The sequence below is a fragment of the Eschrichtius robustus genome, chromosome 2 (genome assembly GCF_028021215.1).
Source record: "Eschrichtius robustus isolate mEscRob2 chromosome 2, mEscRob2.pri, whole genome shotgun sequence".
NCBI classification, from domain to species: Eukaryota; Metazoa; Chordata; class Mammalia; order Artiodactyla; family Eschrichtiidae; genus Eschrichtius; species Eschrichtius robustus.
This window is the reverse complement of record NC_090825.1, coordinates 162958421-163019373: the sequence shown is the minus strand read 5'-3', so window position 1 is coordinate 163019373 and position 60953 is coordinate 162958421. Positions and strand designations below refer to the sequence as shown.

The 60953-nt window shown below is 40.6% G+C and overlaps 1 protein-coding gene and 1 pseudogene across 1 annotated transcript; one reads left to right on the top strand and one right to left on the bottom strand.

Annotated features, from left to right (window-relative positions):
• The first annotated feature begins 4958 nt into the window (after positions 1-4958).
• On the top strand, positions 4959-6229 carry LOC137759010 (TGF-beta-activated kinase 1 and MAP3K7-binding protein 2-like; annotated as a pseudogene).
• A 44888-nt stretch (positions 6230-51117) lies between these two features.
• Positions 51118-58461, bottom strand: LYPD8 (LY6/PLAUR domain containing 8). Its single transcript, XM_068534688.1, has 5 exons — positions 58407-58461; positions 57888-58007; positions 55893-56054; positions 54431-54568; positions 51118-51353 (listed from the first exon to the last, which is right to left on the bottom strand). Exons 1-5 carry the CDS (start codon positions 58459-58461, stop codon positions 51118-51120), a joined length of 711 nt encoding a protein of 236 aa, XP_068390789.1.
• Positions 58462-60953: the final 2492 nt, after the last annotated feature.

Sequence of the window (60953 nt, the reverse complement as noted above, 5' to 3'; positions counted from 1 at the left end):
TTCTTCTTTTTCTCCAATCTCGGGGGATCTCCAAGGTATCATCTGATCCTTTGATGAGGAAAATGCTGAAGTGAACATGTTAAGATCCCAGAGAGGAGGCCAGCTGTGTGAGGCAGCTGGAACCTGCCAAAAGATCAGAGTTTCAACATGGCGGAGAACCCAACCAAGCAGTAGGGGATAGATGGATGGAGTTCCAGGGCTGCCACCTGGGACCCGTTTGACTTTATACTTTCTAGAGTCATCCAGGGTGCTTTGTCACTTTTGTTGCTTTTGGTGCCAAGAGATTTGCCCTTAGAAGCCCTGTCTCTATCTGCTGGCCATGAGGCTGGTGCTGAGTGGGATGAGAGTGGGAGGCCCAAGTGTGAATCTTGCTTATCCCTCACCACTCCCAGAGTCCACAGTGTTAAGAAAGAGCAGAGACCATCCTGCTTCCTGGTCTAAGGACCTCAGAGTCAGACAATCTGGGTTTACATCCTGGTTCTGCTGTGTGACCCTAGTCCAGTGGCTCAACGTCTCTGTGCCTCAGTTTCCTCAATTATAAAATAAAGATAATATGGGAGTGATCTCATGGGGTGGTTTTGAAGCTTATCTGAATTAACATATAAACAGCACTTAGAGCAAACGGTGCCTGTTTCACTGAGCAGCTAATGTTATCATTTATCGAGCACCTATTTTGTGTCTGAAATGCTAAGCAACAATGAATGGGCACAGACCTTATCTTCAAAGAGAGAAGGTAAGAGAGAAGAAGAAGAGGGAAGCAGGTGAAGAGGTTCCCTGGAGATGAGGGACACCATAAGGAGGATGCTCACTCAGCCCGGGCACTGCCCAGGAATGGCAAGCCTGGTTGTAACAGGAAAGAACAAATCTCACTCCATATTAGATCTGTTTCTTTTACTTTAACCTTTGTATTCTATTGCTTTTGCTTTGAGTTAAGAATGTTGCCTAGGTCTTTCCTGGTGGTGCAGTGGCTAAGAATCCGCCTGCCAATGCAGGAGACATGGGTTCAAGCCCTGGTCCGGGAAGGTCCCACATGCTGCGGAGCAACTAAGCCCGTGTGCCACAACTACTGAGCCTGCGCTCTAGAGCCCACAAGCCACAACTGCTGAGCCCATGTGCCACAACTGCTGAAGCCTGCACACCTAGAGCCTATGCTCTGTAACAAAGAGAAGCCACCACAATGAGAGGCCCACACACTGCAACACAGAGTAGCCCCCCTCACCGCAACAACAAAGACCCAAGGCAGCCAAAAATAAATTAGTTAATTAAAAGAAAAAAAAAAAAAGAATGTTGCCTAGAGCCTAAAATATACAGGATAGTTTTTTCTTAAGGCTTTGACCTTTAAGAGTATAACACTTTTCCATTCATGTAGAGATAAAAAGTTGCAGAACAGAGAATAACATTTGTCTTGTTAAAGGTTTACAAGAACATTGTGACAAAACCTATGTGGACAGCTGCAAGAACAAAGGATTCCTGCACCAAGAAGTTTGCAACAGCCAACTCCCCCACCCTCTGCCTTCCCCTTTTTAGCATAAAAGAAGCCTGAATTCTAACTGGGGTGGTTCTCTAGGACATTAGTCTGCCATCTCCTCGGTCTGCTGGCTTTCTGAATAAAGTCATTATTCCTTGCCCCAACACAGCTCATCTCCTGATTTATTGACCTGTCATGCAGTGAGCAGAATGAGTTTGGACTCGGTAGCATGGTAGGGGGAGCAGTGGGTCTTTCGTGGGGCCCGTGAGGCCTGACAAAGCCCTCCCCAAGAAGGAAGCAGGAGGGCACCCAGAGAGAGCTGCTGTCTACTGCCCACAAGCCCAAGGATGTCCGGAGGCCAGGATGAGCCGCAGGTAGCACTGGGCTTAGGCCACCTCTGGGGAAGACCAGAGCTGACCCAGGAGGGGATAGTGGCATATTCACTATCCAGGTTTTAAACCTGTGGCTTCCTCATCTGGGAGAAGTGGTTGGGATGGGGACACTCATGAGTGCAGGTCCCTTAGAGCCAGATGCAGGAGCTGAGAGAGCACAGAAAGCAAAGCCAAACCCAGCTGAGACATCCTGGAAACAGTGGTCTGCAGAAGGCCCCGTCTCCACTACCTCCCTGTCTGCTGTTCTCACCTCTCTCCTTTTATGACCCAGGCATATAAGGCTTCACCTGCAGGTTCTGAACAATGGCCTATTCTCTTCAGAAACTAAAAGCCAGATATCAGCAAGTCATATGCAGGTCAAGGCAGTGAGCAAGTTCTGTGAGGTTTCACATTTCTTCAAGCTCTTTGATCATTTATATATTAACACCTTGACATTTTTGTTAAAGTTTATGACAGTCTACATAAAACATATGTATGTATAACATTCATAAAGATATTGATCTTTATCATATTACTGTTATGTGGTTCAAAGTCTATTGTTTAACAATACATTTAGGAGAATATTTTCCCATTACAATATCTTTTTTGGTTTGTTTTTTTGTTTAAAACAATACATATTTATTATCTTACAGTTCTGAAGGCTAGAAGTCCAAAAGAAGTTTCTTTTTTTAATTAATTTTTTTATTGGAATATAATTGATTTACAATGTTGTGCTAGTTTCTGCTGAACAGCAAAGTGAATCAGCCATACATGTACATATATCCATGCTCTTCTAGACTCCATTCCCATACAGGTCATTACAGAGCACCAAATAGACTTCTCTGTGCTATACAGTAGGTTCTAATTAGTTCTCTTTCATATTCAGTAGTGTGTATATGTCAATCCCAATCTCCCAATTTATCCCCCCCTTTCCCCCTTGGTAACCATAAGTTTGTTTTCTACATCTGTGACTCAATTTCTGTTTTGTAAATAGGTTCTTTTGTACCATATTTTAGATTTTACATATAAACAGTATCATATGATATTTGTCTTTCTCTGTCTGACTTACTTCACTCAGTATGACAATATCTAGGTCCAACCATGTTGATGCAAATGGCATTATTTCATTCTTTTTTATGGCTGAGTAATATTCCATGTTATATATGTACCACATCTTCTTTATCCATTCCTCCATTAATGGACATTTAGGTTGCTTCCATGTCCTGGCTATTGTAAATAGTGCTGCAATGAACATTGGGGTGCATGTGTCCTTTCGAATTATGGTTTTCTCTGGATATATGCCCAGGAGTGGGATTGCTGGATCATATGGAAGTTCTATTTTTAGTTTTTTAAGGAACCTCCATACTGTTCTCCATAGTGGCTGTACCAATTTACAGTCCCACCAAAAGTCTAGGAGGGTTCCCCTTTCTCCACACCCTCTCCAGCATTTATTGTTTGTAGATTTTTTTGATAATGGTCATTTTAACCAGTGTGAGATGATACCTCATCATAGTTTTGATTTACATTTCTCTAATAATTAGTGATGTTGAGCATCTTTTCATGTGACTCTTGGCCATCTGTATGTCTTCTTTGAAGAAATGTCTATTTAGATCTTCTGCTCATTTTTTGAGTGGGTTGTTTGTTTTTTTAATATTGAGCTGCGTGAGCTGTTTGTATATTTTGGAGATTAATCCCTTGTCAGCCACTTCATTTGCAAATATTTTCTCCCATTCTGTGGGTTTTCTTTCTGTTTTATTGACGGTTTCCTTTACTGTGCATACAATGCCTTTAATTGTTACATAGACAAGTCACATAGCTCCCTTTCTGCAAGCTCCATGGGATGGGATTTCCATCTGCTTTGTTCACTTTTGTATTCTCAGCATCTTTGATGCTAATGCCTGGTTAGTGCTCAGTAATATTGGTGAATGATTGTTCCTGTTATTCTTGATCTAAGAACACCAATTTTCTATCATTTGATGCTTCCTATTTAATTCTTGAAACATGTGATAAACATGTACTATGATGTGATGACAGATTTCAACTTTTCAAATGTAAATAGGGCCACATTTCTTGAATTTAGCCTTTTCTTCCTTTAATAAACACTGATATTTCTCTGAAAGAAATATAAAATACAATCAGTTTCCTGAATTCCTGAAAGGGATTGCAGTTACCTTTTTACAATAAGGTTTTCCCTAAAGTTCCTGACTTTGTAAGTAGAACCCAGGCTGCATCCACTATAGAAGTGGCCCAGGTCTTCTTCTACCCTGAGAAAGTCACAAACACAAAACTGTTCAGCTCCAGCTGTTCAGCTCTACCCGATGACCATCTCCAGCCTGAATTCCCTTAGTAAACACACTCCTACACCCCTGACAGATGGGCCTTTTGTCTGGCAAAGCAAACACACAAATCTAAAATCTCCCCTCTCCTTTGATCAGAGTCCAGAAAATCTAAAAGGGCAGGTGCCACCTTATTCCTGACAGAACTCAAAGGAACTCAGTACTGCATGGAAAGACTTCTCTCTATAGATATATAAGAAAGCAGAGGCAATGCACACTCTCACATGCACTCGTGCACACTCACATTCACACACTCATACACAGTCAGAAGATGAATTGGAAGGTAGGACTTGAGGAAGTCAGGGAAAACAGACCTTATGAAACAGGAAAACTTCATGAGATGAGAGAAAATCAATAGGAATAATGAAATGTAAAATGAGATGTTAACATAAATATATATGAAAGAGGGTGGGATGTGGTGTGGAAGCAGAGGGAGGGAAAGAGGCATCAGGAGGACCAGCCTTGCCCAACTATTATTCTTGACCACAGTACTAGCAAGGTGACTGGTAAAGAGGAAAATACCTGACTGAAAAGATGAGTGCTATTTCCATCGAGGCCTAGGATTACCCACTGTGCGAGTAGGTCCAATCGGACAATATCCAAATGGTTCAGAAAGCCACCAAGTTGATCTTTGGGTCTTATAGGTCCTACAGCAAAATGTTCTGAAGCATCTGTGGCTATAGTAGCCAAGAGCATGCTATGGATGACAATATCCAGGCTTCCCCTTGGGAAAGTAACTAGCCTGTTTGTAGAGGAAACCCATATGTCACAGTTGGCTTTGAAATGTATGGTCTCCACAATCACATGACTTTTCTCAACCTAGACATGTAGTCTCAGAATGCTGACCACCATGGACAAGAAGGAAATGAAAAAAGGAAGTAGGATTTGAATATGCAGCATCATTGATAGGCAACTTCAAGGTGGGTAGTCCCATAGTGAATGATTTTAGCAAGAACCACAGACAGCAGCAGCTCAAGTTCCCCAAGGCATTAAGGTTTTTAGAATGTCCAGTCTACCTGGTGCTTCAAATTTGGTACCATATCTTAGATTTTACTCAGGCAGCTAAAGAATCTAGCCTTCCTCAACAAACTCCCAGATTCAATCCCATTATAGTAACTTCAGCCCAAAATATCCCAGCTGACCATAATGCTCCAACATATTTGCACGTAGATGGTGTCCTTCCATCTGTGATAAGAGTATGGAGGGAAATTTGATTTTATTAACACAACTGTATAGAACCAGCTGCATTCTGCTGGTGTCTCAGTATAATTGCATGCACCCTCAACAAGTCTGTCTACCTTTCCAGCCTAGGTGTGGACCCTTTGTCCTGCATCTAACCCAACAATCCAACAGCCAGGTCAGCAAGGCCACCAGAATTCTCATCTGTGTCCATCAGCTCACCATTTAGTCTACAACCACGAAGTGTTCATTCATCTGGTAGGTCACAATCATCTATGCATTAGTCAATATAATATTCAGAATATTTCAACAGAACCTTCAAATAACAGATTGAAATTCAACTTGAACCTTTGTGAAGGTTCAAGTTGAAAATAATAATTGAAAATAAATAATTATTTGATCTGTTGTATTAAAAAATAAATTAATTAAAATTTTAAAAATTAAAAATTAAAAAAAAAGAAAGAATTCTTTGAAATGGCATTTGTCTGGGCTTTGAACCTGCAGCACTTCCTCTTTTGTTGACAGCCAGACTTTACTAGAAATCAGCCAACTATTTATGTAGCTGTCAGTCCCCCAAATACTAATGAGGCAATGTTCCATATTAAACATAAAGTCTATATTTCACCTAAAGACATGAAGAAGATGAACAGGTTATGCAGAATCAGCCCACCCTTCTGATATCTACAAAATGTGGACCATCTGCTGGCTCCAAAAATATGTCTGAGCAAGTGATCACAGACTCTACACTTATTTGTTGCAATACTTCCAAATATCAAATAATGGGCAACAGCTCTACAACTTCTCCTCAAGCAGTGGTCTCCCAACCCAACACAAAGTATCCTTTCAAAATTGCAGTTTCTGACCTGAAGTTTTAACAACTGGTGTCCTCAATCTTTGAACTTTCTGAACTTTCAAATCTTCTAAACCTTCCTGATTGTTGTATACAGACAGAGTGTATTCAGCAGCTCATAGGCCAAATTTTCACACATGAGGCTAGACAAATAGAAGCATGGAAATTGAATGTTATTAGTTGTTATAGACTGTGTTGTGTCCCATAAAAATTCATATGTTGAAGACCTAATACCCTTTACTTCAAAATGTGACTGTATTTGGAGATAGTGTCTTGAAAGAGATAATTAAGTTAAAATGAGGTCATTAGAGTGGGTCCTAATCCAACATGACTGATGTCCTTATAAGAAGAGGAGATTAGCACACAGACACACATAGAGGGACCACCATATGAAGACACAGGGAGAAGATGGCCATCTACAAGCCAAGGAGAGGGGCCTCAGGAGAAACCAACCCTGAAATCAAGAATTTGATCTCACACTTCTAGCCTCCAGAATTGTACAAAAATAAATTTCTATTGTTTATAATTTTATTTATTTATTTATTTATGGCTGTGTTGGGTCTTCGTTTCTGTGCGAGGGCTTTCTCCAGCTGCGGCAAGCGGGGGCCACTCTTCATCGCAGTGCGTGGGCCTCTCACTGTCGCGGCCTTTCTTGCTGCGGAGCACAGGCTCCAGACGCGCAGGCTCAGTAATTGTGGCTCACGGGCCCAGTTGCTCCGTGGCATGTGGGATCTTCCCAGACCAGGGCTCGAACCCGTGTCCGCTGCATTGGCAGGCAGACTCTCAACCACTGCGCCACCAGGGAAACCCCAATTTCTATTGTTTAAGACACAAGACACAAAATATGGCAAAGGAGATCATTGAAATTGTGCTGCCTCTACTTATTTGATCACCCGGCCTTAGTCGATTGTGAGCAGTGAGAACGGCTAAGGCATTTCTGAGCCAAAAGGCTCACTATGTTCTCTAAAGTCAAACCTAAATTTAGGAGTAGTGGCATGATTACCACGGCAGAATAAGAGTTTTCTACTGTCTTCTCTCGAAGAACACTAATTTTGACAAATACCCACAGACAAGAGTGCCTTTGTGGAAGTCTGGGAGTCCAGCAGAGAAATTCTAGCACAGAGTTGGAGCAAGAAAAATTCAAAAAGAAAGAAATGGAGATTCATGATTTGGTCTGTGATTTTCCCAATAAAGGACTCAAAATAGTTGTTTTAAGGAAGTTAAGTGATCTACAGGAAAACACAGAAAGGCAAGTCAATGAAATCAAGAAAATTATACACAAACAAAATAAGAACTTTAACAGAGAGATAGGAATTATTAAAAAGAACTAAATAGTAATTCAGGAACTGAAGAATACAAAGATGAAATAAAATCTGCAATAGAAAACATCAGCAAAAGATTGGACTAAGAAGAGAAAAGAATCTATGCGGAAGAATACAGGTCATTTAAAATTATCCATTCAGAGAAGACCAAAGAAAAAAAAGAATGAAAAAGAGTGAAGAAAGTCTAGTGAAAACTGAGATATCACTAAAAGAAGAAACCTATGCATATTGGAGTGCCAGAAGGAGAAGACAGGGAGAAAGGGACATAAAGTTTATTGAAAGAAATAATGGCTGAAAATTTCTCAAATCTGGGAACAGATTTGGACATCAAAGTTCACGAAACTCATAAACCCCCACCACTAAATTTCAACCCAAAATAATCTCCTACAAGACACATTATTTTAAAATTGTCTAAAATCGAAGACAAAAAGTGCATTTTCAAAGCATCAGGAAAAATAAAGTTCCTCACATACAAGAAAACCCCCATGAGGCTACCAGCAGATTCTTCACCAGAAACCTTGCAGATTAGGAGAGAATAAGATGATATATTTAAACTGTTAAAAGGAAAAACTGCCAATCAAGAATACTTTGCCCAGAAAAGTTGTCCTTCAGAAATGAAGATGAGATACTTGCAGAAACAAACAAAATATGAGGGAGTTCATAACAACTAGACCCGCCTTTTAAAAATGCTGAAAATCCTTCAAGTTGAAATAAAAGGAACCTAATAAGTAAGATGAAAACATAAAACACACTGGTAAAAGTAAGTATATGGTCAAATTCATAATATTTTAATACTGTAATATTGTGGTTTGTTAACCACTTAACTATAGGATAAAGGTTAAAGCAAAAAGTATTTTTTTTAGTTACAGCTATAATAATTTGTTAATCGATACACAATGTAAAATTGCATATATTGTGACATCAAACATAATTGTTGGGGTGGGGAATAAAAGGATGGAGTTTTGTATGCAATTGAAGTTAAGTTGTTATCAGCATAAAATAGACTGTATATCAATAAAATGTTTTATGAAAGCCTCATGGTAACTACAAAGCAGAAACCTGCATTAGATACACAAAAGATAAAGAAAAGAGAATAAAAGCACACCACTAAATAAATCATTAATTTAGGGCTTCCCTGGTGGTGCAGTGGTTGAGAATCTGCCTGCCAGTGCAGGGGACACGGGTTCGAGCCCTGGTCTGGGAAGATCCCACATGCCATGGAGCAACTGGGCCCGTGAGCCACAACTACTGGGCCTGCGCGTCTGGAGCCTGTGCTCTGCAACAAGAGAGGCCGCGACAGTGAGAGGCCCACGCACCACGATAAAGAGTGGCCCCCGCTTGCCACAACTAGAGAAAGCCCTCTCACAGAAACAAAGACCCAACACAGCCAAAAATAAATAAATAAATATATAAATTTAAAAAAAATCATTAATTTACAAAAGAAGAGAGAAAGAAAGGAAGAAGGGAATTACAAAATAGCTGGGAAACAAATTATATGGAATTAGTAGGTCCTTGCCTATCAATAATTACTTTAAATGTATATGGAATAAATTATTCAATCAAAAGGCATACAATGGGCCACTACTGCCGCTGCCACCCCTGCACAGGAGCCGTCGCCATGCTCATGAAACCACTTCTGCTGCCACCGACTGCATCCAGCCTTGTGGCTGACATGGGCTTGGTGCTCCAGCCTTGTGTGAGGTCTGAGCCTCTGAGGTGGGAGAGCCGAGTTCAGGACATTGGACCACCAGAGATCTCCCAGCCCCATGTAATATCAATCGGTGAGAGCTCTGCTATACATCTCCATCTCAATGCTAAGACCCAGCTCCAAGCAACGACTATCAAGCTCCAGTGCTGGACATACTATGCCAAACAACTAGCAAGACAGGAACGCAACCCCACCCATTAGCAGAGAGGCTGCCTAAAACCATAATAAGTTCACAGACACTGCAAAACACAACATCAGACACTGTCCAGCCCACTAGAAAGACAAGATCCAGCCTCATCTACCAGAACACAGGCACCAGTCACCTCAACCAGGAAGCCTACAGAACACACTGAAACAACCTTACCCACTAGGGGTCGACAACAAAAACAATAGGAATTATGAAACTTCAGCCTGTGAAAATGACACCCCAAACACAGTAAGTTAAGCAAAATGAGAACACAGAGAAATACACAGCAGATGAAGGAGCAAGGTAAAAACCCAACAGACCAAAAAAATGAAGAGGAAATAGGTGGTCTACCTGAAAAAGAATTCAGAGTAATGATAGTAAAGATGATCCAAAATCTTGGAACTAGAATGGAGAAAACACAAGAAATGTTTAACAAGGACCTAGAAGAACTAAAGAGCAAACAAACAGTGATGAAGAACAAAAGAAATGAAATTAAAAATTCTCTAGAAGGAATCAATAGCAGAATAATTGACGCAGAAGAATGGATAAATGACCTGGAAGATAAAATACTGGAAATAATTCCCACAACGCAGAATATAGAAAAAAGAAAGAAAAAAATCGAGAACAGTCTCAGAGACCTCTAGGACAACATTAAACACATCAACATTCGAATTATAGGGGTCCCAGAATAAGAAGAGAAAGAGAAAGGGACTGAGAATATATTTGAAGAGATTATAGTTGAACACTTCCCTAATATGAGAAAGGAAATAGTCAGTCAAGTCCAGGAAGGACAGAGAGTCCCATACAGGATAAATCCAAGGAGAAACACGCCAAGACACATATTAATCAAACTATCAAAAATTAAATACAAAGGAAAAATAATGAAAGCAACAAGGGAAAAGCAACAAATAACATACAAGGGAATCCCCATAAGGTTAACTGCTAATCTTTCAGCAGAAATTCTGCAAGCCAGAAGGGAGTGGCAGGACATATTTAAAGTGATGAAAGGGAAAAACTTACAACCAAGATTACTCTACCCAGTAAGGATCTCATTCAGAAAGGACAGAGAAATTAAAATGTTTACAGACAAGCAAAAGTTAAGAGAATTCCGCACCACCAAACCAGCTTTACAAAAAATGCTAAAGGAACTTTTCTAGGCAGGAAACACAAGGGAAGGAAAAGACCTATAATAACAAATCCAAAACAATTAAGAAAGTGGTAATAGGAACATACATATTTATAATTACCTTAAATGTAAATGGATTAAATGCTCCAACCAAAAGACATAGACTGGCTGAATGGATACAAAAACAATACCTGTATATATGCTGTCTACAAGAGACCCATATCACACCTAGGGACACATACAGACTGAAAGTGAGGGGATGGAAAAAGATATTCCATACAAATGGAAATTAAAAGAAAGCTGGAGTAGCAATTCTCATATCAGACAAAATAGACTTTAAAATAAAGACTATTACAAGAGACAAAGAAGGACACTACATAATAATCAAGAGATCAATCCAAGAAAAAGATATAACAATTGTAAATCTTTATGAACCCAAAATAGGAGCACCTCAATACATAAGACAAATGCTAACAGCCATAAAAGGGGAAGTCAACAGTAACACAATAACAGTAGGGGACTTTAACAGCCCGCTTTCACCAATGGACAGATCAACTAAAATGAAAATAAATAAGGAAACACAGGCTTTAAATGACACATTAAACAACACGGATTTAATTGATATTTATAGGACATTCCATCCAAAAACAACAGAATACACTTTCTTCTCAAGTGCTCATGGAACATTCACCAGGATAGATCATATTTTGGGTCACAAATCAAGCCTTGGTAAATTTAAGAAAATTGAAATCATATCAGGTATCTTTCCCAAACACAATGTTATGACTCTAGATATCAATTACAGTAAAAAAAAAAAAAACCGTAAAAAATACAAACACATGGAGGCTAAACAATACGCTACTAAATAACCAAGGATCACTGAAGAAATCAGAGAGGAAATCAACAAATACCTAGAAACATGCCACTCTCTCATTTCGTCCCAGCTTACCCTTCCCCCTCCCTATGTTCCTTGCTTTGTGACCACCTAGAGGGGTGGGATAGGGAGGGTGGGAGGGAGACGCCAGAGGGAGGAGACATGGGGATATATGTATATGTATAGCTGATTCACTTTGTTATAAAGCAGAAACTAACACACCATTTAAAGCAATTATACTCCAATAAAGATGTTAAAAAAAATACCGAGAAACAAATGACAACAAAAACACGATGACCCAAAACCTATGGGATGCAGCAAAAGCAGTTCTAAGAGGGAAGTTTCTAGCAATACAATCCTACCTCAAGAAACAAGAAAAATCTCAACCTTACACCTAAAGCAATTAGAGAAAGAAGAACAGAAAAACCCCAAAGTTAGCAGAAGGACAGAAATCATAAGGATCAGATCAGAAATAAATGAAAAAGAAATGAAGGAAATGATAGCAAAGGTCAATAAAACTAAAAGATAGTTCTTTGAGAAGATAAACAAAATTGATAACTCATTAGACAGACTCATCAAGAAAAAAAGGAAGAAGACTCAAATCAACAGAATTAGAAATGAAAAAGGAGAAGTAACAAACGACCCTGCAGAAATAACAAGGATCATGAGAGATTAATATAAGCAACTATATGCCAATAAAATGGAAAACCTGGAAGAAATGGACAAATCCTTAGAAAAGCACAACCTTCCGAGACTGAACCAGGAAGAAATAGAAAATATAAACAGACCAATCACAAGCACTGAAATTGAAACTGTGATTAAAAATCTTCCAACAAACAAAAGCCCAGGACCAGATGGCTTCAAAGGCAAACTCTATCAAACATTTCGAGAAGAGCTAACACCTATCCTTCTCAAACTCTTCCAAAATATAGCAGAGGGAGGAACACTCCCAAACTCATTCTACAAGGCCACCATCACCCTGATACCAAAACCAGATGTCACAAAAAAAGAAAACAAAAGATGTCACAAAAAAAGAAAACTACAGGCCAATATCACTGATGAACATAGATGCAAAAATCCTCAACAAAATACTAGCAAACAGTATCCAACAGCACATTAAAAGGATCATACACCATGATCAAGTGGGGTTTATCCCAGGAATGCAAGGATTCTTCAATATACGCAAATCAATCAACGTGATACACCATATTAACAAATTGAAGGAGAAAACCATATGATCATCTCAATAGATGCAGTAAAAGCTTTCGACAAAATTCAACACCCATTTATGATAAAAAAAAAAAAACCCTCCATAAAGTAGGCATAGAGGGAACTTACCTCAACATAATAAAGGCCGTATATGACAAACCCACAGCCAACATCGTTCTCAATGGTGAAAAACTGAAACCATTTCCACTAAGATCAGGAACAAGACAAGGTTGCCCACTCTCACCACTATTTTTCAACATAGTTTTGGAAGTTTTAGCCACAGCAATCAGAGAAGAAAAAGAAATAAAATGAATCCAAATCAGAAAAGAAGAAGTAAACCTGTCACTGTTTGCAGATGACATGATACTATGCATAGAGAATCCTAAAGATGCCACCAGAAAACTATTAGAGCTACTCAATGAATCTGGTAAATTAGCAGGATACAAAATTAGTGCACAGAAATCTCTTGCATTCCTATACAGTTACAGCAAAAAATCAGAAAGAGAAATTAAGGAAACACTCCCATTTACCATTCCAACAAAAAGAATAAAATACTTCGGAATAAACCTACCTAAGGAGGCAAAAGACCTGTATGCAGAAAACTATAAGACACTGATGAAAGAAATCAAAGACAATACAAACAGATGGAGAGATATACCATGTTTTTGGATTGGAAGAATCAACATTGTGAAAATGACTATACTATCTAAACAATCTATAGATTCAATGCAATCCCTATCCAAATACCAATGGCATTTTTCACAGAACTAGAACAAGAAATTTTACAATTTGTATGGAAACACAAAAGACCCCGAATAGCCAAAGCAATCTTGAGAAAGATAAACAGAGCTAGAGGAATCAGGCTACCTGACTTCATACTATACTACAAAGTGACAGTAATCAAGACAGCATGGTACTGGCACAAAAACAGAAATATAGATCAATGGAACAGGATAGAAGGCCCAGAGATAAACCCACGCACATATGGTCACATTATCTTTGACAGAGGCAAGAATATACAATCGAGAAAAGACAGCCTCTTCAATAAGTGGTTCTGGGAAAACTTTACAACTATATGTAAAAGAATGAAATTAGAACACTTCCTAACACCATGCACAAAAATAACCTCAAAACAGATTAAAGACAAAATGGATTAAGGCCAGACATTATAAAACACTAGAGGAAAACATAGGCAGAATAATCTATGACATAAATCAAGGCAAGATCTTTTTTGACCCACCTCCTAGAGAAATGGAAATAAAATCAAAAACTAACAAATGGGACCTAATGAAACTTAAAAGCTTTTGCACAGCAGAGGAAACCGTAAATAAGACAAAAAGACATCCCTCAGAATGGTATAAAGTATTTGCAAACAAAGTAACTGACAAATTAATCTCCAAAATATAGAAGCAGCTCATGCAACTCAATATGAAAAAATCAAATAACCCAATCCAAAAATGTGTGGAAGACCTAAATAGACATTTCTTCAAAGTAGACATAAGGATTGCCAACAAACACATGAAAAGATGCTCAACATCATTAATCATTAGAGAAATGAAAATCAAAACCACAATGAGATATCACCTCACACCAGTCAGAATGGCCATCACCAAAAAATCTACAAACAAAAGTGCTGGAGAGGGTGTGGAGAAAAGGGAACCCTCTTGCACTGTTGGTGGGAATGTAAGTTGATACAGCCACTATGGAGAACAGTATGGAAGTTCATTAGAAAACTGAAAATAGAACTACCATATCACTCAGCAATCCTGGGCATATACCCTGAGAAAACCATAATTCAAAAAGAGACACATACCACAATGTTCATTGCAACACTATTTACAATAGCCAGGACATGGAAGCAACGTAAGTGTCCATCAACAGATGAATGGATAAAGAAGATGTGGTACATATATGCAATGGAATATTACTCAGCCATAAAAAGGAATAAAATTGAGTTATTTGTAGTGAGGTGGATGGACCTAGAGTCTGTCATACAGAGTGAAGTAAGTCAGAAAGAGAAAAACAGATACCGTATGCTAACGCACATATATGGAATCCTGAAAAATGGTACTGATGTACCTAGTGGCAGGACAGGAATAAAGACACAGATGTAGAGAATGGACTTGAGGACACAGGGAGGGAAGGGTAAGCTGGGACAAAGTGAGAGAATAGCATTGACATACATACGCTACCAAATGTAAAATGGATGGCTAGTGAGAAGCTACTGCATAGCACAGGGAGATCAACTCGATGCTTTGTGACAACTTAGAGGGATGGGATGGGGGGGTGGGAGGGAGGCTCAAGAGGGAGGGGACATGGGGATATATGTATACATATATCTGATTCACTTTGTTGTGCCGCAGAAACTAACACAACATTGTAAAGCAATTATACTCCAATAAAGATGTGAAAAAAATAAAAAGGGAATTCAAAAATATCTCAAAACCAATGAAAATGGAAACACAACATGCCAAAATGTATGGTATGCAACAAAGCAGTAAACGAGTGCAGTTTATAGCAAAAAACACCTACATTTTTAAAAAGAGAAGAAAGATCTCAACCACCTAACTTTTCATCTCAAGGACCTAGGAAAAGAAGGAAAAACTAAGCTCAAACTTAATAGATCAAAGGAAGTAACAAGGATCAGAGCAGAAATAAATGAAATAGAAACTGTAGAAACAATACAAAAGATCAATGGAAATGAGTTGGGTTTTGAAAAGACAAACAAAGTTGAAAAACTTTAGCCAGACTAAGAGAAAAAGAAGAAAGAAGACTCAAATAAATAAAATGAGAAAATAAAGAGGAAATATTAGAGCTGACCACCACAGAAATACAAAAGATCATGAGAGACTACTGTGAAAGATTATTGCCAACAAAATGAATAACCTATAAGAAACAGATAAGTTCCTAGAAACATACAATCTACCTAGAGTTAATCATGAAGAGAAAGAATATATGAACAGACCAATAATAGGTAAGGAGATTTAATTAGTAATCAAAAATCTCCCAAAACAGAAAAATCCAGGACCACATGGTTCACTGGTGAATTCTTCCACACATTTAAAGGAGAATTGACACCAATCTTTCTCATACTCTTCCAAAAAACTGAAGAGAAAGGAACATTTCCAAACTCATTTTATGGATCAGATACCAAATCTAGATAAGGACACTACAAGGAAAGAAAACTACATACCAATATCCTTGATGAATATTGACGCAAAACTTCTCAACAAAATACTAACAACCCAAACAGCACATCAGAGGATCACACACTATGATCAAGTGAGATTCATCCCTGAGAAGCAAGGATAGTTCAGCATACACAAATCAATCATGTAACATCATATGATCATCTCAGTAGATGCAGAAAAACATTTGACAAAATATTAACCTTTAAAAACAACTCAACAAATTCAGTTTAGAAGGAATGTACTTCAACATAATAAAGATTGTATATGACACATCATATTCAACAGTGAGAAATTGCACGTTTTTCTCTAAGATAAGGAATAAGACAAGTGTGCCCATTATTTCCATTCCTATTCCACATAGTACTGGAAATCCTAGCCAATAATGGCAATATAAAGAAATAAAAGGAATCCAAATCAGAAAGGAAAAATTAAAATTGTCTTTTTTTTGCAGATGATATGATCTCATATATAAAAAACCCTAAAGACTCCAAAAAAAAAAAAACCCAAAACCCTTAGAACTAATAAATGAATTTGGTAAATTTGCATTATGGAGTTTCCTCGAATGATTAAAAATAGAACTACCATCTGATCCAGCCATCCCACTTCTGGGTGTATATCCAAAGGAAATGAAATCACTATCTCAAAGAAATATTTTCACCCCCATGTTCATTGCAGCATTATTCACAATAGCCAAGATATGGAAACAACCTATGTGTTCATCAACAGATGAATGTATAAAGAAGATGTGAGATATATATATACACAATGGAGTATTACACAGCCATGAGAAAGAAAGAAATCTGCTGCTAGTGACAGCATAAATGTAATTTGAGGGCATTATGTTAAGTGAAATCAGTCAGACAGAGAAAGGCAAATATGTACCATTTCACTTATATGTGGAATCTAAAAAAAGGTGGAACTCAAAGAAATGGAAAGTAGAATGGTAATTACCAGTGGCTGAGGGATGGGGGGAATTGGGAAGATGTTGTTCAAAAGGTAGAAAATTCAATTATAGGATGAGTAAGTTCTGGGCATGCAATTATATACAGCATACTGACTATAGTTAATAATACTGTACTGCATACTTGAAATACAATAGGAGAGTAGGCTTTAATGTTCTCACCACACAAAAAGAAAAGTAATGATATGAGGTGATGGATGTGTTCGCTAACCTTATTATGATATTCATTTCACAATATATACATGTATCAAATCACGTTTACACCTTAAACTTCAACAGTGTTATATGTCAATTATATCTCTATAAACCTGGGGGTAAATTTAGGAAACTAGGTGAGAAAATGGATACTAGGATTTTGTCACGTCGAAAAGGTAACAAGACAGTGCTATGCTAGTATGAACTGTCAGCCCCAGGGCTGCTAACACTTCAATGTAGTGTTATGGGCAGCTGGCACACACAGTTGATGATCTCTTGAAGGGCTTGGCAGGTGGAAGTAAAGGAGAGGAAGATCAAGGTGGCAGAGTAGAAGGACACTGGGCTCACCTCCCCTCATGAACTACAACTACATGTAGAGCAACTCTTACTGAAATTGACTTGGAGACTAGCAGAACAGCTCTTCTAAAACCGAGGCTGTAAAGAAAGATCCACACAGAGTCTGGTAGGAAGGGAGGAGGAGTGATATGGTCAGGATCTGCACCCCTAGATGGAAATACAAAAGTGAAAGGGATATCACAGATTTGGGGATCCTCTCTGGAGAGTAAAGGGTTCAAGCCCCATATTAGGCACCCACCCCTGAGGTCTGACACTGGAAGGATGAGCTCCCTTAGCTGCTCTGAAACCAGTAGGGCTTACCAGAGGGCTATAAGAAACCATGCTCCACACTTCAAGTGCACACACACAGACTTGCTTACTTCCAGTCACAGAGTGGAGGCAGCAGATTGAAAACTGCCTGGGCCCCTACCCAGCTTGCCAGTATCTCCCAAGCATGCCCCTCAGCCTGAACTGGGCTCCTGCCCTAGCCCCTCTTACCCTGGCACAGATTCCCACTAAGGCAGAGGCTGCCAATGCCAATGAGAGTGTGTCTACTTGGAGGGAACAGAGCCAGCTTGGACCTTGGCCCTGCCTCTCACTGAGGCAGAGACAGTCATTACCAATGTGCACAGCAGTGTACACACTTGGCAGGGAGTGAAACTAGCTCCAGGGCAGAGACTGCCATTTCTGAAGCTTGAGTCCCCAGGCACTCTTGGGAGAAAGCGAAACCAGCTCAGTAGGGTGGCACTAACACCTCCAGCCAGGGCAGCCTCTAACCAGGGCAGACGCACCAAGGAATATGTGAAAACAGCACAGAAGTGCAGACCCAATCCCTCAGGCACTGGCCATGCCCCAAACCGAGGCAGAGACTGTTTTCACACCTGGAAGAAACCCAAAAACTTCAGGTTCCTGCTCCAGCCCCTCAAGCCAAAACCCTTTCCCCAATAGGGTCATGACAGTAATTGAGCATAGAAGACCCAGCTTTCACATGGCTCTGGCTCTAGAACCCCCAACTCCAGCCCTACCTCCCACCAAGGTGGTGACTGCCAGCACATCCTGGGGAAAGACCCAACCCATGCTCATTTCAGATCCAGTTCTCCCACTAAAGCCACTGGGCACATGCAGACTACATAGGGATGCTCCCAAACAAGGACACACTCTCGACACCAGGATATGGCTCTGATCAGAGGATAGGTTTCACTTAATTTCATAGGGACAGAGAGAGTTAAACAAAATGAGAAGACAGAGGAATCTGTTTCAAATGGAAATTTAAAAAAACAAGAAAAAAAACCTGAAAAACACAATTAATGAAACAGAGATAAATAATTTACCAGATAGAGTTCAAAGTGTTAATAATAAGAGTGCTAACTGAACTTGGGAAAAGAATAGATGAACACAGTGAGAATTTTAATAAGGAACTGGAAAATAGAAAAAAAGGAGCCAAAGAATACAATAAATGAAAAGAAAAACACACTAGAGGGAATTAAGAGCAGATTGGGTGATACAGAAGAATGCATAAGCAATCTGGAAGATAGAATAACAAAAGTCTCCCAATCAGAACAACAAAAAGAAAAAAAAATTTTTTAATGAGGACAATTTAAGAGACCTCTGGGACTACATCAAACATACTAACATTCAAATTATAAGGGTTGCAGAAGGAGAAGGAAAGAGAATTTGATGAAATTATGTCTGAAAACTTCCCAAACTTGAAGAAGAAAACAAATGTCCAGGTACAGGAATCACAGAGAGTCCCAAAGAAGATGAACCCAAAGAGACCCACACCAAGAGGTATCATAATTAAAATGGAAGAAGTTAAACATAAAGAAATAATTCTAAAGGCAGCAGGAGAAAAACAAAGAGTCACATACAAGGGAACTCCCATAGGCTAACAGCTGATTTTTCAGTAGAAACTTTGCAGACCAGAAGGCAGTGGCATGATATATTTAAAGGGATGAAGGGGGAAAACCTACAATCTAAGATATTCCACTCAGCAAGGTTACCGTTCAGAATTGAAGGAGAGATAAAGGGCTACTCAGACAAGCAGAAACTAAAATAATTCATCAATACTAAATTGACATTACAAGAACTGTTAAAGGGTCTTCTTTAAGTGGAAAAGAAAAGGTTATAACAAGAAGTAAGAATTTATAGGAAAAGAAAAATCCCACTAGCAAAGGCAAATAAATAGTAAAGGCTGTGAATCAGCCACTTAAACAACCTAGTACAAAAGTTAAAAGACTGAAAGTGTAAAATCAACTTCAAATACAATAAACTTTAAGGGATAAACATAAAAATGTAATATATGACATCAAAAAAAAAAAAAAAAAACCCAAAATGTGGGGGAAATGCTCGATCTTTTAGAATACATTTGACCTTAAATGACTATCAGTTTAAAACCAGTAGATATAGTTACAGGTCAACATATATGAATTCCATGGTACCACAAATCAAAAATCTGTAATAGACATTCAAAAATTAAATAGAAAGGAACATAGCATAACATTTAAAAACTCACCAAACTACAAGGGAAGAGACTAAAAGAAGAAGTAAAGAATAGAGAAACTTCACAAGGGAATACTATCAAGCTTATAAAGAAGATTTAATACCTGTCCTTCTCAAACTATTTCAAATAATTGAAGAGGAGGGAACACTCCCAAACGCATTCTAAAAGATCACCATTATCCTGATATCAAAGGCAAAGACACTATAAAAAAATAGAGAAAATTACAGATCTATATCTCTGATGAATATAAATTTAAAAATCTACACCAACATATTAACAAACCAAATTCAACAATATATGAAAAGGGATCATACATAATGATCAAGTGGGATTTATTCCATGAAAGCAAGGATAGCTCATTATCTGTAAATCAATGTGATACACCACATTAACAAAATGAAAGATAAAAATCACATGATCATCTCAATAGACACAGGAAAAGTACTTGATAAAATATAAAATTCAATACCAGTTCAAGGTTAAAAAAAAATGTCAACAAAGTTGGTATAGAGGGAACATCTCAACGTAATAAAGGTCATAATGACAAACTCACAGCTAACATTATACTCAATGGTGAAAAATTAAAAGCTTTCCCTCTAAAATCAAGAACAAGACAAGGATGCCCACTCTTGCCATTTCTACTTAACATAGTATCAGAAGTCTTAACCCCAGCAATCAGACCAAAAAAAAAAAAAAAAAAGAAAGTCATCCGAATTGGAAGGGAAGAAGTAAAACTGTCACTATTTGCAGATGACTTTATATTATATATAGAAAACCCTAAAGTCTCCACCACAAAAACCATTAGAACTAATAAATGTATTCAGTTAAGTTGTAGAATACAAGATTAATATAAAGAAATCTGTTGTTTTTCTCTACACTAATAAAGAACTACCAGAAAGAAAACAAGAAAACAGTCACATTTAGAATTGCATCTAAAAGAAATACCTAGGAATAAACTTAACCAAGGAAGTGAAAGACTTACACTATGAAAACTATAAGACATTAATGAAGGAAATTGAAGACGATACGAAGAAATGGAAAGATACTTCATGTTCATAGACTGGAATAATTAATATTGTTAAAATGTCCATACAACCCAAAGCAATCTACAGATTTAATGGAATCCCTATCAAAATACCCATGACATTTTTCACAGAAGTAGAAGAAATAATTCTTAAATTTATATTGAATCACAAAAGACCCTGAAGAGCCAAAGTAATCTTGAGAAAAATAATAAAGCTGGAGGTATCATGCTCCCTGACTTCAGACTATATTACTTTATAACTATAAGGCTACAGTAATCAAAACGGCATGATAGGCACAAAAACAGACACATAGATCAGTGGAACAGAATATAAACCTATTCACATATGGTCAATTAACCTATGACAAAGGAGGCCAAAATACACTATAGAAAAAGACAGTCTCTTCAATAAGTGGTGTTGGGAAAACTGGACAGCTACATGTAAAAGAATGAAATTAGAACATTTTCTCACACCATATACAAAAATAAACTCAAAATGGATTAAAGACCCAAATGTAAGACCAGAAACCATACAACTCCTAGAAGAAAATGTAAGCAGTACACTCTTTGGTATAAGTCTTGGCAATATTTTTTTGGATCTATCTCCTCAGGCAAGGGAAAGAAAAGCAAAAATAAACAAATGGTGATTCACTTTGTTATAAAGCAGAACCTAACACACCATTGCAAACAATTATACTCCAATAAAGATGTTAAAAAAAAAATCAATAAACCAAAATACAAATTGAAAAAAAAATAATAAAAAATAAACAAATGGGATCTAATTAAAATTAAAAGCTTTCACACAGCAAAGGAAATCATCAACAAAATGAAAAGCGAGCCTACTGAATGAGAGAAAATATTTGTAAATTATATGACTGATAAGGGGTTAATAGCCAAAATATATAAAGAGCCCATACAACTCAATATGGAAAAACAAACAACCCAATTGAAAACTGGACAGAAGACCTGAGTAGAAATCATTTTTCCAAAGAAGACATACAGATGGCCAACCAGCACATGAAAAGATGTTCAACATCACTAGCCATCAGGGAAATGCAAATCAAAACCACAAGATATCACCTCACACCTGTCAGAATGGCTATTGTCAAAAAAGACAACAAATGTCCATACACCTACAGTCAATTAATCTTCAACAAAAGAGCTAAGAATATACAATGGAAAAAAGACAATCCCTTCAGCAAGTGGTGTTGGGAAAGCTGGACAGCGTCATGTAAATCAATGAAATTAGAACTCATCCTCACACCATATTTTCTAAAAACTCAAAATCGTTTAAAGACCTAAATGTGACAGGTCACCATAAAACTCCTAGAAGAGAACACAGGCAAAACATTCTCTGACATAAATCGTAGCAATATTTTCTTAGATCAGTCTCCCAAGGCAAAATAAATGAAAGCAAAAATAAAGAAATGGGGCCTAATTAAACTTAAAAGCTTTTGCACAGCAAAGGAAACCATCAACAAAATGAAAAGACAATCCACAGAATGGGAGAAAATTGTAAATGATGCAATCAACAAGGGGTTAATTTTCAAAACATACAAACAGCTCATACAACTCAATATCAAAAAAATAAACAACCCATAACTTGGCTACTACTCTTTATAGTACCCAAGATATGGAAGCAACCTAAGTGTCCATCAACACATGAATGGAAAAGAAAATTATATATATATATATATATATATACACACAATCAAATATTACTCAGACATAAAAAAGAATGAAATTTTGTCATTTGTAACAACATGGATGGAGTGTATTATGCTCAGTGAAGTAAGTCAGACAGAGAAAGACAAACACTGTATGTTATCACTTGTATGTGGAATCTAAAAAATAAAAAGAAATCATGAATATCAGAAACCAGAAATAGACTTATGGATACAGAGAACAAACTAGTGGTTACCAGTGGGGGAAAGTGATGTGGGAAGTGGTAGATAGGGGAAGGTGTTTAAGAGGCACAAACTACTATGTATAAAATAAATAACATACAAAAATGTAGAGAACAGTGAATATAACAAATATTTTATAATAACTTTAATATGAGTATAGTCTATAAAGATATCAAATTACTATGTTGTGCACCTGGAACTAATATAACATTGTAAATCAACTATATTTCAATTTAAAAAAAAAATTTAAAGAATGGTAGCTTTTCTATTTGTGAAACTTTTAGTGAAACTCTATACATATAACAAAAAGGAAAAATTTCAACTATTTAAACTGCTGCCAAATGTACCAGTCGGCAGGGAGGAACTTCCCAAATCTGTGAGACTCCTGGCCTTGCCTTTGCCTTTCTTATAATGGCCTCCATTATTTGATGCCATTATTGAAAGTGTACAGTTGGCAAGAAAGGGGCATGCATCACCTGTGCAGTCTGCAGCACAATGCTCCAGTGTTTCACTTACTGTAAAGTCTGCTTTAGGAGACTTCTTTTCTTCTATATTATTTTCTTATCTTTCTAAAGATATAAAATAATAGTCTTTTTAAAAGAGTTTTATTGAGATGTAATTCATATATCATACAATTCACCCATTTTAAAGTATACAATTCAATGGTTTTTAGCATAGCCTCAGAGTTGTACAATCATCACTACTATCAGTTTTAGAATATTTTCCCCACCCCAAAATAACTGTGCACCTTTAGTCATCACCACTCTGTCCCTCTACCCCCCACCACCAGCCCTAGACAAACATTCATCTACTTTCTGTCTCTATATATTTGCCTGTTCTGGACATTCCACATAAATGGAATTATACAATATATGGTCTTTGTGTCTAGTTTCTTTCACTTAGCATAAAGTTTTCAAGATTCATTTATGTTTTAGCACTTATCAGGACTTCATTTCTTTTTATAACTGAATATTATACCACTCTATGAATAGACCAGATTTTATTTATCCATCAACTGATGGACAGTTGGGTTGTTTCCACTTTTTGACAATTACGAAAGTTTTTATGCTGTTATGTTATGAATGTTGTATTGTTAGGTTGTTATGAACATTCATGTACAAGTTTTTGTGTAAATATATGTTTTCAAATATCTTGAGTATATATGTAGAAATGGAATTGCTGGGTCATGTGGTAACTCTACGTTTAACTGTTTTAGAAACTGTTTTCCAAAGTAGTTGTATCATTTTAAATTCCCACCAGCAGTGTATGAGGGTTATAATTTCTCTAAAACCTCACCAACACTTGTTATTCTTTGTCTTTTTTATTATAGCCATCCAAGTGGGTGTGAAGTGGTATCTCATTGTGGTTTTGATTTGCATTTCCCTAGTGGCTAATGATGTTGAACATCTTTTCATGGGCTTATTGGCCATTTGTATATCTTTTTTGGAGAATGTAGAAGTACTTTGTTAACTAATTTTCTTTTTTTTTTTTCTTTTAATAGTTAAACATAATCATGTTTTTAAAGCCTTATCTGAGAAAAGCAATGCCTTAAAATCACACATCAATAATGAAATGAAACAATGCTCCAAATAACTTTTCTTTACTGATATTGTTCTTTGCACTCAGAAGTGCCAGTGTTCTGTGAATGTCTACAGACACCACACAGTGAAGTGCAGAAAACACAGGAATAATGTGTTTAGGTCACATTGTACACTGAGTTTTGTGATGGGTGACAAGAACACAATTTTGTGTCTTATTTGGGGAAGTTTAAAACAAAAGATAGATCAGCCTACTGACTGAGTGGCAAGTTAGTCTTGCTTCATCTGCCAGGTGTCCTGCAGAACTTTCACAATAGATTATAAGGAAATACTTTCAAAACCAGCAACAGCAGCAGTACCCACAGCCTTTTTGGAGGGAATTTTAAAGGCTTTCCTTTCTGGGCAATCAATTTTCGAAACTGAATTGGTGGCAATATTATATGCATTTCAAAAAGGAGGCTAGCTATATTTAGGGTAGTGGAAGAAAAGCTGAAAAAAAGAAAACAAGCAAACCTGAACAACTGAAGCAATCTCAAGCAGCTCTTTATTTTGATGATATATTTTATAAGTAAACAAATATCCAGGGGGTCAGAAATGTATATAACTGAGTGAAATCAAACATGAGAAACAATAGAAATTTTTAGTGTGTGTAGCATTTCAGTTTGAGATGATGAAAAAGCTCCAGAGATGAACAGTGGTGATGGTTGCACAGTGCTGTGAACATACTTAATGTCACTGAATTGTTCATTTTAAAATGGTTAAAATGGTAAGTTCTATGTTATGTATATTTTACCACAAAAAAATTTTAAGAAATAATATAATTCATTTTAAAAGACAGTGTTAATGCTTAGAATCAAAGCTAAAGGGAGAGCTGAAATACAGCCAAGAATGAGACAACAGAATGTCCCCTACTGGAAATGCCTGGCATGGACCCTAAGCATGAATAAGATGGTCGCAGTCATCTGTGAGTGTCAGATCCTTGACCATAAGCTTTGCATGTTGTAAAAGGGAAGAAACAGCTCAATCCCAGTCAGTTCAACCACAGACCAAAGTCTTTGTTTTAAAAAATAGACCTTGTGTTTCAGCTTCATCTGCCATTCTATGTGAAGACATACAAATAAGCTATGACATGTTTTATTAATAAAATCTATTTGGATATCTTGAATATATATATTTTTATATATAACCAAAACTTAAAGAACTCAAGGAGATTGGAAGACCTGGAAGTTTAGAAAATTTGAATCAGAAATCAGCTTATTGGAATTCAAGAGTCTGTGGGTGGAAATAGTACACAGAAAAATAGACAAACAGCAGAGAATGTGAGTATGTGAAGGGACCAAATTGAGAGGAAAACACTAAGACACCAATGGATGGAGGGCCAAGATATGAGCAGAACAAGAAACCCAGGGGTGGGGGTGAGGGTACAGGGGGGAAACATTCACACCCAACCCAGTAAAGGCCTGGAGATTTAAACCATGTGCTACTTTCTTCCACCAAATGAGTGAAGCTTGCTAGTGTTGCTGTTAAATTGTTACTCTACTAGAAGTCTTACTACTGGCTCAGGGGCTTCCAGACCCTGCTGAGAGCAGAAATTGAACAGACAGCCTGTAAATCAAGAACCTTAAAAGGTTTCTACGTTCTAATTAAATATTTCCACTTCAGAGAATCTATTCTATGCAGAGAAAGCTTGTGCACAAGTGTTTATCCCAGAACTTCATGGTTGTCACCCAAGACCCTGAGGGATCACAGAAGGAAAACTATGGGCATGGTTGAAGGATGCAAAGTGCCTTTAACAGCAAAGGTGGCAGGACATCTAGGGAAGGTCATGCAAAGCAGGAGCTGAGAGCACCTGAGCTCAGGCAGAGATCCCCATGCCAGGGTGCCTAAAGCACCCCGGGAGCTCAGATACTGAACACATGGCCCTTGTGAAGTAAAGATCCCAGCAGAATGAGAGGTCTTGGAAAATGGAGCCATGTGCCTGCCTCCTAGCCAGGTGCAAGTACCTAGTGCCAAACTACCCTGCCAGATGGTTAGGACCTACTTCAGGAAGGGGAAGACGTCTCTCCCCAGCAGTCCACTGTCTGGAGCCCACTCTGGGAAACATCCCTGTCATGACCAGTAATTAAGAGCAGCCAATATTCCCAATCAGAAGATAATGAGTAAACTACAGGACACCTATGTGATGGAATTAATACCATCATGAGGAGGTACTAATATGTATGCAGCAATGCTCATGGGAGATTATTAAGATTAGAGATCGGGGTGCAAAACTCTATTTAAAAAAATTGAAGTCAACTGATTCAAAAATAAGTAGAAGAGACTAAAAAAACATACTGAAATTTCAGGAGTGATTATCTGAGTTTATGGTAGTTATTTTCTTCTTTTAGTTGTCTATTTCATTTTTAAAGTTTAAAAGAATTTTGCAGAACTTACATAAGCTGAATAAAGCAATTTATTTTTAAAATATTTGTAAATAATTCATGTTTTTGAAAGTAAAGGCTATTTCAGAGAAAGCATTCTCAATGGTGACAAATGTTGAGGTGCACTCCAGGATGGGTTGCTGAGGGGTGAGACCAAGACTGTCTGTACCTACCCAGGGCAGAGCTCCTGGGCACAGGACACCCTTATCATGCATGGCTGTTGTGATGACTATTATAGGGGAAAACTGAAGGTCAGTGGAGATTGGAAGATGAGAAGGCTTGGAGGGCTAGCTGGGTGCGGACTGTGTGGCGTATCTGCCCCAAGGTAACAAGGGTTTAGCCATATGCATAGCAAACCAAGGAAGAACATTTGCACAGGAGATGGGTGGAGACTGGGCAGGGCTCACACACCAAAGGAGCCCTGAGGCAAGGAGAGGGGCAGGAGCCAGTGCAGGAACCTGGATCTGGTGCCTATCTCAGAACATCTGAGGCAGCCCTGAGCAGACCATTCCAGTGGCAGCATAGGGAAGTGGCCAGAATGAGTTCAGACATGGGAGCAGATCCAGGTTGGCTGGAGGGACTGAGGGAAATGGACCAGTGGGAAGGACAGAGGAGCAGGGGCCCTCTTCCCTGTCTGGAAGTGCACACTGGCCAGGCTGGAATCAAGGTGGAGAAGAGAAGGGAGAGAAGCAAAAGGGTGACCAAACCAGGCCTCTGCCTAGCACCCTCCCCTCTCTTGCCCCCTTCATCACTCTAGTCAGAAAACTATAGTGCCTATGGGTAAAAATACTATATTATACAGTTAACATTTGCAAAGAGCAAAGATCTTATGTTGTGATGTTACCACACATAAAAAACAATAATTTTGTAGGGGGTAGGAAGAAACTTGGGGAGGTGATGGGTATGTTTATGACTTTGATGTTGGTGATGAACCCTAAATGCACAGAGTTGTATATGTTAAATACACATAGCTTTTTGCATGTCAATCATACTTCAATGGAATGATTTTCAAAAAAAAAGAGGAAGAAGAAAGAAAGAAAACCAGTTCTTCAAGAATCCACAGGGCACATACAACCTGCCGGAGGCCTGCAGCTCTCCCTGTCCCCTTCCAGGACTCAAGGGACACAGATCCATGCATGCGCACACATGCCCCCACCCAAGCCCTCCCAACACAGGTGGTCTCCACTGCGGAGCTCCCCCACTTTGTGTGTTTCAGACTCTGCCTCCCCACTGTCTGAGCTGCTGCTTTTCTTTCTAGTCTTTCCTCTTCCTTATTCCCGTCTCTCAGCCATCTAGGCCCAGCTGCTCTTGCCCTTTCACCTCCAAAATCACCTGTCTTTACATCCAAGTCTGGGGATGAGCTCAGGAGCTTTCAAACTCCCTGAAATTATACGTGTAAGTGTGTGTATGAGAACAACAGGCACTGAACAAGGTGGCCTTGCCATTCCCCTCAGACTGACTAAACTTTAGCAGGTTTCCTCCAGACCCTAAGCCCCTGACCTCCCTTTTCTCAGAGCATTTACTTTAGAAAACTTGCAATTGTAAATCATTTCTCTTTACAAGAGATGTATATCTTTTTAAAAGCCTCTTGACAATTTTACAACCCAGAGAAGTTTTTCTCAAGGATCTGGAGCCATCCCTTTGAAATGTCATCATCGATGGAGACAGCACGCCTACTTCCCAATCTCTCTGGTGAGTGGGTGCCTTGCTCGGAATTGCAAAACTACCTCCCGACACAAAGGCAGAAGTTTATTTTACCTCAGGATAAAGCCAATTAGCAAACACAAATGGCTCTGACGTCTCTCTAATGTATCCCAGTACTTTCCCACTAGCTCACCCCAGCCCTTAAAAACTCTTCCCCCTCTGCCTCAATGGAGTTGAGTTCAGACTGAGTTCTGGCCTCTCTCCCCTATGGTAGTAGCTTTGAATAAAGTTTTCCTTGCCTGTGTAACCTTCTCTGATTCAATTTTTGCTTTGAAAGTACAGAGATGCCTTCTTCTGAAGAGAAGAGCTTGGCTTTCACCAGCCTCTCCCATGGGCAGTGGCAATAGCAGGGTTCTCCAGTACCCACTGGCACCACTCCTGGGGTAAATAACAAACTCTGTTTCAAGTCCATGCTTTATTCTGCGAGTTTGGGAAGTAAAATGTGCTGTCTTTTCTCTAGGTGTCCGTTCATTCAACATTCATTCCTCCCACCTGTTGTGGGCCAGACATTACCCCAGGGATAGTGGAGCTCAGGCTATGAACACAGAACCAAATGCATGCCTGATACACTGGAGGCTGACCAGTGCAGGAGAAGGAAACTGAGTGAGGGAAGTGGGGAGAGGTGGTCCCCTAGACAATCCCCTTTCTGTCCCTGCCTCTCTGAAAGGGACATTAGAGCCAACCTACAGAAATGGAGAGGTGAGCCCTGCAGACACGAGGGGAAGAAAGTTCGGGCAGAAGCACTGTGAGAACAGAGGGTCTGAGGAGAAGGCAAGCGTGGTGTGTTCTGGAGCCGTCAGGAAGACTGGGGCAGAGTGGGGTGAGGCAAGGTGTGGTCTAAGAGAGACTCGTGGGCAGCAGTGCAGGGCCACATGGGCCAAGGAAGGAGCTGTGGATTTTATTTTGAATCTCTGGGAGGTTTTGAGCAAGGGAGTGTCCCTGATGACCAGAGGCTTTAGAAGGATCTGGGTGGTCTATGCAGAACGGATTGCAGGAGGAAAGGCATGTGAGAGGATAGGTGGTGATGGCAAATGGAAAGAGCACTGTTTTTTAATGCCTTAACTTGGTGAAACAAAAAGTTGGCAAATTAACAATAATTCTCACAGTTAACATTTATTGAGCATCTGTTACATGCCAAACACTGTTCCAAACACTTCCATGTATTAACTTCTTTAATCCTCATATTAACACTATTAGGTGGGTTCTACTGTGACTCACCTTCTATAAATGAGGCTAGAGAAGTTACAAGGCTATGAAGCTAGTACATGGTAGAGTTTCTAACAGATGGCACAAGCAGACCCTGATATGAATTCATTGGGAAACACCAGTGGGAGAAGGCAGGAGTGACACAGGGAAGGGAAAGTCACTGGCAAAGTGTGGGTTACTGAGCCAGCTACTACTCTACAGAGCCCACTTGAGACTTAGGCCCACCGAGGGGTACTTCTCTACCAGCTCTCATCCCACAGTAATGGAGGCTGGTCTCAGTATGAAGTCCCCAGCACTTCCAGCTGGCCCTGACTATGTGTGGAATGGGCCTGCTGAGCTCTCAGGTAGAGAGCCACATGGAGAATCTAGGTGGGTAGTCTTGGAGACCTGGCACCACATTCTCACTCTTTATTTATTTTTCCCTGCAGCTCTTTCTCAAAGTTCTGTTTACTGGTCTCTAAAACCAAGAATCTGGAAACCTCCTCTCCATCATCGGGTCCCATCTCCTTCTTTCTTGGCCTCTGTCTGCCTCAGCTTTCACCAAGTGTCCAAAGGATGCAAAGGAAGCAAAAGTGTCCAAGGCATCTCCGCAGAAGGTGATGACTGCATCTTTTTGTGTCTCACTGAACAAATCCCTGAAGGCTGTGAAGGGCAAAGGCACCCAGTGAGGAGCACTTGAGTGTTTGGTGTGTTTTATATAAATGAGCCAAAGATGGCCTCTGTGTATCAGCTCCTAGGTTGTTTATTTCTTCACAGCAGGCTGCTACCCTTAGCTTAAAAGCCTGTGATCACGAAACTCACATTTTTAATTATTTTTAAAATAGCCCAAACAAGCAAAGTTTTAGGCATTCAGAGACTGCCTTTGTATACCTCCTTGAAACCCCATCCAACATCTTTTAGATAAGGTCTTGCAGTTATAAGGCCCCCAAGCTACTAAGGCCCTTCAGAGTTCTCTGACCTAGAGACTCTCCATCGTGTTGCTAAGTGACATCACCTAAACACATAAGTCCCTCCTCTGATCCCCTTCCCCCCAGGAGTTCCTTTGTCTTCCTTCCCTTCTGGATAGGGGCCCCCATGCCATAAGCCTTTGGACAACCTCATACTGGGAGAGACGTCCCCTTGCATGTGGCCCTATTCATCCACTGTCAATAAAGCCTTTTATGTGTTACTGCTTCCCCACAGTCACCCTTTTCCTTGATCAACCCCAAATCCCTTGAATGCTCTGAAGTGTGGGTAGCAGAAAGGATACACATTTTGCTGGAGGAGAAGTGGGAAGGACAGACCCCACTCCTTTCCCTATTTGTCCATCCACCGCAGCAAGGGATGGGAGCCCCTCACAAATGGGAAGGGAGGCAGAGTTAGGGTCTGGTCCCTGGCCTCCCTACCAAGAAGGAGAGCAAAGCAAAGAGTTCAGACTCCAGACAAATGTCTGACTGACTTTCACTGATTGTATGTGATGAGATAAATTACTGTGTGTCCTGGACAATACCCCTGAGAGTGTGCCAAAGGCAGCAACAAGTTAACAAGATGGATGGCTCAGTAAGTATGGAAATGCAGGGTTGCCCAGAGGGAAACAAAATGCTCACATAAGCAGACACTTGATCATAAAATTATCATGTCCAATAATGCTGTTCCAGGGAAATCTGGAGCAGAACACCCCAAAATCCAAGTGTGTTGACTACTGATCAAAAGTCAAAAATAATATACCATAAACACATGATCGTGTGCCCCTGCATAATGAAATGAATGAACCTCTGATACATGTAGCAACATGGATGAATCTCAAAAACATTATACTGAGGAAAAGAAGCCAGACACAAAACAGTACACAATGTATGATGTCATTTACATAAAGCCCCAAAACAAGCCAATCTATCTAATCCAGTTGTTTTCAATTGGGACAACTGGCCTCCCAGGAGATATGTGACACTGTCTAGAGATATTATGGGTTATTACAACTGGGGGTGCTACTGGCTTCTAGTGGGAAGAGGTCAGGGATACAGCTAAACATCCTAAAAGACACTAGACAACAGGACAGCCCCCCACCACAGAGACTCATCTAGCGTCAAATATCAATAGTGTGAGGTTGAGACCTCCAATCTAATCCATAGTGTCAAAAAGCAGATCAGGGTTGTGTGGGTTGATGATTGACTGAAAGAACATCAAGATCCCCTCTGGGGTGCTGGATATATTTCACTTCTTGATTGTGGTGGTCATCACACAATTATAAACAAGTGTCAAAATTCATTGAACTGTGTATCTCATTTCACTGTATGCAAAGTTTAACTTAATAATGTTGATTTTTAAAAATAATACAGACTTCTGTATAACTAAAGACAGTGAGGCCACCTACCTAGGTGTCTCCCAGTATATCTTCCTGAATCAGTACAAAAGAAGAAAAAATTAAATCTACACAAAACCATGCCATCAGCATAACTTGAAGGCAGAGAATGTCAAAATTTCAAAGGAACTGTAAACTAAAAGAAGAAAATATTAGAGCTGATAAATGAATTCAGCAAAATTACAGGATACAAGATCAACATACAAAAATCAATTGTATTTCTACACACTAGCAAAAAACAATCCAAAAGAAAAGAAAAGAAATTAAGAGAACAATTCCATTTACAATAGCATTAAAAAGATTTAAAAACCTATGGATAGCCAAGGCAATCTTTGGAAAGAAAAACTGAGCTGGAGGTATAATGCTCCCTGACTTCAGACTATATTACAAAGCTACAGTAATCAAACAGTATGATACTGGCAAAAAAACAGATCCATAGATCAATGGAACAGAATAGAGAGCCCAAAAATAAATGCATACACTTATGGTCAGTTAGTCTATGACAAAGGAGGCAAGAATATACAATGGAGAAAAGACAGTCTATTCAATAAGTGGTGCTGGGAAAACTGGACAGCTACGTGACAAAGAATGAAATTAGAACATTTTCTTATACCATATACAAAAAATAAACTCAAAATGGATTAAAGGCCTAAGTGTAAGACCAGAAACTATAAAACTCTAGAAGAACACATAGGCAGAACACTCTTTGACATAAACTGTACAAATATTTTCTTAGATCTGTCTCCTAAGGCAAAGAAACAAAAACAAAAATAAACAAATGAGACCTAATTAAACTTAAAATATCTGCACAGCAAAAGAAACCATCAACAAAACAAAAAGAAAACCTATCACATGGGAGAAAATATTTGCAAATGATATGATCGATAAGGGGTTAATATCCAAAATATATAAAGAGTTCACACAACTCAATATCAAAAAAAAAAAACCCAAATAAAAAATGGGCAGAAGACCTGAATAGACATTTTTCCATAGAATGCATACAAATGGCCAATAGGCACATAAAAAATGCTCAACATTGCTAATCATCAGAGAAATGCAAATCAAAACATCAATGAGGTATCACCTCAAACCTGTCAGAAAGGCTATCATCAAAAAGTCTACAGATAACAAATGTTGGCAAGGCTGTGGAGAAAAGGGAACCCTAGTTCACTGTGGGAATGTAAATTGGTGCAGCCACTATGGAAAACAGTATGGAGGTTTCTCAAAAAACTAAGAATAGAACTACCATATGAACTAGCAATTCTACCACTGGGTGTATATCCAAAGGAAAGAAAAACATTAATTCGAGAAGATACATGCACCCCAATGTTCATAGCAGCATTATTTACAATTGCAAAGATATGGAAGCAACCTAAGTGTCCATCAACAGATGAATGGATAAACAGTGAAATACTACTCAGCCATAAAAAAGAATGAGATTCTGCCATTTGCAACATGGATGGACCTAGAGGGTATTATGCTTAGTGAAATAAATCAGACAGAGAAAGACAAATACCATATGTTATCACTTGTATGTGGACTCTAAAGAATAAAACAAGCTAGTGAATATAACAAAACAGAAACAGACCCACAGATATAGAGAACAAAATAGTCGTTACCAGTGCAGAGAAGGAGGGTGAGACGGGCATGAAAAGGATAGAGGATTAAAAGGTACAAACTACTATGTATAAAATAAATAAACAACAAGGATATATATTGTCCAGCACAGGGAATATAACCAATATTTTATAAAAATTTTAGAGTATAATCTATAAAATTTTTGAATCACTATGTTGTACACATGAAACTAATATAATATTGTAACTCAACTATTTTTCAATATTAATTAATTAATTTTTTTAAAAACCTAGGAATAAATTAGGCAAGGAGGAACAAGTCTTGCACACTGAAAACTACAAAATATCACTGAAAGAAATTAAAGAAGGCCTAATAAATGGAAATACATTCCATGTTCATGAACTGGAAAACAATATAAGATAGCAATACTCCCCAAAGTGATGTACACATTCAATGCAATTCTTATCAAAATCCCAACAGCCTTTTTTTGCAAAAATGGAAAATCCAATACTAAAATTCATCTGAAGTAGTAAGAGAGTCAAATAGCCAAAGAAGTCTTGGAAAAAAAAAAAAGCTGGAGGACTCAAGCACTATCTAATTTCAAAACTTCCTACAAAGCTATTACTTATTGCCACTTACTACAAAACTTACTACACATCAAAACAATATGGTACTGGCATAAGGATAGACATATAGATCAATGGATTAGAATTGAGAGTCCAGAAGTATGCCCATAAACTACAGTCACTTGGGTTTTTTTTTTAAATTTTTTTTTAAATTTTATTTATGGCTGTGTTGGGTCTTCATTTCTCCGCGAGGGCTTTCTCTAGTTGCGGCAAGCGGGGGCCACTCTTCATCGTGGTGCGCGGGCCTCTCACTATCGCGGCCTCTCCTGTTGCGGAGCACCAGGCTCCAGACGCGCAGGCTCAGTAATTGTGGCTCACGAGCCCAGTTGCTCCGCGGCATGTGGGATCTTCCCAGACCAGGGCTCGAACCCGTGTCCCCTGCATCGGCAGGCGGACTCTCAACCACTGCGCCACCAGGGAAGCCCCAGTCACTTGGTTTTTGACAAGACTATTTAATGAGGAAAGAATAGTCTCTTCAACAAATGGTTCTGGGACCACTGCATATCCCAAACAAAAGAATGATGTTGGACCCCTACCTCACGCCTTATACACAAATTAACTCAAAATAGATCAGAAACCTAAATATAAGAGCTAAAACTATTAAACTCTTAGATGAAAACATAGGGGTAAATTTTCATGACCTTGGCAATGGTTTCTTAAATATGACTAAAAGGCAGTAACAACAAAAGGGAAAGGTGATGAATTGGACTTCATCAAAATTAAACACTTTTGTGCATCAATGCACAGTATCAAGAGAGTGAAAAGACAACCCACAGAATGGCAGAAAATATTTGTAAATCACATATCTGGTTAAGGATCTAACAGCTAGAATAAATAAAGGACTTTTACAACTGAACAACAAAAAGACAACACAATTTAAAAATGAGCAAAGGACTTGAATAGACATTTCTCTGAAGAAGATATATAAATAACCAACAAGCACATGAAAAAATGTTCAACATCACTAATCACTAGGTAAATGCAAATCAAAACAACAGGGAGATACTACTACAAGCCTACTACTTAGAATGACCATAATTTAAAAAAAAAAAAAAGTATTGGCAAGAATGTTGAAACATCATGTTTCAAGGGGGAATGTAAAATGGTGCAGTCACTGTGGAAAACAGTTCCGTGGTTCCTCAATAAGTTAAAAATAGAATTACCGTATGACCCAGAAATTCCCCGTGTGGGTATATACCGTAAAGAATTAAAAACAGGGGTTTGAACTTGTGCCTGATATGTGCATAATAACACTGCCGTGATAGTCATAAGTGTTACTGAACCAAACTTGGGTCCACTCATCCACACACAGTTAAGCCAATCTACTGACACCGGGTTATGGTGAAGGAAAGTGCAGCATTAATTGTAAGGCACCAAACAAGTAGTCCGCACAGCTGATTCTCAGAAGACCTGAACTCCCCAGTGGGTTTCAGGGAAGTTTTTTTTTTTTTTTGGCTGCATTGGGTCCTAACTGCTGTGTGAGAGCCCTCCCCAGCTGTGGCAATTGGGGGCCACTCTTCACTACAGAGTTCAGGCTTCTCACTGCAGTGGCTTCTCTTGCTGTGGAGCATGGGCCTCAGTAGTTGCAGGCTTCTGTAGTTGTGGCTCGCAGGCTCTAGAGCACAGGCTCAGCAGTTGTGGCGCACGGGCCTAGTCGCTCCACGGCATGTGGGATCTTCCCGGACCAGGGCTCAAACACGTGTCCCCTGCATTGGCAGGCAGACTCCCAACCACTGTGCCACCAGGGAAGCCCCCAGGGAAGCATTTTTAAAGGCAAGGTGAGGGAGGGGAGTCTCAGGGTGTGTGATCAGCTTATGCACAATTCTCTGATTGGCTGATGGTGGGTTAACAGGGTGGTGTCACAGGGGTTAACATTATCGATTCTCAGGCTTCCAGCCAGTCTGGGGGCTATGTGCTCATGGGCATCATGCAATTAACTTCTTCCATTTGGTAGGGGCTTTAGTATCTGAAAAACAAGTCAGGAATGTGCATCAAATACTGTTATATATGTACTTCAGGGAGAAACTAAAGATTCTGTGACTCCCATATGGCTGATTTCCTGTTTAAATTGTCACCAGTTCTCCTGGCCCAACTGCTATTTTTGTCACTACATATTCACATCCTTTCAATCTTTAATTCTTGAGCCAGGCTTTGGTGACTCAGGGGAGGCCTGGGAGACTACAGCTTTTCTACAAACAAGAGGAAGGCAGAGTATTTGGTGGGGGTTGGGGGGGGGGTGGTCTGTCTCAGGAAAGCCTTTTAGGGTCCTGCTCAGTTACAAAAGGTGGCAAAAACTCAAATGTCTATTAACAGAGGAATGGCTAGACAAAATATGTCATAACCAGACAACGGAATATTATTCAGCCATAAAAAAGAATGACGCACAGGCACGTGCTACGACATAGATGGATCTTGAAAACACTATGTTAAGTGAAAGAAATCAGATACAAAAGATCACATAGTAAATGATTCCATTTATATGAAATATCCAGAATAGGCAACTCCATAGAGACAGAAAACAGATTTGTGGTTGCCAGGGGCTAGGGAAGGAGGAGAATGAGCAATGACTGCTTAATGAGTATGGGCTTTCTTTCTGGGGTGATGAAGGTATTCTGGAACTAGATAGTGGTGACAGTTGCACAACATTGTGAATGTACTTAATAGCACTGGCTACAATGGCTAATTTTTTTTTTTTTAGTTTGTTAATGCAGAGTTCTTGACTATAGGATTTTATCCATCTATCTATTCCTACATTAGTTATAGAAAGAGAACTATAGTTTTCATTTAACTGATTAGGAAAACACAGCATTTCAAAAAATAGAAACAAATTAGTCACATAATATGGGATGTTAAAAACACAAATATTCTAATTTCCCAAAGTTTACCTTTTGCTAAAAGATTATTAGAAATATTAATATTATAATAATTAAATTGACCATTATTGGCATTTATTTAATGTTTAGTAGCTTGTTAAGTTGTGCAGATTAGTGACCAATTGTGCATTATTTCATTTAATCCTCACAAATCCCCAATAATGTAGATTTTTTATTAATTGTATATCACAATCATCTTATGAAGACTGAATGAGATAAAATACGTACTGTACTTTTGTAAACTTAGAAGTGAAAGACATACTCCTGATATGATTATAAAATTTGTTTCTTCACCTATTAAATCAAAATGAAAAAAACAATTTAAAGACAAAGAAACAAAATTTCCTAGAAAAGTAGAAAAAGGACACGAACAGACAAACTATATGAGATCTACATAAAATCTTAGTGGTCTTTAAACATTTGAAAAACTATTCAAACTCCATAATTAGAGAAATGCAAATTAAAACACCACTGAGATACCATTTCTCACCCGTAGACTAGTGAACATTAAAATGTAAGACAACACATTCTTTGGCGAGGCCGTGGCGAAACATATCCCCTCATAAACTGCTGGTGAGAATGCAGAATAACACAACTCTTCAAGAGCAGAATTCAGTAAACCTAACAAAACTATATATGCAGTTACATTTCTTTGACTCACTTCCAGGAATCTACCCCGAAGGTGTACCTCTAGCAATATAAAAATACATATGCACAAAGGTATTCATTGAAACGTTGTGATTGCAAAATATTGGAACAACCTAAATGCCCATACAGCACGAAGAGGTTAAAAAGACACACTCTGGAATTCTGAGCATCCCTAGAACAGGATGGGGAGACCCCATGAACAAGTGCAGAGCAATTTCCAGGAAATATTGTGAGGTGAGACAATCAAAGTTGCATAAAAGTAATTTATAATAGGCTGCTCTGTGTGGGCTGCTCTTAACTGGTTGGTGTCTACTAAGCCAAGATGACCAGACGGGGTGCCCTGGACAAAAGACAGGTCCAAGAGAGGCCTCCGTCCCCAAGGACGTCCTTCACCGGAGGGGACTGTGCCCCCTCCAAAGTGCAGACAGGCTTCTTCTGGAAGGGCACCCTGGGCCCTCAAGCAGAGCACAAACCCTCTGTAGCTCAGCCTGAACCATTTCCATGCTCCCGGGTGTGCTTGGGTCTCAAAAGTGGTGGTGTTTGGGTGGGGGGGACAGAGAATCCTTTTGCCAAGAAGGTCTCTCACCCTCAGGAGGAAAATAAATAATAAACAAGCAAACAAACAAATAAAAGCTTAATTCATCCAGGTAAAACAGTAAATAATTTACAGAGAAACCATAGAAACTATTCAGTATAAGAAATGAAAAAGTTAAACTTTAGTTCTGTTCTGTGTCCAGTTCAGAGGGGAAGAAAAAGTGGAAGCAAGTGAGATGGGCTGGGGGAACACAAATTACACAGTGAACTCCAAGAAAAAAGACAAAAAGTGAAACGAAGAGCTGAAGGCAGGAAGAAAGACAGCTGGGAGTATGCTCTTAGCCGACACCAGGACTGAGTGTCCCAGGGCAGGGACACTGGGCCTCAAGCTGGCCCCTCAGTTGAGGAAGAAGCTTGGTCTTGTCCAGGCTCCCAGGCCAGTGTGCTCACTTGAGACCTCAAGTTCTTCCAAGTTCTGTGTTGCCCCTTCACACCTGCCTTGAAGCCTGAAAAGGATGATGCCTGAACCGAAGTCCTCACCGTGGATATAACGTTCTAAAGGGACACAGATGGGAAGGAATCTGAGGGATCCTGAAGCCAGGAAAGTCGACTTGCTCAGGGACCCAGCCACCCACACCCAGTCCGTAAGAAAGCCATAACAGCTTACCTTGGCTCTTCCTTGATTTTCGAGTTTCGTGGTGAGGGAGAACTTGATCCGATCCCAGGACCTATGTAGATAGCTGTGTGTAAGGCATCTGGCCTTTGCAAGCCTCAGTCTGCTCAGCTGGACAACAGGGATATAATAATACCCTACCTCCTGAAAATAAAGTGTGACACAAAGCCAGCTGCTCAGAGGGAGTTTTGACTTCTGTGTCATCACCACTGTTACCATCCTTGTGGGTTCTGATATTGAGTTGATGCCAAATCACACAGAAGTGGGGCCTGGGCTTATTGATGTGTCTCAGGGACCCTCGATCCCCTGATTTAGTCTTCATATCTACCTCTGTCACAGACTCTTGCTCGTTTTCTCACCTACCATCTGGTTCAGCTTTCTCACAATCTCCAAATCCAGGTAGCATCTCCAATAAGGTGTAAAGTGATGGTAATTACAATTAGTTCGTGGGAAATAGGTGGCTCTTAGCACCAAGAGAGTGGCTGGAATTTGAGACTGTGACAGTCCCTGGGGAAATATGGGCAGCAGGGGACCCTGCTTTCTCTGTGTCAGCCAAGCCCTGCCACCACTATTAATCTGCATATGACTTCCACCTCTGAAACCAGGGTCAGGGACCTACCTCCAGCTTCAGGGTTGATGTTCAAGGAAGCCCCCCCACCTCATCCTTTTGGAACTGTGAGTCACTACACTGTACACCTGTAACTTACATAATATTGTACATCAACTATATTTCAATAAAAAATAATAATGAAAAACCACTTCTTCTGGGAATGATTCACTGTGAGACCCTGGCATCAGAGATCCAGCTGGTCACTATTCCCTTTCCTGGGATGCTGTGCTTGACCTTACTTCTCTTGGTAACTTGGCTGACCGGAGCACTATTTTTTTTTTTTTTTTTTGGAGCAAAATTCCTTTACAATATTGTGTTAGTTTCTGCTGTACAATGAAGTGAATCTGCTATATGTATACCTATATCTCCTTCCTCTTGGAAGTCCCTCCCAACCCCCAATCCCACCCATCTAGTTGTCAAAGAGCACCGAGCTGAGATCCCTGTGATATACAGCAGGTTCTCACTACCTATCTATTTTACACATGGTAGTGTATTTATGTCAAAACTAATCTCCCAATTTGTCCCACTCTCCCCTTCCCCCTCTGTGTCCACATGTCTCTTCTCTACATCTACGTCTCTATTCCTGCCCTACAAGTAGGTTCATCTGTACCATTTTTCTGGATTCCACATATATGTGTTAATATATGATATTTGTTTTTCTCTTTCTGGCTTACTTCACTCTGTATTACAGACTCTAGGTCCATCCACATCTCTACAAATGACCCAGTGTTGTTCCTTTTTATGGCTGAGTAATATTCCATTGTATATATGTACCACATCTTCTTTACCCATCATGTATTGTTGGGCATTTAGGTTGTTTCCATGCCCTGGCTATTATAAATAGTGCTGCAATGAACATTGGGGTACATGTATCGTTTTGAATTATGGTTTTCTCAGGGTATATGCCCAGTAGTGGGATAGCTGAGTCATATGGTAGTTTTATTTTTACCTTTTTAAAGAACCTCCATACTGTTCTCCATAGTGGCTGTATCAATTTACATTCCCACCAACAGTGCAGAAGGTTCCCTTTTCTCCATACCCTCTCCAGCATTTATTGTTTGTAGATTTTTTGATGATGGCCATTCTGACAGGTGTGAGGTGATACCTCATTGTAGTTTTGATTTACATTTCTCTAATAATTAGTGATGTTGAGTATATTTTCATGTGCCTCTTGGCCATCTGTATGTCTTCTTTGGTGAAATGTCTATTTAGGTCTTCTGCCCATTTTTTAATTGGATTGTTTTTGGGTTTTTTTTTATATTGAGCTCCATGAGCTGTTTGTATAATTAGGAGATTAATCCTTTGTCCGTTGCTTCATTTGCAAATATTTTCTCCCATTCTGAGAGTTGTCTTCTCATCTTGTTTATGGTTTCCTTTGCTGTGCAAAAGCTTTTAAGTTTCATTAGGTCCCACTTGTTTATTTTTGTTTTTATTTTCATTTCTCTAGAAGGTGGGTCAAAAAAGAACTTATGGTGGTTTATGTCAAAGAGTGTTTTTTCCTATGTTTTCCTCTAAGATTTTTATAGTTTCTGATCTTACATTTAGCCCTTTAATCCATTTTGAGTTTATTTTTGTGTATTGTGTTAGAGAATGTTCTAATTTCATCCTTTTACATGTAGCTGTCCAGTTTTCCCAGCACCACTTATTGAAGAGGCTGTCTTTTCTCCATTGTATGTTCTTGCCTCCTTTGTCATAAATTAGGTGACCGTATGTATGTGGGTTTATCTCTGGGCTTTCCACCCTGTACCAGTGATCTATATTTCTGTTTTTGTGCCAATACCATACAGTCTTGATTGCTGTAGCTTTGTAGTATGCTTTGAAGTCAGGTAGCCTGATTCCTCCAGCTCTGTTTTCCTTTCTCAAGATTGCTTTGGCTATTCAGGGTCTTTTGTGTTTCCATACAAACTGTAAAATTTTTTGTTCTAATTCTGTGAAGAATGCCATTGGTAGTTTGATAGGGGTTGCATTGAATCTGTAGATTGCTTTGGGTGGTATAGTCATTTTCACAATATTGATTCTTCCAATCCAAGAACATGGTATATTTCTCCATCTGTTTATGTCACCTTTGATTTCTTTCATCAGCGTTTTATAGTTTTATGAGTACAAGTCTTTTGCCTACTAAAGTTGGTCTATTCCTAGGTATTTTATTCTTTTTGTTGCAATGGTAAATGGGATTGTTTCCTTAATTTCACTTTCTGATTTTTCATTGTTAGTGTATAGGAATGCCAGAGATGTCTGTGCAGTAATTTTGTATCCTGCAACATTACCAACTTCATGGATTAGTTCTAGTAGTTTTCTGGTGGCATCTTTAGGATTTTCTATGTATATTATCATGTCATCTGCCAACAGTGACAGTTTTACTTCTTCTTTTCCAATTTGTGTTCCATTATTTTTTTTCTTCTCTGATTGCTGTGGCTAGGACTTTCAAAACTATGCTGAATAAGAGTGGTGAGAGTGGACATCCTTGTCTTGTTCTGATCTAATGGAAATGCTTTCAGTTTTTCACCATTGAGTATGATGTTTGCTGTGGGTTTGTCATATATGATCTTTATTATGTCGAGGTAGGTTCCCTCTATGCCCATTTTCTGGAGAGTTTTTATCATAAATGGGTGTTGAATTTTGGCAAAAGCTTTTTCTGCATCTATTGAGATGATCATATGTTTTTTTTTCCTTAATTTTTTAATATGGTGTATCACATCGATTGATTTGCATATATTAAAGAATCCTTGCATTCCTGGGATAAATATTACTTGATCAAGGTGTAAGATCCTTTTACTGTGTTGTTGGATTCTGTTTGCTAGTATTTTGCTGAGGATTTTTGCATCTATGTTCATCAGTGATATTAGCCTGTAATTTTCTTTTTTTGTGTGATGTCTTTGTCTGATTTGGTATCCGGGTGATGGTGGCTTCATAGAACGAATTTGGCAGTGTTCCTCCCTCTGCAATTTTTTGGAAGAGTTTGAGAAGGATAGGTGTTAATTCTTCTCTAAACGTTTGATAGAATTCGCCTGTGAAGCCATCTTGTCCTGGACTTTTGTTTGTTGGATGATTTTTAATAACGGTTTCTGTTGCATTACTTGTGATAAGCCTTTTTATATTTTCTAATTCTTCCTGGTTCCATCTTGGAAAATTGTACCTTTTCAAGAATTTGTCCATTTTATTGGCATATAGTTGTTTGTAGTAGGCTCTTATAATCCTTTGTATTTCTGCAGTGTCAGTTGTCATTTCTCCTTTTTCATTTCTAATTTTATTGATCTGCGTCATCTCTCTTTTATTCTTGATGAGTCTGGCTAAAGGTTTATCAATTTTGTTTAACTTCTCAAAGAACCAACTTTTAGTTTTACTGATTTTTGCTATTGTTTTCTTCATTTCTATTTCATTTATTTCTGCTCTGATCTTTATGATTTCTTTCCTTATGCTCATTTTGGGTTTTCTTTGTTCTTCTTGTTCTAGTTGCTTTAGGTGTAAGGTTAGATTATTTATTTGAGTTTTTTCTTGTTTCCTGAGGTGAGATTGAACTGCTCTAAACTTCCCTCTTAGAACTGCTTTTGCTGCATCCCCTAGGTTTTCGGTCATCTTGTTTTCATTGTCATTAGTTTCTATGTATTTTTTTTATTTCTTCCTTGATTTCTTTGGTGACCTCTTGGTTATTTAGTAGCGCACTGTTTAGCCTCCATGTATTTGTGTTTTTTACAGTTTTTTTTTCCTGTAATTGATTTCCAATCTCATAGTGTTGTGGTCAGAAAAGATGCTTGATAGGATTTCAATTTTGTTAAATTTTCTGAGACCTTATTTGTTACCCAAGATGTGATCTATCCTGGAGAATGTTCCATGTACACTTGAGAAGAAAGTGTATTCTTCCACTTTCAGGTGGAATGTCCTATAAATATCAATTAAATCTATCTGGTCTATTATGTCATTTAAAGCTTGTGTTTCCTTATTTATTTTCTGTTTGGATGATCTGACCATTGGTGTAAGTGGGGTGTTAAAGTCCCCTACTGTTACTGTGTTACTGTTGATTTCCCCTTTTATGGTTGTTAGCACTTGCCTTATGTGTTGAGGTGCTCCTACGTTGGGTGCATCAATATTTACAATTGCTATATCTTCTTGGATTGATCCCTTGATCATTATGTAGTGTCCTTCCTTATCTCTTGTAACAGTCTTTATTTTAAAGTCTATTTTATTGGATGCGAGTATTGCTACTCCAGTTTTCTTTTGATTTCCATTTGCATGGAATATCTTTTTCCATCCCTTCACTTTCAGCCTGTATGTGTCCCTCAGTCTGAAGTGGGTCTCTTGTAGACAGCATATATATGGGTCTTGTTTTTGTATCCATTCAGCTAGACTGTGTCTTTTGGTTGGAGCATTTAATCCATTTACATTCAAGGTTATTATTGATATGTATGTTCGTATTACCATTTTCTTAATTGTTTTGGGTTTGTTTTTGTGGGTCTTTTTCTTCTCTTGTGTTTCGTGCCTAGAGAAGTTCCTTTAGCATTTGTTGTAAATCTGGTTTGGTGGTGCTGAATTCTCTTAGTTTTTGCTTGTCTGAAAAGCTTTTGATTTCTCAGTCAAATCTGAATGAGATCCTTGCTGGGTAGACTAATCTTGGTTGTAGGTTTTTCTCTTTCATCACTTTAAGTATATCCTGCCACTACCTTCTGACTTGCAAAGTTTCTGCTGAAAATCAGCTCAAAACCTCATGGGGATTCCTTTGTATGTTACATTTTGCTTTTCCCTTGCTGCTTTTAATATTTTTTCATTGTATTTAATTTTTGTTAGTTTTATTAATATGTGTCTTGGTGTGTTTTTCCTAGGATTTATCCTGAATGGGACTCTCTGCACTTTCTGGAATTGTGTGACTATTTCCTTTCCCATGTTAGGGAAGTTTTCCACTATAATCTCTTCAAATATTTTCTCAGACCCTTTTTTTTCTCTTCTTCTTCTGGGACCCCTATAATTCAAATGTTGGTGCGTTTAGTGTTGTCCCAGAGGTCTCTGTGATTGTCTTCAATTCTTTTCATTCTTTTTTCTTTATTCTGCTCCTCAGCAGTTATTTCCACCATTCTGTCATCCAGCTCACATATTCGTTCTTCTGCCTCAGTTATTCTGTTATTGATTCCTTCTAGTATATTTTTCATTTCAGTGATTGTGTTGTTCATCTCTGTTGTTTGTTCTTTAGTTCTTCTAGATCTTAGTTAAACTTTTCTTGTATTTTCTCAATCTGTGCCTCCATTCTATTTCTGAGATTCTGGATCATCTTTACTATCATTACTCTGAATTCTTTTTCAGGTAGGTTGCCTATTTCCTCTTCATTTATTTGGTCTTGTAGGTTTTTACCTTGCTCCTTCATCTGTGACATAATTTTTGTCATCTCATTTTTTTTTTTTTTTTTTTGGTGGGTGGGATTGTGTTCCTGTCTTGCTGGTTGTTTGGCCTGAGGTTTCCAGCACTGGAGTTTGTAGGCTGTTGGGTAGAGCTGGGTCTTGGTGCCAAGATGAGGACCTCCAGGAAACCTCACTCCAATGACTATTCCCTGGGCTCTGAGGTTTTCTGTTAGTCCAGTGGTTCAGACTCAGAGCTCCCACTGCAGGAGCTCTGGCCCAACCCCAGGCTTGTAAGCCAAGATCCCACAAGGTGCATGGGGCAGCAAAAAAAAAAAGAAAAAAGAAAAGGAGCAGAACAATAACAAAAGTAAAAAAAAAAAATTAAATTAGAAAGCAAACATGTATGTTAGCAAGAATAAAAAAGTATATATATAGATGAAACAACAACTGGAAGGTAAAACAGAACCACAATAGTAAAAAAAAGGAAAGAAAAAGAAAAAAAAAAGCAGGAAAAAAGGCCTTGGCTGTGGGGGGTGGGGAGGCGGGGCTTAAGTAGGGACAGGGTTTAGGTGGTGGATGGGGCCTATGCTTAGGACCCACAGGGCCAGAAAAGGCCCTGGGGGGGTGGGGCTTAAGCTCAATGCAGCCAGAGGGAACCAGGTGTGCCTCTGGCCTTGGAGGGGAGAGGACCAGGTCCAGGAGCCCAGCAGGCTTCCCAGGGCCAAGTGGGTGGGGGAAATGCCCAAGACACCTCCCCTGATCCCCTGACCCTAGATGGTCCCTGCTGCCCACCTCTCCTCCTCTTCCTCTCTCTTCCCTCTCTCCTACCCCCTTAGGATCCCCACAGCCGAGGGGGGCTCGGAGGGCAGAAGACCAGGCCCAGGAGCACAGCAGGTTTCCTGGGGCCTGAGTGGGTTGGGGAGACACCCTCTGCACCTCCCCTGATCCTCCAATCCCAGAGAGCCCCCCCACCTGCCTCTCCTCTTCTCCCCCCACCTCCCTCCTACTCCCCTAGGACAAGTGCGTCCTGGAAGGGGCCTCTGAGGGTGGAGGACCTGGCCCAGGAGCCCTGCAGGCTTTCTGGAGCCTGATTGGGCAGGGGAGATGCTAGGTGCACTCCCCCATGATCCTCCAAGCCCCTGAGGGTCCCTCCAAGCATGGGAACGCTTCCCCCCTCTCAACAACCCCTCAGGGGTGCTTGCTTGTCCTGTCCAGCCTCCACTTCTTCTCCCCCCTCACTCCCCCCTCATCCTACCCAGTTGCGTGGGGGTTACTACCATCTCCTTGGGTGTTGAGGTCCCTCACCAGTGTCCAGCAGGTGCCCTAGGTGTGGGGAGATGGGAACTTCACATCCTCCCCCGCCACCATCTTGACTCCACCCCTGATGGGAGCACTTTTGGGGACACCAGAACCCCTGGAATTACTTGACCCAAGTAGCTGGTCTCCCCAGCATAAGAGCAACCATGTCCTTAGTCCACTGCCCATCTTGCTTGGGTCCTCCCTTCTCTCAACCTTCCTCACTCCCATGCTCACATCTACAGCCACACTTGGATGCTTAAGGTCCCTGAAGAATATATCAAGACCAGCATTCTTCTCACAGTCCCCTGGGGCATATTCACTCATCCAGTTAAAAACAGATATTTAAAAGACTCATAGTGATTAGTGGTTTTAGCTTTGGTTCAGTTCATATTTCAGATCAAGAATTATTTGAAGATTTAGTTCAGATCATAGTTCAACTGCGAGGTGTGTGAACAAAGAGTATTGCCTGCCACTTCAGTTAACAAAGGATGTTGTGACCATAAAGCCATCAGCCACTGCACCCACCCTTCTCTGCATCCCCACCACCCCACCCCGCCATAGTGTATCCTGAGGGGAATTCAGGAAGGAGAAAAACAGGATTCTGGCCCTAGATAGTTAAGGTGCATATCAAAGGGATAATTTCAGTGAGCCCAGACTGTTGCATCTTCCCATACATAGAAAAGCAGTAAAATCATTAACTTGAGATGTCTGTTTTTTGTGATTAGCAGCAATCTTTTGATGTCCCACTACACAGTTTTATTTCAGCAAAAACTCCAATATATCTTGGCTCTTCCCTGTCGACTGAAAAAAATGCACAACGTGAGAGTTGTGAGTTAAGTTTTATTGGGCCCAAAATGAGGACTATAGCCCAGGAGACAGCATTTCAGATAGCTCTGAGAAGCTCTTCCCAAGAGGTGGGGGGAAGGTCAATATATACGTGATTTTGGTGAAGGGGAAGTACGTGCAATCAAGCACATATTTTTTTTTTTTCAGAAGCTTTCTGCTAGTCCTATGAAGGTTACTGCTAGTCACAAGGAGCAGACGTCACCATGAAGGATTTTAGTGCTTTTCTGGTTATGAGGAGATACAAGAATTGGGCTTATGAAATTGTCTCTTGAAAATATCTAACTATCTGAAGACTTGTTCTGCCAGTTCTTCCAGAGTACAGAGGGCCTCATTCCTGATCTCCACCCTGAACTCCTTTCAGGGGATGTTGAAGGTCAGCAGCTGCAGCAGCTCATAATTTGATCCTTGTAAAGGTAGATGGCAAGTGCCAATTTGTAGGTGACATCCCTTATCTCTTTGGAACAGTCCCTCAGAGAGATCTGAGAGGCTATAGCCCAGGCTTAAGTCCTCAGTAAGTCTGCCCAATAAAACATAATTCTCAGCTTCTAGGTTGTGCATTTTCTTTCAGTCGACAGGTGCTATATCCAGTCCACAAAAAAGAGAACCCCACACCCTCCTTCTGTCATCCTGGCCCAGGAAGTGAGTGGGGAGGGGGGAGGAGGGCAGGGTGGAAGGGCTTGGAACCTGGTGGAAACAGTCCCCTGACCTCCCCCTTCCATGGTGGGGGAGTTGTTGCTGGGAAGAGCTGACCTCCCCAGGGCCTATGTTGCCCATAGCCTTGTGTCCAGTTGGTGCCAAATAGCAGCTCAGCTCAATGGAATATGAGCAGAAGAGCTGCCTGTCACTTCCAGGTTGGGACAGCGGAGATGCAGGTGGGAGCCTGGGGCTGGAGTAGAGTGGACTCCAAGGAGAGTGGGGAACCATGCGGGTCTGAGGGGAGAGGGCTTCTATATCTTGACTGGAGGAGTGGTTACATGGGCACATTTGTCAAAACTCATTAGTTGGTACACGTACCTTTTATTGTATGTAAATCATACAATATATGAATGAAGCTAATTCTAAAGAAAATAAAATAACCTGGGCAAAAGAGCTTTACCAACTGTAAAGAGCTGTGAAAATCAGGGATTCATGATTTGTCCCACTGTACAATGTGAGTATAGAATTCTGTGGACCTCCTCAGACACAGGGCTTATGCTGGAGCCCAGGCTGGGACTAAGGAAGAATTGGCAGCAAAGGGCTTTATCTGGGTGGGAAGTCCTAGACCCTGCCCAGAAGACAGGAATCCAGAGTTAAGTGTGGACAGCCAAGGAAAGGAATGTAGACATTGAGCAGGAGTGGTGCTTTGCCCTGGACCCTACTCTGGGTGAGGAGGTAGGAGCCAACAGTGCAAATAGAAGTGCATAGAATGGTGTGAATTACTCTCAATTATAGCAGCAGGACAGAGCATTTGCCCTGGGTATGTCCTTACTACTTCTCCATTTAAACTCCCTCCCTGTACTGTCTTTCTGCTGTCTTTCTACCTGCACCCTACAGTCTGAGAACCTCCCCGAATGGAAAACCAATCCTACTCCTACTTCTGTGCTTACCTCTGCCGTGGCCCTCTTCAGCCCTCGGTCTAAAGCCCAAGTCTTTCCAATGTGTGGAACCTCCTGGGATCTAGCACTGCTCACCTTCCAGCTGCCTTCCCAGTCCTCAGTCCTGATTTCCATTCCTGTGTGACTCTTTGCAGTTCCCCCAAAATACCACTTCTTCTCATCGAGCCTGAGCAGGGGAACTTCCAGGAGGTTCTAAGAGCAGGTCAGCTCTGGTGGTGCCCTTGGCTGCCTGGAGTCAGCAGCCATGTGAAGATGTAAGCAAGCTGTGCTGTGGCCTATGCAGTCATGGTGGCAGCAGCCATGGAGATCTGGGGAGGGGATGAAAAGGGAGAGGGAATCCTGAGACACGGAAGCAGCTATAACCTCAGTGAGGTCAGCATGGTCTGAGAGAAGTGGGCCAGGGCTGCACCTTCCACATCACTCTTTCTGGTAATCCACCCTCTCCTTAGAGGATGGGGAGAGCTGCTTTCAAACTGGAGTCATCTGCATTGACTAGTATTTACTCCTTGACAAGGGGAACTATGTTGGCAGCTCTTACAACCACAGGCACCAAGCATTATCACTATCTCTCTAGTAGTGGTGGGAAACTGAGGCACAGAGAGATGACATCTGTTGCCCAAGGTTCCAGGGCTGGAATTTGAAGCTATGCCTCTGGCTCTAGAGGCCATGTCCCTTACCACCAAGCCATACTGGCTCTGATCCTGGCACCTTGATCCTGCAAGGCGCATGCGGATAAACTACTTCCTCCCAGGCCATGGAATTGAGGCCTGGCCCCTGGGGCATGCTGCATGGTCCTCTAGACTCTTTGCATGTCAGCCAGCTGGATGCAGAACCCTTAACTAAGAGCCCAAGAATCCCAGAGGATGGGAGAACCGTGGAATAGAAGGAGTCAGGCCCCTTCCTCACTCTCAGGGGGGAGCTGCCCAGGATAGCTGCCCAGTCAGGAACATCTATATAGGTTTAAATAACTGAGAAATCAACTTTCCTTGCATTAAACCCCTAAGTTTTTTTTTTTAGTAAGATCTATTTGTTACAGCAGCACAACTTAGCTTATTATTAATTGCAAAGGAGAAAAACAGTAACTTTACAGTGGAGAAACCTGGCAGATATGACCTTAACCAAGCAATCAAGATTAACATCACCAGTTGATACGATATATCAACATCATGTAACTCCTGATAAGATGCGCTGGGGCTCTGTACCCATGTTCCATTTCATGCAAGGCTACAAGACACATCATTTCTGTGGGATTCTTGCCAAAAAGACATAGCCTCAATCTTATCATAAGAAAACTTCAGACAAGCTCAAATTTCTGAAAAATAACTGGTCAATAAAATAAAGACTCCAGAACTGTCACAGAGTGTGGGAGACTGAGGAGACATAACAACTAAATGCAAAGAATTGGATCCTGGACCAGAGAAAGGACATTAGTGAAAACTGGCAAAAGTCAAATGAGGTCTATTAGTTAGCAGTATGGTTTCAATGCTAACTTCCTGGTTTTAGTAATTGCAGTGTGGTTACGTAAGATGTGAATGTAAGAGGAAGGTGGGTGATGGGGTACTAGAACTCTCTGAACTATTCTTGAAACTCTTTGAGAAATCTAAAATTATTTCAAAATAAAAAACTCAAATAAATAAATAAATGAAAATGAATGTGGTGATGAGCTACCATCAGGTGGCCTTTCTGGTGGCTTTGGTCTTAATCATCATCAGCACGCCTGAACAAGAAAGACCCACACTGCATTGCACCTTTAAAAGTTTTTATTACAGAAAACCCTATTCTTCCAAGTCCAGCTCAAGACCCCCCCTTATTTACTAAAACTGGGCTTCTGTGCATATTGGACTGAATGGTTTTCTTGCTCCCTGGGTATCTGCTATGGAGTCGAGGACCCTGCCTTTGATTGTAGTTCTCTGAGAGAAGGGGCTGGGCCTCTGTAGCCATGTTCCATTCTGCACAAGGCTAAGAGACACTTAGTCAGCAGGGCACTGACAGCATTATGCCCCTGCCTGGGAGGTGAGGCAGGGGAATCTGACAGCTTTCAGCAACCCCTGTGCACCCCCTTTGGGTCTCGTGGTGACAGTGTCCTAGACAATGTCACTGTGGGCCTGAGACTACAGCCAGTACAATTGCTGAAGAGCCAAATATCAGTGCTGGGGTCAAAACAGGGCATTATGGCTGGGGCCCCCCCCGAGTGTGAGGATGGGGACAGTGGCATGTTGATCCCCAGAAGTGCAGGGCTGTAAGCAAAATATGCCAGCAAGGTGGAAGGGTCTGCTTCTCAGAAGCAAATTAGACAGGGATCAGGGAGGTCCTGAGAGCCCACACACAAAGGTGCAAGGATTTCAGAGGCAAGTAACTGGGAAGTGGTGCTGGACAGTGGCTTGAAGGAAGCCCAGCCCAGAACATATCAGGACAGATTTGGTCATTGAGTGAACCAATGCTTTAATAATAAAGAATAATGTGGCTATCACAGGGCATTACCTGGAAGGCTGTGACTGCTACTGCTACTCACTGAGCAGTTACACAGGGGAGGGGAGGGTTTGAGGGTGCAGATCTCAGAGCAGCAACCACAGCAGGAGAAGGCTGGCAAGGGTCAAGGGTGTGAAGAAGACTTTAGAACCAGTGTCACGGGTGGTCTGGGTAGTGGGAGTGGGTGTTGAGGAGGCAACAGAGCTGTCTCCACACTGAAACTTTAGGAAAGTGACTCCTCCAACCGTCTGATTTCCAGTAGCCAGGAACTCACAGGTGGAGTTGCTGACCTTGGAGCAGCCTTTCAGCACGAGCTTCGTCTCTGTGAACGCAAAAGAGACAGTAAGGACTTCACAGCCCCTTCGCCCTTCCTCCCCAGTCTTCTCAGTGACCTGCAAGAGCTGAAACAGGTCTGTTCCTGACACAGGAGCTTGGAAGAAGGAGCCCAGGATCAAGAACACCAAATGGTGATGGCAGAGTGGCTGTGGAGGTGAGGGCCTAGATACCCTCTCCCAACCAGTCCTGGAGGAAACTGAGGCTCCTGGAGGTGGATGCGAACCTGAGCTCACGGGTTAGGGCTAGAACTGGACCTGGGAATGAACTCTTCAGTGTTTTCCTGAGTAGCTGGCAGGTGGTGAAAGCCAGGGAAGGCTCAGACCCTCCGTAGTCCTCTGCTCTCAATCCAGGAGGGAGTCAGCACTTCAGACCTGCTCCTGGCCTCTCCTCCTCTAGGCTCTGCTTTCCATCCCCACTCCTCTCTGGACCTGAGTTCTCTCTGCCTGAGTTTTCCCTGAGAAGAGGGAAAAACAGCCAGAGGGGATGCAGAGAGACCCCTGTGTCTTAACTCTAAATCTGTGTTGTGATGTGTTTAACCCTGTTTTAAGGTGCAGGTCCTAGGAAAAGACAAGGGAATTTGCAAAGAAGATGTGATTGTGATTGCAGCTACCTTTTACTGAGTACTTACTATGTGCCAGTATTGCTCTGTAGGCTGCAAGTCAAACAGCCCTGGAGGAGAGGAAGCTCACAGGGGAGGAAGGGGCCGGAGGAGGTGACTGGCTACTTGTTAGAGGCAGGGCTGCAATTTGAGTTCAAGGCTGATTCCATACGTGCTCTGAGAAGGAGGGGGAAACCTCCACATCCCAGTAAAGGAAGCAATTCATTGCTGCTTTAGAGCAAATATCAGTGCTGGAGGTTGAATTAGAGTGTGTTAGGAAGATGTGTTGCCTGACACATGGCTACAGTATTTTTTTTTTAACATCTTTATTGGAGTATAATTGCTTTACAATGGTGTGTTGGTTTCTGCTGTATAACAAAGTGAATCAGCTATACGTATACATATGTCCCCATATCCCCTCCCTCTCGTGTCGCCCTCCCACCCTCCCTATCCCACGCCTCTAGGTGGACAAAAAGCACCGAGCAGATCTCCCTGTGCCATACAGCTTGGGCAAAAACAAAAACAAAATCCTACATTTATGATGGCTTTGATCTGTCTGGCTTTCAGATTAAGTCAAAGCCTGGGACTCTGCAGACACCTGGGAATAGGGTGGGCAGAAAGAACATGTCCTTCGATGCCATTGTTGCCCTCAGGCACACCTTTAGAATTAAACATCAGAGCTGTGTAAACATCAAGATCCTTAAATGCCTATTACTATGTGAAATAAGTCACTCTGAAAAGGCTACAAACGATATGATCCCAACTATATGACATTCTGAAAAAGGCAAAACTATAGAAAGAGTAAAAAAATCAGAGGTTGCCGGTGGTTAGGGATGAACAGACAGAGCACAGAGGATTTTTAGGTCAGTGAAACTACAATACTGTGTATGATACTGTAACAGTAGGTACATGTCATTATACATTTGTCGAAACCCATAGAAGGTACATCACAAACAGTGACCCCTAATGGACTCTGGTTGATAACAATGTGTCAGTGTAGGCTCATGGATGGTAACAAATGTACCTTTTTGGTGGGTGATGTTGATAGTGGGGAAGGCTATATATGTGTAAGGGAAAGGGGTATAGGAAAAATCTTTATATCTTCCTCTCAATTTTCCTGTGAATCTAAAACTGCTCTAAAAAATAAAGTCTATATTTTTAAAAGTAAAAAGAAGTTCAGAAGTGTGATGCTTGGCCCCACTAAGAAATCTGCAATTACAATTAAGCATTGATTTCTGATACTATAATTGCCACTTAACAAAAGTTGAAATCAAATTGTACCTGGATGTTAGCGCTCTTAAACTCGTTAATCTAAGTCATATTGTGGCAGAGACTGACTGGCTCTTCATTTTAGCTTCATGCCTCTTCCTTTCCTGCTGGGCCACCGCTAGGTCTGGGTCCCAGCCAACAGAAGGTGGAAGGGAGTGATGCACTCACTTCTAGGCGTTGCCTGTAAAAACCTTCCTGCTTCCTCCACTCCTTCTCTTCCCCCACCTGGTGGCCAGAGACTTAAAGAATACAGAAGAGAACTGCCAAGACCTGAGTGGGTAGGGGCCAGAGCCTCAAGATGGAAGGAACCCAGGGCCCTGGACTCTGCAATGAACTGCACCACGAGCAAGAAATAAACATATGTTGCATTGAGCCATAGGACTTGGAGGTTGCCCTTTAACAGTAATTAACTTACCCTAATTAATAAATGTATTATTTAAATATTCAGCCATAATATTTGCCTGAATATTTAAGGAATAATATTTATTGGTTTTATATTGTATGATGGTTAATTTGTATCTCATAATGGTTAATATCAAACTACTTTTGTAGAAAAGAACAGTTGGTTGGATATTTTTTTGGAGAGCGATCATCAGTGTTGTTCATTTTCAAGTTTACAATGACTTTTTTTTAAGTATGAAATGCTGTACTGGTTGTACACCATCACCACAGGGGAATAGATCATGGCTAAAGTGTTAAATAGAACTTTTTTATTTTGTTGTTGTTGTTGTTGTTCTTTTTTCAATTGGTTGGATATTAAAGCCCCGTTTGACTCTTCCTTCCAGGTGACTCAAGCTGTCATAAGCCAATACCTCTCAGTGACATGCAGAGAAGGGAAGTGTACATATAAAAGGAAATAAAAGTCAGACCCACCCATACCTACAGAATAGTTCACCCTAGTAAAGAAATAAATGTCAGGAGTGACATGATGCCCTTAAAAGAGCCTGGCTTGATTACAAGCCATAAGAGAACAGGGTTCAAGAGACTGACAGCCCAGGAGGAATGAACTCTGGACTGAGGTGGCAGAAATAGCAACCAGCTCAAAGCTACATTAACAGCCTCACTATCTCAAAGGCCTCCTGACCTTATTCCCTCTTCCTACTAACCTCTTCCAGGCCTTTTTTGTTAATCCAGAATTTATGATCCAAGGAATGACATGTTTTAAACTCAAGTCCCATAAAAAGGAAATGACATACCATTCTTAAATTCTGCGATTAGATTGACACATCTTTCTTCTTTATAACATTTCCGGGTTGCCCCGTTACAGGAAGTTTCATTAGATCCATAACATGCAAGGCACTCTGTGTTGCTGGACACCTCTTCCTGTGGGGGATCTGGGTAGAGTAAGAGTCATTAACTCAGAACAGTGTTATCACAAATATCACAGTACTGCCTTGGGTGGAAGGGGAAAGGCAGACAAAGACGCTAGCCAGAGAGACCTCTCAGGGTCTCTCTGCATGCTCAGGAATCTCAGATCCTGCCATAAAAATACCAGTCATCCCATCCCCATGTCCCACCAAAATATTTACAGCACACAACCTCACAGACCTGCCCTTACAGACCATCCAGTCTTCAAGAACTGTGGTCAGTGAGGGTGTTGGGATGAGGAGGGAAAGGTAAGATTCTGAGCTAAAACCAATCTATAGCTAATGTCAACAGTAGCCAGCTATTCTGAACATTAGCCAACAGGTGTGTGACTATTACTAAATCTAGCTCTGAACAAATGAACACAGGCCATTATTTAACATTGTGACTTGGATAAAAAAAAAAAATTATATTGAGACTCAGCTCTGCTATTAATGAACTCTATGTTATTAATGCTCTATGACTATGGCCACATTTTCTCCTCTTCAAAAAGAAGGCTTTGATCTAAGCCAACAGTTCTCAAATGGTGGTCCAGGGACTCCGGGGGATCCCTGAGACCCTTTCAGGGAGTCCACTAGGTCAAAATCATTTTCATGATAATACTTAGATGTTCTTTGCTTCTTTTACTCTCTTTCTCTCATGAAAATACAATGGAGTTTTCCAGAGGCTACATGGCATGTGAGATTGCAACAGACTAAGAGAACAAGCAAATCTGAGAACCCAGCTCTATTCTATTAAACCAGAAATTAAGGAGCTTTGAGAAAACATGGAGCAATGCTATTCTTCCCACTAAATATTTTTTGTTTTGGAAAATAGTTATTTTTATGTAAAAAAAATGTTATTAATGGTAACAAGTAATGCATTTTATTATTTTTTAGTGAACTAATAAATATTTTTTAAATTTCTTAGCCTTATTTTTAATACAGTAAATGTTGATAGATATAGTCCACAGAAACAAACATTATTTGGAGTCCTCAATAATTTTTACGACTTAGAGTCTTGAAAGACGTCCTGAGGCCACACAATTTGAAAGCTACTAATGAGCGTCTAGTACCCTCCCACACATCTCAGAGTGCTGTGATTTCTGTCTTTACTGAGAAAGGGGAAAGCATGGTAGTAGCACTGGTTTTCCTGATTTGTTTCTCAAGTAGTTGTTGTATGTTAGCTGTTAATGTTACCCAAATATGCACTGAAGTGCCTAGACTTAAGATGTCCACCCAAGAGTGAGAACCATAGGTGATGAAGGAAGGGACGGAGCTGGGAGGACAGAGGAAGGATGTGGCCAGCACCCACCTATGGTGTCATTGTTGTCATTGCATGCCTTTCCTTGGCAACACTGGCTTGCAAAATGGAAGCTTTCATTAGGAGATACGTGGACTGTGAAGGTCTCAACCACGCCCTCGCTGCAATTATCCGCAGAGCAGGCCTTATGCTTGTACAATGTGATGTGTTCTCCTACACAAAGGCAAACACAGTCAGTCCTGGGTACAGAGTGTTCAGGGAGGGCAAAGGTCCTGAAGAGCAACTGCTTTAGGCAAGGGCAGAAAACACACCCTCAGCTCAATGCAGTTTGGGGGACACTGGAGAGAGTTTCCTGCAAAAAGAAAAATCCTTCTCAGTGAGGTAGTTCCTTTGTTTAGCAGGAGATTATCAGAGATGCAGCTTAAATTCCAGGTGAAAGGCTGATGGAGAGCTTAGAAGTGGGTGGTTCAGGCTGCCACACCCAGAGCCCACTGAACAGTCTTAGTGTCTCTAAATATAGCCAAGTAGATGTGATGGGTTTATGTGCAACACGATGTTGAACCTGAAGTTAATCAAGCTTCTAGACCAGAGCTATCCAATATGGTAGCCCTAGCTCTATGTGGCCACCTACAAATCAGTCCTCAGTCACACTAACCATATTTCAAGTGACCAATAGCTACATGTGGCTACCATATAGGACAGCATTGACATAGACATTAACATCACTGAAGAAAGTTCTACTGAACACATGAGTGCAGTTTACAGGAAATACCAGGAGTAGGGGAACAAGTGAAATGACATCACAAATAAGCAATCAAACAAAGCCAGAATATAAGACAGCTACAGGATAAATGGCCCCATTTCTCCAACAAATCAATGGGATTGAGCAAAGAAAGTGATATTAGTTATTATTAAACAAATTAGACACAATAGAGCTAACAGCAAAATGCAATGTGAGGATTTTGTTTGGATCCAAATTCCAATGCATCTACTATAATACATCTTTGAAACACTTGGAACATTTTTAAGGTGGCCTGGGTATTACAAGAAATTTTTAAATTATAGCTAATTTTCTTAGGTGTGATAATTGTATTGTAGTTATATAAAAAGGGGGAAAAAGTTCTTATCAGAGATGAATAGTGAAGTGTTTATAGGGGAAATAACATGCTATCTAGGTTTGCTTTAAAATATTATGGGGAGAGGGTAAATTAGGAGTTTGGGATTAAAATATACACACTATTGTATATAAAATAAATAACCAACAAGAACCTACTGTATAGCACAGGGAACATACTCAATATCTTGTAATAACCTATAATGGAAAAGAATCCATTTTCCTAAAATGGAAAAGAATTCATATATATGTGTGTCTGTGTGTGTCTGTGTGTGAATCACTTTGCTGTACACCTGAAACTAACACAATATTGTAAATCAACTATATTTCAATAAAAATCTTAAAAATGAAAATAAAATACTATGGGGAAAAAATAGCAAAATGTTAATTGTTGACACAGGATGGTGGTTACATGGCAGTTCATTATAGTCTTCTTCCTGCTTTTGTGTATGTTTGAAATGTCCATAATAAAAAGTTTAAAGTAAGTCAAAATGCTCTGAGAGAGAGGTAACAATCATGCCAGCAGAACATCCTGGAAGGAAGTCTGAGTGAAAATATGTTGGATCTGGAACAGGAAGGAACACTGAGAAGAGGGAAAGGGGGGCAGAAAATGAAACAATGAAAACACCTAGAGCAAATTGCCTGCTTTGTAATTTAGCTAAGAGCTGCCCCTGCTTCTCATGTTCACTAATACAGGTCTAGGATGAAGTCTGAGTCAGGGGCAGCAAATCCAAGGAGCCACAGGGCTTGTCTGCTTGCTTGGCTCTACCACTGTTACTGACTCCTGCATTCTGCTCCTCCTGAGAGGTGCCTTCATGACTCCCTTTCTCCTTGCACAGCCCAGCCTTAGCCTTGCTTTCCTGGCCAACCCCTCCAGCACCTGCCCTGTGCAAGTTCCAGAAATGGGAATGATAAGCATCCCCCAGGCTCACCTAGAGAAAAGTTCGTCAAGAAAGTGGTACAGCTGATACTGGCATTTGCGGGACACTCAGTGGCATTTCTGTCAACACAGGAGTCTGTCAACGAATTACACTGCAAACAACTCAAGGATTCTGGGAAGACAAGATGTTCGGCATCGTCAACATTCAGGAGACATTTATAGAGTGTGCTCTGGCCAAAGCACTGCACTCACCTCAGGGTAAAAGAATAGCCAAGATGGCATCCCTTCCCTCTGGGGGTCCCCCAAACTTTAAGCTGTGAGGTGGAGCCACCCCCATTAAGTTTATCCCCACTGTCCACCATTCCCCAGTGGGAAGACCCAACCTTGACCCACAGCACTGAGTGGGTACCACAGGGGGCAGTGTGCACAGAGAGATCTCATAGCCTCCACTGCCCACACCTTGACATGAGAGGTCACACGAGGGGATCCCAGGGCACCAAGAGTGAGAAGACCATGGTGAGGTGGAAAAAGGGGTCTTCATTCCAAAAGGGGGCCATGTGGTTTCCCTCACCTACAGCTGCAACCGTGAGCATGACGATGATACCAGCAAAGAGGAAGCCCTTCATGGTGCTGGACCTATATCTCTTGAGGACGAGGACTGTGGCCGCAGAGCCTTAAGCCGGAAGAGACACAAAGAAGGCAGTCTGGGGAATCAGAAGGCCGCTGGGGAGTGATATTCCCTAGGGTTGCAATCAAACTTCAACAGACCCAGCCCATCCTTGTGACAGAAGGAATCAGCATCCTCAGCTGGGAGCACCGAGCCAAGATGCAGATTCCACCCTGCCCTTATACCCACAAAAGCCTGGATTTTCCCAATCCTAGATGCCTGCAAAGGCATCCACACACAGGTACAAAACACAGCCCAGAGCATTTCCTACAGAGCCACTATGGGTACAAAATGGGCAGAAAGATGACCGCCAACCCCACTGAGGATGGGGGTCCAAGAAGAAAGCTGGGCTCTCATGTCCCAGAGCATAATGTCCATCCTGTAGGTGGTATCTTGCCACATTCACATAATGCACTTAGGAGCTCTGTCTCTGCCATCGCCACTCCAACAAGCAGGCACATATTGAGCACTTACTCTTGTTCCAAGCACTTATGTGCATTGATTCATGTAATTCCTCCACCCAGCAGGCAGGTACTATTATCAGCATCACCCTCATTTCAAAGGGGAAATCAAGCCCCAGAGAGGTTAAGTAAAGCACTCAAAGTCAAGGTTGCACTCCTGGGAGGGGCTAGAGCTGGATTTGGCCCAGGCCTCTAACCACACTGCCTCCAACACACATGACTCCCAAAGCCCCGGACCTGGACACACTCAACCTACAGAGCTCAATCAGAAGCCCCAGCACACTTCTGACTGGCCTGTCATCAATCTCTCTGCACATGAAAGTCATCTAATAGCTAAGGTTTAGCTGTATTTATTAAGATCCTGGGAGTTTGGGGTTAGCAGATGTAAACTTATAGGATGGATAGACAACAAGGTCCTACTGTATAGCACAGGGAACTATATGCAATATCCTGTGATAAACCGTAATGGAAAAGAATATTTTTTTAACATCTTTTTTACAATGGTGTGTTAGTTGTTGCTCTATAACAAAGTGAATCAGTTATACATATACATATGTTCCCATATCTCTTCCCTCTTGCGTCTCCCTCCCACCTTCCCTATCCCACCCCTCTAGGTGGTCACAAAGCACCGATCTGATCTCCCTGTGCTATGCGGCTGCTTCCCACTAGCTATCTATTTTACATTTGGTAGTATGTATAAGTCCATGCCAGCTGGGATGAAGTGAAAAGAATATTTTTTTAAAAAGAATGTCTATATGTATATAACTGAGTCACTTTGCCATACAGCAGAGGGTGGCACAACATTGTAAATCAACTATACTTCAATTTAAAAAAAAAAAAGATCCTGAATCAGAGCTCCTAGAATATCAATTTGCCCGTGTATCAAAGCAGCATGGAAGGGAAATGTCTGGCTCTGCACTGAGCCCTTATTCATCATTAGCTCATTTATACTATGAATAGTAACCAGGAGCTACATATGGCTACTTACCTCTGGATCCATTGAAGGAATAAAAAGGAAAGATACTGTTTCTCAGTCACCAGCCATGTTCCAGTGCTCAGTGGCCACATGTGGCTGGTGGCTCTGCTGTATTGGTCAGTGCAAGTATGGAACAAGTCCCAGGGCACAGTGCTGCTGTAAAGATTTTTGCCCACTCCACAGCTGAGAAAACTGCAGATGGAGGGATAATGCAAGCTGCCCAAGCTCACCCAGCTTGTCAGACGAAAAGTGGGACTCCATTCAGGGTCCTTCCAGGTCCAAAACCGAGTTGTACCATAATAGCTGCCACTTACTAAGGAGCAACCGACTTTCACTGGGGCGTTGCAGGCCACCGCCCGCATCTCCCCTCACCACACCACATACACATGTTCCCCCACATACACACCACACCACACACACACATACACACACCACACACATACACACACACAAACACTATGATCCCCTAGTTAACTGATTACGAGTCAGTGAAAAGAAAGAGAAACTAGCCCCAATGGAGGGAGACAGACAGCCCATCAATTGTCTAATGGCCCCAATATTTAGAGATCCTAGGAGAAAAATAAAGTATGTTTGGTTTGGAGCTGGTGGCAGATGTTCTGTGCATTGCACCCTGCATCCCCCCAATGCCCAGTCACCACTCCAGGCCCAGAACCCCGGTAGAGAGAGAGGTTCAGGGTTTGGGCCTCCTGGGAAGGGCCTCTCAAGCCTTGTAGGTGTAAAGGAAGAGGAGATGGGAGGGCAAGAAATGAGGGTAAAGAGTCCACAACAGCCACATCAATTAAGTGCACAAATCACCTCAGCCCTGTGGTATAGACCTGATGATTAGCCTCATTTTCAGAGGGAAATAATGGAGGCCCAGAGAGGTCAGGACCCTACCTAGGGACATGTAGCAGATCTTGGAGGTGGTGGGACCCAGGGCCCTGCGCACCACCTCTGCAGGAGAGAGGAGCCAGTGAGCTGGGGGTCAGGGCAGGGGCCCCATAGGGAAAATGA

Excerpts from the sequence above, each read along its gene's own strand:
- LYPD8 (XM_068534688.1), bottom strand. The coding sequence starts at position 58,461 with ATGAAGGGCTTCCTCTTTGCTGGTATCATCGTCATGCTCACGGTTGCA. Across the intron at positions 58,008-58,406 it reads GCTCACGGTTGCAGCTGTAG|AATCCTTGAGTTGTTTGCAG; the intron begins GTGAGGGAAACC and ends TTGTCTTCCCAG. Across the intron at positions 54,569-55,892 it reads TGACAACAATGACACCATAG|ATCCCCCACAGGAAGAGGTG; the intron begins GTGGGTGCTGGC and ends TACTCTACCCAG.